At 41.2% G+C, this 72,089-nt stretch overlaps 1 protein-coding gene and 1 long non-coding RNA gene across 3 annotated transcripts; both read left to right on the forward strand.

Moving 5' to 3' along the window:
- Positions 1-204: 204 nt before the first annotated feature.
- LOC112223929 (melanin-concentrating hormone receptor 2-like) lies at positions 205-31,346 on the forward strand. Its single transcript, XM_024387234.2, has 5 exons — positions 205-644; positions 12,827-13,036; positions 24,081-24,275; positions 28,968-29,087; positions 29,645-31,346. The coding sequence occupies exons 1-5, from the start codon at positions 448-450 to the stop codon at positions 29,967-29,969; spliced, it is 1,047 nt and encodes a 348-aa protein (XP_024243002.1). The 5' UTR covers positions 205-447; the 3' UTR covers positions 29,970-31,346.
- Positions 31,347-57,958: 26,612 nt separating this feature from the next.
- LOC112245163 lies at positions 57,959-60,803 on the forward strand. 2 transcript variants are annotated; one of them, XR_002952693.2, is made up of 7 exons: positions 57,959-58,316; positions 58,986-59,064; positions 59,233-59,369; positions 59,441-59,569; positions 59,876-59,902; positions 60,028-60,360; positions 60,597-60,803. It is a non-coding gene; the product is annotated as an uncharacterized LOC112245163 (long non-coding RNA). The 2 variants fall into 2 exon arrangements; XR_006083155.1 differs by having other exon boundaries at positions 59,876-60,360.
- Positions 60,804-72,089: the final 11,286 nt, after the last annotated feature.

Below are 72,089 nucleotides of genomic sequence, written 5' to 3' on the forward strand. Positions count from 1 at the left end.
TACATTTGGAAATAGTTGTTATACATAGTCCCCCTGTGAAGACAAATACAAGGAACAGTCGGTATTGTTTTGACAACCTTACAGAAAACAAGAAATGTCTAATAATAATGTTTTAATAGTATGTTTGGACAAATAATCTCGATCTTATCTCAAGAGAAAACATCCTGTTATGCTCTGGGAACGTATACAATCTGGTTAATGTGTTCCGTTTGATAAACTGCATACCGAGCATGACCAATGCACATGAGCGTGTATACGGCGTCTGTTCAAACTGCGTGCGTAATGAGCTCTTGGAGTTTCATTGCAAGTCTTCAGGAGAACGTTAGTTCCCACCATTCAGCAGTGATGATTGGAAATTCTTCACCGCCACTTGACCATGGAACAGTATATTTAGTTCAGTTTCAGTAACTCATCACCAGCTCTTGAACGCGTTTTTGCTTTTCCACCATGGACGGACGTGTATTCTGGAATCGGACCTCTCAAATTCTTCTCAATGAATCTTGGGACAATGAGTGCAATGACCATGATCTTTTTTATTATAATTTTGTCCGTCTAACAGAGACCACTATTTTGCCTTCTCTCATTGGAATCCTCTGTTCAACGGGGCTTGTAGGAAACATTCTGGTCTTGGTGACTATCCTAAGGTATGTATCACCGCGTTCCACTGGGCACACAGTTGAATCAAAGTTGTTTCAACATAATTTGTCAACACATTGTGACGCGGCATTAGTGGATTTGAAAAAAAGTTAACCATCTAATTTCAACTAACGTAATCATTGCAATTAAGTTAAAACTTCAACTTAAATGGACAACCTGACTAACGGGTTCATACATCAATCTAATTTCAAGATGATCGTCAGAACCATGTATATGTTGAAATTGCATCAAATTCCATAGACACTGGTTTCATCTTATATTGAATGGTTGAAAATGATGTAGAATTGTATACTTGATTACATGTGACCTTTGAATGTTGATAGTAAAAATGGTATGTTTGAATCAATGTAATTGTTTTAACATAACGTCAACCTAGAATAAAGAGGCCTATTGAAATCAAATGTGAAACCATGGTCCAACGATTCCTGCCTGAACAGTGGCTCCTGTTATGAGGGGAAATAAACTTCCGTGAGAACATCGCCCTTAAATGTTAATTGGTTGCGTTCACGGTTCAATAGGTCTACAATGAATCATTGATATGATGGATTCACATCTCCATCTGAACCATCAAACAAAGTCAAAGAAACACACTAAAACAAATCAAACTTGAAATGCACCTAAAATAGTTTGCTTTAGCCCTATTCTTCAACTTTGCTTGATGACGTGAACCCACCATATTAATCATTTTGTAGACAACATTTTTTGTTTTGTTTTACATCAACCAACCATCCTTTATATAAAATACAATATCCAAAGATAAAAGTATATTATTCATATAATGAATTTGGCAGGGCTGGACTGAGTTTGGGGAAACCTGGTCTACGCAAATGAGTATGGAAGCTCATCAATATCTAAACTGTTTTGACATGATAGCTCAGCTGAAACGAACACAGCTAAGCACGGGACATAGGATCTGGATGATAGACTCGTTCTCACTGAACTGCATTACCCCTCATAACAGTAGGAGTCACTGTTCAGGCAGGAATCGTTGGATCCAACGTATTTTCCACGTTGATCCCACGTCACAATACGTTAACAAATGAAATTAATTTCAACCAGTGTGTGCCCAGTGGGATCTGGTCACAACAAAGCTAACACTTTTTCTGCAAAAGTTAAGCAGATGGATTTACAAAATGTTGTAAATGGTTTAGATGACTAATGAATTTCCTTTCTAGAAACATTAAAATGTGTAGTGTCTGTTCGAAAGTAAATATTTGATTCAATAAAAATGTCCCATTGTTAAATTACCTCATGCTAGGTGAGGAGCGCCAGGTAGCCTAGTGGTTAGAGTGTTGGGCCAGTAACCAAAAGGTTGTTAAATCGAATCCCCAGCTGAGGTTAAAAATCTGTCGTTCTGGCCCTGCACAAGGAAGTTAACCCACTGTTCCTAGGCCGTCATTGTAAATAACAATTGGTTCTTAAGACTTGCCTGGTTAAATAATAGTTTGATTAAGATGCCAAACACTTTTCATTACCAATGTACCCACAGTTACCTTTTCATTATTTAAGTCAATGCACAAACTGATATGTTAATGTGCATTGTAAGATCATATGTAATCGCTCATTGTGCAAAATAGGTCTATGCGCTGTTTAACATAACTGTTGTATGAGATGCAGTTTTAATGAACTACTATGTGACATTTAGTTTTTTTTACTGAAAGTATGCTCTCTGTAAATCCACATTAAGCGCCCTGGACTGTGGAAAGCCATTTTCCTTCAGTTGGCTGCTTTTAACAATTTGTTACTCGTAATCCATTGCTATCATTGTGGGCGAATTCATTAAATACTTACTTCTAATGAGTGTGTGTAGATTAAATATATGGATTGACTGTGCAGATTATGTGAAGGCATATTTTCTCAACCGCTGTGGCCAACCACCCTATAGATCAGGAATGGACAACTCCAGTCCCCCCCCAGTTACAGTTCATTAGCCCCTTATCTATGAATTTCACATGAGGGAATACAGAAGGAAAAAAAAGAAAAGTGGATCAGAAAACCAGTCCGTATCTGGTTGGACCACCATTTGCCTGATGCAGAGTGACATGTCCTTCACATATTAATTTTAATAGATTTTTATAGGGTGTAGATCAGCTTTAATATAGCTGATGGATTGTGGCGTCCAACAATGTAAGTGTCTGCATTTCCAATCCCATATTGTTTTTTTGTAAACGTGTACAGTTGAAGTCAGAAGTTTACATACATTTAAACTTAGTTTCACAATTTCTGACATTTAATCAGAGTTAAAATTCCCTTTATTTGGTCAGTTAGGATCACCACTTTATTTTAAGAATGTGAAATGTCAGAATAATAGTAGAGAATGGTTTATTTCAGCCATAACATTCCCAGTGGGTCAGAAGTTTACATATACTAATTGATTGTTTGGTAGCATTGCCTTTAAATTGTTTCACTTCGGTCAAACATTTTGGGTAGTATTCCACAAGCTTCCCACAATAAGTTGGGTGATTTTTGGCAGATTCCTCCTGACAGAGCTGGTGTAACTGGGTCAGGTTTGTAGGCCTCCTTGCTCGCACACGCTTTTTCAGTTCTGGCCACAAATTTTCTATAAGATTGAGGTCAGGGCTTAGTGATGTCCACTACAATACCTTGACTTTGTTGTCCTTAAGCCATTTTTTGCCACAACTTTGTAAGTGTGCTTGGGGTCATTGTCCATTTGGAAGACCCATTTGCAACCAAGCTTTAACTTCCGGACTGACGTCTTGAGATGTTGCTACAGTATAACCACATAAGTTTCCTGCCTCATGATGTCATCTATCTTGTGAAGTGCACCAGTCCGTCCTGCAGCAAAGCACCCCCACAACATGATACTGCCACCCCCGTGCTTCATGGTTGGGATGGTGTTCTTCAGCTTGCAAGCCTCCCCCTTTTTCCTCCAAACATAACGATGGTCATTATGGCCAAACAGTTCTATTTTTGTTTCATCAGACCAAAGGACATTTCTCCAAAAAGTATGATCTTTTTCCCCATGTGCAGTTGCAAACCGTAGTCTGGCTTTCTTTAATGGTGGTTTTGGAGCGGTGGCTTCTTCCTCGCTGAGCAGCCTTTCAGGTTATGTCGATATCGGACTCGTTTTACTGTGGATACAGATACTTATGTACCTGTTTCCTCCAGCATCTTCACAAGGTCCTTTGTTGTTGTTCTAGGATTGATTTGCTCTTTTCGCACCAAAGTACGTTCATCTCTAGGAGACAGAACGCGTCTCCTTCCTGAGCGGTATGATGGCTGCGTGGTCCCATGGTGTTTATATTTGCGTACTATTGTTTGTACAGATGAACGTGGTACCTTCAGGCATTTGGAAATTGCTCCCATGGATGAACCAGACGTGTGGAGTGCTATAATTTTTTTTCCTAAGGTCTTGGCTGATTTCATTTGATTTACCCATGATGTCAAGCAAAGAGGTACTGAGTTTGAAGGTAGGCCTTGAAATACAGCCACACCTTCAATTGACTTAAATTATGTCAATTAGCCTATCAGAAGCTTCTAATTTTCTGGAATTTTCCAAGCTGTTTTGAGGCACAGTCAACTTCGTGTATGTCAACTTCTCACCCACTGGAATTGTGATACAGTGAATTCATCTGTCTGTAAACAATTGTTGGAAAAATGATTTGTCATGCACAAAGTAGATGTCCTAAGCGACTTGCCAAAACTATAGTTAACAAGAAATGTGTGGAGTGGTTGAAAAACAAGTTATAATGACTCCAACCTAAGTCTATAAAATATATATTTGCCTTTATTATTTTCCCCTATCCCTACCACCCCTCCCCTAATTGGAGAAAACTAATGGACAGGACTTTGGCTTTTACTTCCAGTTGATACATACATTTTACAGACACAGTATTTTACAATTTATCCTTTGTTTTTAGTCCTGTCCTTCAGCTACCCTCAACTCCTCCCATCCCCCTCTGAAGACCCTCCAACTTTTATTTCTATTTGCCATATATTTTTCCAACTGTGCGGTTACAAAAGTTCTGAACCTTTCTATCTTATACTTTGTACATATTGTAAATTAAAGAAACATTGTTGCTTAGAGTTATTGATCAATTGACTACGACTTTTTATATCACCCAGCAGTGCTATTTTCAGAACCTGTGACCAAAAATAAGCTACATATAGAGAGTACGAAACATTATCTAATGATTGTCTCTTTGCAGCAAAATCTACAGAGCTGGGATGGTTGAGTCACCCATTCATTATCTATCTAATGTTTATTGGTTGCAACAATTTTTGTTGAAAAACTATTTTGAATATCAGTAAATAAATCATGTGCCATAGAAATCTCTTAAACTATTTTCCTATCTATATGGCACAGCTGTCCATTCTTTGGTCCTTAAATGAACCTATCAGTTCTTCGATGCAGGGCCGACAGACAAGTTAACTTTCCCTTCCATACCCCTTACATTTTTGCGGTAATTAGTTTAACTTTGAGGAGAGCATACATTTCCATACACGTTTGTTAGCTGCATGTGTGACATAACACCACCAGTCCTATTTATGATATCATTTACAAAAGGTTATACCGTTTTAACTTTTTTTTCAACAAATGTTTTTTTTTTTGATTGATTAGTATATTTGAGTTCTGGTGGATTAAACTGAAATTGTAACCCACTCTCTGGCTTGTTTTAAAAATAGCGTTATTTTGCAGATCTTTTGGCGGGTCATGTTTCGGAGGACGCATGACTCGACCTTCGCCTCTCCCAAGTCCATTGGTGTGTATTTTATATTTATTTTAGGGGGTAGATCAGCTTTAATATTGCAGATTGTAATCACTTCCAATCCCCCATATATATTTATTTTCTATCCCCTTGATATTGTTGGATCTGATTTTAATAGCCAACATTTCGATGGCCATAATAAATAGATTTGCTGATAGTGGACAACCTTGTTTAACTCAACAGTTTAATACTTTGAGAAGTAGCCATTATTTACTATTTTACACCCAGGGCTACTTTACATAACTTTAACCCATTGTTTAAGAGATTCTCCAAAATTGAAATATTCCAGACATTTAAATATAAATTGCAGTTGTACTTTAAACTTTTGGTGCCAGCGAAAATGACATAAGAAAGCAGTCAAGACGACTTGGATATTTAAGCCTCCATAAAGCCACTAGTTCCAATATATCCATGATTTTACCGCTTTTCCTTCACACTGCTGTCCAACACTTCCCAAACAATCTCAATTGGGTTGAGGTCGGATGATTGTTGTGGATCCATGCTGGTTAAGTGTGCCTTGAATTCTAAATAAATCAGACTGTCACCAGCAAGCACCCCCACACCACCTCATCCATGCTTTACGGTGGGAACCACAAATGCGGAGATCAGTAGTTCACCTATTCGGCATTGCACAAAGACAGTGGTTGGGAAACAGATTTCCGCCAGAAATGTCCATTGCTCGTGTTTCTTGGCCCAAGCAGGTCTCTTCTTATTGGTGTCCTTTGGTATGGTTTCTTTGCAGCAATTTGACCATGAAGGCCAGATTCACGCAGTCTCCTCTGAACAGCTGACGTTTTGATGGGTCTGTTACTTGAACTTTTTTGGGCTGCAATTAGAGGTGTAATCTAACCCTGCTCTCACTCAACCCTATCCAGGGCCCGCTCGATCAAGAAGCAAGCCCACAGGCTTTGACTATAGACTCAGATACAAATGTTGCGATGCACAAGGCAAACCTCATCACAATAGCCAATTCCACTCAAACGCCAATAAGTCGATCCGTTTTCACCATGAACACAAATGACACATCACGTTGTTGAACAAACACTACACTTTGAAAATCGCTACCTGGAAGCAGTTCTGGAGGACTGCTTAACCCATAAGCTAAATAAGTCTGTCTCGACAATATCGCTCATATCTCAATCGTTGTTACATGATCTCAAAAGGACTGTGAACCCAGCTAACCGTCGGTCAAAAACAGAACGATGCGAAACTAAACTTCGAGGTTTCACTCGGACCACCTCGCCTCTCACAATGTGACTCATGCTGAAACTACACCTCCAAAACATATAGCTCGTTCAACCTGTGTATGTTACCAGACTCAAAACTGAACACCTGCTACTCGGAGCAGACTTGATGGATCGTTTGGTCCCACTGATGGATTGGGGTAAAAATATGGTGGTCACAAGTAACCGTGCCATCTCTACTGACAACGCTGTCTTCTCTTAATGCTGGCTACAACAGTCATCACCAAGGATTTTCTGTCAAAAGGACCCCTTGGGAAAAAGAGGTTGCGACATCTCTTGGTGCAGAATCTGACTCCGATATTACGATATCTCGTCACATTCAATCAACAAACCTGAGAATATTATTTTCATGATTTCGAGCCAGAACTCTGAGTGAGCAACTTCCCTCCTCAGAGGCATGCAATACTGTAGCTAAGATTAACCTAACTTGTCCTTCAGACACTTCCGCAAGCACCGCGGCCAAAACAAAGCATCAACGTTCAGAGTGTACACGGCTTCCGAAGACACATTTTTTGCTTTAAGGGTGACTGAAACCCCGTACAATGAAACTACCGGTATCAGTCCCGCCACTGAGCCGGTGACTCCAACTGGTGAAACACTGTGCGACTTCACCAAAATATATCCTTGTCTCAGTTTGCAGGTACTGGAACGGTTACCACACAGACGCTATGGTGAATGGCAGGCCAAGACAGCCACTGAGCTTTTTGAAGCACAAGGTTATGGCCAAACTACTAACAAAGCTGCTGCCGACAACTTGTACAAAGGGCACAAACTTTGTTTGTGCCTCGGACACCAACCGCTGGTGGGTGGGTCCCGAGAGACAAAGGGGGGTATACAAGCCCAGACCCATGATGAGCCTTGTTGGGGCCAGTGGGTGGGGTGCAACACTGTACGAGGCCGCCCGATCAGGAAACAAATCAAGTTGTAAACGTCGCCACGATAACAGAGGGGAGCAGACAAGCCCCTCAATGGATTGTTTGGTCCCACTGATGGATTGGGGATAACCATAGAATACATCTTAGATATCACTCTGGTAGATGTCTAGGGTTTGATCATTTCTCATTCATACCTATTTTTGTACCAGCAAAACTTTTGACCATTATTTGGCAACGATTGTGCACTCTTATCGCTGTCCTCTATCTGAACTTGTGTACACATTCGAGTTTGATTTTGTTGACAGTGTCGCCTAGGTTCTGCAGCGGTTTAAGATGGAATTCTTTCACTTCACTTTCAGGATCTTCACCCTCATTTTCTATGATACCAGTAAGTACTGGATTTCTTTTCTCGCATGGATCTAGTCTTTATTTCAAGTAAGGCTTCTCTCAGAGACATGTTCTCCTTTTTAAGTTCTTTGACATCCGTTTCAATAGTATTGCCTGTACATTTTTGAGCTTTTTGTCACTCATTCCTAGCCTCGCCTTCATATCCTTTACTTACAAGTGAACATCATAAATCATCTGTCGAGGAATCTTGTAGTTTCTCTTGATGTTTGATTCTCAATTTTTTCCCTGGATCCTCTCCGACATCTTTTGGCCTTGACTGCGTTCGTAATATTTATCAATACATTTCTCTAGCCTTGTGTTTTTTGGGGTTATTATCCAGCTTGAATGTTATTACCCACAAGTAAATAGATCAGTGTAGTGCTAATATTTAGTCAGTTTTAGAGAGATTGAATATTCCGCTCTCTTCTGTCCTTTCTAGAATGACCAAACAAGAGATTGAGGTCAGCTGATACCTCAATGGGTGACATGTCTGGTGAGTGTGCAGGCCATGGAAGAACTGGGAAATTTTCAGCTTCAAGACGTTTTGTACAGATCCTTGAAACATTGGGCCATGCACTATAATGTTGAAACATTAGGTGATGGCTGCGGATGAATGAACGACAATAGGCCTCAGGATCTCATTACGGCATCTCTGTGCATTCAAATTGACGTCGATAAAATGCATTTGTGTTCGTTGTCCGTCGCTTATGCCTGCCCATACCGTAACCCCAACGCCACCATGGGGCACTCTGGTCACAACTTTGACATCAGCAAACCACTCTGCCCAGTACAATTGAAACCGGGATTCATCCGTGAAGAGCACACTTCTGCCATTGGCCATCGAAGGTGAGCAATTGTCCAATGAAGTCTGTTACGATGCCGAACTGCAGTCAGGTCAAGACTTTAGTGAGGACAACAAGCACACAGATTAGCTTCCCTAAGACTGTTTCTGACAGTCTGTGCAGAAATTCTTAATTGTGCAAACCCACAGTTTCATCAGCTGTCTGGGTGGCTGGTTTCAGACGATCCCACAGGTGAAAAAGCCAGATGTGGAGGTCCTGGGCTGGCGTGGTTACATGTAGTCTGCGGTTGTGAGGCTGTTTGGATGTACTGCCAAAGTCTCTAAAATTGAGGTTATGCAACCTGGTCTCAAACTCGGCATACGTCTCGGTACATTTAAATCCAGGATACTGAAATTAGTATGATATGTTACGTTTGGTATGGTTGCATAAGATAGAGGGTTATAACACGAACGTCTAGCAACCCAAAGCTTGTGAGTTTAAATCTCAATATGGGCAACTTCAATATGTTAGCAACCTTTCACTACTGTTTAGCTACCTTGTAAATACTTAGCATGTTAGCTAACCCTTCCCCTAACCTTAACCCTTTTAGTTAACCCTGCACCTAACCTTAACCCTTTAACCTTACTCCGAAACTTAACTGTAACCCCTAGCCTAGCTAAAATTAGCCATCTAGCTAGCATTAGCAACCTAGCCAGAATTTGTAATGTAAACATTTAGCAAATTCTTTAAATATTGTACATTTTGCAAATTCGCAACATAATCAAAATTGTAATTCATAACATATCATACTAAATGGAGTGTCTCGAATATCCGTACAGAATAATATGAAATTCTCTGAGACCAGGTTCCATTATGGTAGAGAAATTAACTTTAAATTCTCTGGCAGCAGCTCTGGTGGACTGCAGTCAACATGCCAATTGCACTCTCCCTCAAAACATCTGTGGCATTGTAACGACCGTTGGTGGAAGAAGGTGAGGACCAAGATGCAGCGCGGTAAGTGTTCATCATTATATTAATAAACTGAACACTAAATACAACCAGGAACAAAAGAAACAGCTCCGTCAGGTGCAAAACACACTAAACAGAAAATAACTACCCACAACCCATAGTGGGAAAACAGGCTGCCTAAGTATGGTTCTCAATCAATATGGGAACCATACCAGGCCTAAACATAGAAACACAACATCGAGACATACAACAGAATACCCACCCACATCACACCCTGGCAGCGCTGGAGTGACGGGCGGCCCCGGCAGCGCCTGACTGACGGGCGGCCCCGGAAGCTCCTGACTGACGGCCGGACAGGAGGGAGACTCTGGAAGCGCCGGACAGGAGGGAGACTCTGGAAGCGCCGGACAGGAGGGAGACTCTGGAAGCGCCGGACAGGAGGGAGACTCTGGAAGCGCCGGACAGGAGGGAGACTCTGGAAGCGCCGGACAGGAGGGAGACTCTGGAAGCGCCGGACAGGAGGGAGACTCTGGAGGGAGGAGATGGAGAGACAGCCTGGTGCGTGGGGCTGCCACAGGAGGCCTGGTGCATGGAGGAGGCACCGGATGGACCGGACCGTGGAGGCGCAATGGAGGTCTTGAGCACCGAGCCTGCACAACCTGTCCTGGCTGGATACTCCCCGTACCCCGGCCAGTGCGGTGGGGTGGAACAGACCGCACTGGGCTGTGCTGGCGAAAGGGGACACCGTGCGTAGGGCTGGTGCCATATAACCCGGGCTGAGGAGACGCACTGGAGACCAGATGCGCTGAGCCGGCTTCATTGCTCCTGGCTCGATGCCCACTCTAGCCCGGCCGATACGAGGAGCTGCGACGGACACCGTGCGCCTCACGGCATAACACGGTGCCTGCCCGGCCCACCTCTCGCCACGGTAAGCACGGGGAGTTGGCTCAGGTCTCCTACCTGACTTAGCCACACTCCCCGTGTGGCCCCCCCCAAGAAATCTTTGGGGCTGCCTCTCGGGCTTCCTTGCCAGCCGTGTTCCCTCAAAGCGCTGGCTCCCTTTACCTGCTGCCTCCACTCTCCTGGCTGCCTCCACCTGTTCCCATGGGAGGCGATCCCTTCCAGCCAGGATCTCCTCCCATGTGTAGAAACCCTTCCCGTCCAGAATGTCCTCCCATGTCCATGAGTCCATTCCACGCTGCTCCTGGTTACCACGCTGCTTGGTCCTTTTTTGGTGAGTAGTTCTGTAACGACTGTTGGAAGGAGAAGGTGAGGACCAAGATGCAGCATGGTAAGTGTTCATCATTATATTAATAAACTGAACACTAAATACAACCAGGAACAAAAGAAACAACCGAAACAGCTCCGTCAGGTGCAAACCACACTAAACAGAAAATAACTACCCACACCCATAGTGGGAAAACAGGCTGCCCAACGATAACCAGCTGCCTCTGATTGGGAACCATACCAGGCCTAAACATAGAAACACAACACCTAGACTTACAACATAGAATACCCACCCACATCACACCCTGACCAAACTAAAAATAGAAACATACAAAGCAATCTACAGTCAGGGCGTGACAGGCATTGTGTTGTTTGACAAAACTGCACATTTTAGAATGGCCTTTTATTGTCCTCACCTGTATAATGATCACACTGTTTAATCAGATTATTGATATGCCACACCTGTCAGGTGGATGGATTATCTTTGCAAATGAGTAGCGCTCACTAAAAGGGAATTAAACAAATTTGTACCCAGAATGAGAGAAATAAGCTTTTTGTGTGTTTGGAAAATTTCTGGGATATTTTATTTCAGCTCATGAAACATTGTACCAACACTTTACCTGTTGTGTTTGTAGTTTTGTTCAGTATAACTGCATTCTAAACTGAAGACCATGATTAGTTGATTATTGTGTGTCACCAATCAGGATTTGCACTTCCTGGCTTACAGCTACAGAAAGTCAGAGATATGGAACTCAGTGGAGAGTGACTGTAATAACATTGAGCAATCAAACATTAAAGGCATTCTCCGGGGGATTTCACTTCACCAGACTGTACGTCTACCACTACAGCACAAATTGGATGTGTTATCACTGTATTTGCTCAATGTTAAATCAAATCAAATAAAAGTTGGTGTCAGCAGGTCCTTTAGGTCAGTGTTTCCCAACGCCAGTCCTCGAGTACCCATCACAGTACATTTCTGTGGTGGCCCGGACCAGCACACCTGATTCAACTAATCACCAAGCCTTCAATGACTTGAATCAGGTGAGTTTGTCCAGGTCTTACAACAAAAATGTGTGCTGTTGGGGTACTCAAGGACTGGAGTTGGGAAACACTGCTTAAGGTGAAACAATTTACTTGAAAAGCAATCCTAAAGATCCCATTACCCGGCTGTGTGTACACTGATTGTAGATGTCCTTTCCATTTCCATACAGAGAGACTTTGAAGCAAGGCCTTTGATTTGACCAGTCAATAAAATCCAATGCAGTGCATCTTGGGATGTTCCCATGAGGGGAACCAAAGGGTAGAGTGAGTACCTCAGGCCACATGATAAAATAAGTTGAAAGGTGATGGTCAGGAGCCACTAGAGGACATATGGCACAATTATGACTCTTTTGATAACTTTATTTTAAATCTTGCTCCACTGGGGTTTGTTAATTATAAAATAAAGGTTGTGGAGGAATCATCTCAAAACACAGCCCTACAATGTGACCTTACGCATTAAGCAGATTGGAGTTCCTTACTTTAACTTCTTAAGGGCAGCTCTGCCTTGAGAACATAAACTAATACAATTAGCTATGTTTAGGAAATAAATGTGATTGGTTGAGTTTAGGCAAGTAATTCCAATTGGTTGAGGTTTGGGTTAGGCTAAGATTACATAAGACATTTGATTGGCTAAGTGTACTGTCGCGAAGGGTTGGGTTGCGAACAAGCATGCTTGTGTATGAAAATGTGAATATTAATGACATCCTCCACCAACACGCACCACCACCAACCGATCTACCATTCTTTCTGCCCCTTGAGGCAGAACAGCCCTCAAAACAAAATTGAACAAGCACAGATTGTTGCTTTGTTGTTAGATGTGATAAGTGTGCAGTAGTTATGCAGTCCACTATTGTTCGTTCTGAATGTATTAAACACAGAGTACAGACAGTGTTAAGATGTGTGTTATTTTACAGGACCACAAAGAAGACAGTTCCAGACATATACATCTGTAACCTGGCCGTGGCTGATGTGGTCCACGTGACGGTCATGCCCTTCCTGATCCACCAGTGGGCCCGGGGGGGGCACTGGGTGTTTGGCAGCACCCTCTGCACCATCATCACCTCCCTGGACAACTGCAATCAGGTGGCCTGTGCAGCCGTCATGACCGCTGTCAGCCTGGACAGGTGAGTAATATGATATGGGAGTGATATGTCAGTTTGCCTTGTGCTCTGTTGCCGGTTGGCAATACCCAGTTGGCAATAGAGCACAGCTAGGAGACCGGCACATAAAAACACCAAAATTACAATTAAGTAATCCATTTCTGTCCTAAACCCAGATCTTCACATTTTCATATTTGGAACATGTCCTTGCATGCCATGCACTGAGTATGTAATTCGACACTTCATTAGATTCTGATCATAATTGGGGAGTTGACTTTGCCAAGCTGTTGAAGGTTAAATGTCTCAGTAGTGGAAAAAGGTGTATAGTCAGTTCAAATCAAAGTTTATTGGTTGCGTACACAGATTTGCAGATGTTATCGCAGATGCAGTGAAATGCTTATGTTTCGACGGTGCAGTAATATCTCAAAAAATTTTAAAATCTAAAAAGGAAATTAAGAAATCAGAACGACCAATGTCAGAGTCCGAAATATAAATAAACTCAGCAAAAAAAGAAATTACCCTTTTTTTCAGGACCCTGTCTTTCAAAGATAATTTCTAAAAATCCAAATAACTTCACAGATCTTCATTGTAAAGGGTTTAAACACTGTTTCCCATGCTTGTTCAATGACCCATAAACAATAATGAACATGCACCTGTGGACCGGTCGTTAAGACACTAACAACTTACAGACAGTAGGCAATTAAGGTCACAGTTATGAAAACTTAGGACACTAAAGAAGCTTTTCTACGGACTCTGAAAAACACCAAAAGAAAGATGCCAGGGTCCCTGCTCATCTGCGTGAACGTGCCTTAGGCATGAGGACTGCAGATGTGGCCAGGGCAATAAATTGCAATGTCCGTACTGTGAGACACCTAAGACAGCGCTACAGGGAGACAGGACGGACAGCTGAACGTCCTCGCAGACCACGTGTAACAACACCTTCACAGGATCGGTACATCCGAACATCACACCTGCGGGACAGGTACAGGATGGAAACAACAACTGCCCAAGTTACACAAGGAATGCACAATCCCGCCATCAGTGCTCAGACTGTCCGCAATAGGCTGAGAGAGGCTGGACTGAGGGCTTGTAGGCCTGTTGTAAGCCTAGACATTACCGGCAACAACGTTGCCTATGGGCACAAACCCACCTTTGCTGAACCAAACAGGACTGGCCAAAAGTGCTCTTCACTGAAGAGTCGTGGTTTTGTCTCACCAGGGGTGATGGTTGGATTCGCGTTTATCGTCGAAGGAATGAGCATTACACCGAGGCCTGTACTCTGGAGCGGGATCGATTTGGAGGTGGAGGGTCCGTCATGGTCTGGGGTCTTTCTACTCTCTCCAGATGAAATCTTGCGATTCGTGAGGTCCAAAATGGCCAGAGTCGCTCCCCTCCTCAATAAACGAACACTTGAGCCCTCTGACGAAGAAATTACAGGCTGGTATCCCTTCTTTTTTCCCCCAAAACAGTTGAGTGTGTTTTCTCTGGCCAACCCACTCACTGTCTCTCTCAGAACAACCTTCTTTACCCTAACCAGTCAGGCTTCAAGACGGGTCATTCAACTGAGAAGGCTCTTCTGTGTCACGGAGACTGCCAATCGAACCCAAACACTGCCAATCCTGACTCTCTCTCCTCTGTTCTCATCCTCCTAGATCTATCCACTGCCTTCGACACAGTGAACCATGGTCCCGTGTGGCTCAGTTGTTAGAGCATGGCACTTGCAACGCCAGGGTTGTGGGTTTGATTCTCACGGGGGACCAGTACGAATGAAAATGTATGCACTCACTACTGTAAGTTGCTCTGGATGCGAGCGTTTGCTTAATGATTAAAATATAAACATAAATCCTCTTCTCCACCATCTCAGGCGCTGCACATTCTTGGATTGTATCCTGGCAGGCTGCTCCCACCAGGTGACGTGGAGAAGATCTGTGCCTGCATCACGTACTCTCACTACTGGGGTCCTTCAGTGCATGGTTCTAGGCCCTTTCCACTTCTCTCTATACACCAAGTCACTTGGCTCTGTCATATCCTCTGTCATTTTAATAGGCTGTCATTGTAAGTAAGAATTTGTTCTGTTCTGGCTTGCCTAGTTAAATAACGGTTAAATAAAAATCCTCGCAGGGTCTCTCCTATCATTGCTCTGCGGATGACACTCAGGTGGCGACACACATCTCTGCGTGCCAGGAAGATATCTCAGCTAGGTTGTCGGCCACCACTTCAACCTTGACAAGACAGACGTGCTCTTCCTCCCGGGGAGGTTCTGCTCACTCCAAGACCTCTCCATCATGGTTGACTCCACAGTGTACCCCTTCCGGAGAGCAAAGAACCTTGGTGTGACCCTGGATAACACTGTTATTATCTGCATACATCAAAGCAGTGACTCACTCCTTCAGGTTTATGCTCTGCAATATGTGTAGAATCCGATCCTTCCTCACATGATAAGTGGCGCAGATCCTAATACAGGCACTTTTTATCTTCCATCTGGACTACTGCATTTCGCTGTTGGCTAGGAACTCGTACCATCAAACCCCTGCAACTTATCCATAATGCCGCAGCACGTCTAGTGTTCAATCTTCCCAAGTTCTCCCATGTCACCCCACTCCTCTGCACACTCCATTGGCTTCCAGTCGAAGCTCACATCCACTACAAGACCATGGTACTTGCCGACGGAGCAGTAAGAGGAACTGCCCCTCCCTACCTTCAGGCTCTGCTCAAACCCTACATCTCAACCCGAGTACTCCGTTCTGCCACCACTGGTCTTTTGTAAACTAACACCCTACCAGCACTGACTTTGTTGATAGCTACTTCAAATGTGGATGGGGCGTGTTCTCTGCTGTCTCCTGTAGTCCACAATCAGCTCCTTTGTTGACATTGATTGAGAGGTTATTTTCCTGGCACTACACTGCCTGGGCTCTCACCTCCTACCGCTTGGCTGTCTCGTTGTTGGTAGTCAGGCTGTTGTGTTGTCTGCAAACTTGATGATTGAATTGGAGACATGCATAGCCACGCAGTCATGAGTCAACAGGGAGTACAGGAGGGGACTTAGCATGCACTCCTGTGGGGCCCACGTGTTGAGGGTCAGCGTGGGGGAGGTGCTGTTGCCTACCTTCACCTCTTGGGGTCAGCCCGTCAGGAAGTTTATGGCCCAGTTGCACAGGGAGGGGTTCAGACTCAGGGTTCTGTGCTTAGTGATGATCTTGCAAGACACTATGATGTTGACGGCTGAGCTCTAGTCAATGAACAGCATTCTTACATAGGTATCCCCCCCCAAACCCTCTTTTACACTACTGTTACTCTCTGTTTATCATATATGCAGAGTCACTTTAACCATATCTACATGTACATACTACCTCAATCAGCCCGACTAACCAGTGCCTGTATATAGCCTCGCTAGTGTTATTTTTCACTGGCTTTATTTTATTTCTTTATTTTCCTATTGTTCGCCTAATACCTTTTTTGCACTGTTATAGCCTATAGATAAGCATTTCACTGTAAGGTCTACTACACCTGTTGTATTTGGCGCACGTGACAATAAAACTTCAAGATTTGATTTGATTTATTCATCTTGTCCAGGTGGGATAGGGCAGTGGGCAGTGCAATGGTGATCGCGTCATTCGTGAATCTGTTTGGGCGTTATGCAAATTGTGGTGGGTTCAGGTGTTGGGTAAGGTGGAGGTGATATGAAGGGTGCCATCTTTCTGTGTCCTGACACTCTTTGTGGTCACCAAAGATCCCATTGCATTATCGGAAGAGTACAGGTGTTAACCCCGGTGCCCTGGCTAAATTTGCAATCTGACCCTCATACCATCATTGCCACCTAATCATCTCCAACTCCAAATTGGCTCATTTCCACTCCCCCCTATAATTTTCCCCCAGGTTGTTGCCGTAAATGAGAATGTGTTCTCAGTCAATTTTCCTGTAAAAATAATATATATATATATATATATACGCACATACATCTATATGGTTGAAGTCGGAAGTTTACATACACTTAGGTTGGAGTCATTAAAACTTGTTTTTCAACCACTCCACAAATTTATTGTCAACAAACTAGTATTGGCAAGTTGGTTAGGACATATACTTTGTGCATGACACAATACATTTTTCCAATAATTGTTTAGAGACAGAGTGAATTTTAAGTTCAATAATCTATCACAATTCCAGTGGGTCAGAAGTTTACATACACTAAGTTGACTGTGCCTTTAAACAGCTTGGAAGATTCTAGAAAATTATGTCATGGCTTTAGAAGCTTCTGATAGGCTAATTGACATAATTTGAGTCAATTGGAGGTGTACCTGTGGATGTATTTCAAGGCCTACCTTCAAAATTCAGTCCCTCTTTGATTGACATCATAGGAAAATCAAAAGAAATCAACCCCCAAAAATTGTAGACCTCCACAAGTCTGGTTCATCCTTGGGAGCAATTTCCAAACGTCTGAAGGTACCACGTTCATCTGTACAAACAATAGTACGCAAGTATAAACACCATGGGACCATGCAGCCGCCATACCGCTCAGGAAGGAGATGCATTCTGTCTCCTAGAGATGAACGTACTTTGGTGCAAAAAGTGCATATCAATCCCAGAACAACAGCAATGGACCGTGTGAAGATGCGTGAAGATTTACTGTGGATGTATCTACATCCACAGTAAAATGAGTCCTATCGACATAACCTGAAAGGCCGCTCATCAAGAAAGATGCCTGCTTTGCTGAAGGAGGGACTGGTGCACTTCACAAAATAGATGGCTTCATGAGAAGGAAAATGATGTAGATATATTGAAGCAACATCTCAAGACATCAGTCAGGAAGTTAAAGCTTGGTCGCAAATGGGTCTTCCAATTGGACAATGACCCCAAGCATACTTCAAAGTTGTGGCAAAATGGCTTAAGGACAACAAAGTCAAGGTATTGGAGTGGCCATCACAAAGCCCTGACCTCAATCCCATAGAAAATGTGTGGGCAGAACTGAAAAAGCGTGTGTGAGCAAGGATGCCTACAAACCTGACTCAGTTACACCAGCTCTGTCAGGAGGAATGGGCCAAAATTCACCCAACTTATTGTGGGAAGCTTATGGAAGGCTACCCAAAATGTTTGAACGAGTTAAACAATTTAAAGGCAATTCTACCAAATATTAATTGAGTGTATGTAAACTTCTGACCCACTGGGAATGTGATGAAAGAAATAAAAGCAGAAATAAATCATTCTGTCTACTATTATTCTGACATTTCAAATTCTTAAAATAAAGTGGTGATCCTAACTGACCTAAGACATTCATTCAGCCTACAGTGAATGAGGCCCATTACCCATTTCCACCACTGCTGGTCGGTGAGCACACGGCCACGGCCATCACCATGGGGCCTTCTGTCAATTCTGGGGGAAGAACAGAGTATACTGTCAATAGATCTGTAACATGTTTTGTGTTTTTACTTGCATTACAATATGTCATTTACTGTAAATGTAATGGTAAAGCATAGTGCATATTTTGCAGATTTACCGGTTTTCTTGGCAAAATGTTTTCATGATCGAATTTATCTTTTCAGATAGAGTTGAACTAATCTGGCACCCTCTGCCATGGTAAGGACTCTCTTTAAAAGCCTGCGCAAAGGACTCGCTGGCACAAAAATAGGCTTGAATGTTCCGTTCCTGAAGGAAACTATTCACTGTTTAAAGTGAATAGAATAAAAGGGAAACGTGTAGGTAGTCAAACTGTACATTGTAGAAACAGAATAGAAAGGTTCGAAACTTGTGGAACATCACAGCACAGTTAAAAAAATATATGGCAAATAGAAATCAAAACTGGATCGTGTTCAGAGATAGATGGGAGGGGTTGAGGGGAGCTGAAGTGTGGGATTACAAATAAAAATAAAAACAAGATAACTAATGTAAAATGCATATAGGTTCAGAACTTTTGTGAAACATCACAGCAGTGTTAAAATAATATACAAACATGGCAAATAGAAATCAAAACTGTATCTTCAGAGATAGATGTGAGGGGTTGAGTGGAGCTGAAGGATGGAACTAAAAACAAACAAGATTACTGATATAAAATATACTGTGTCTGTAAAATGTATGTATATAATATGTACTGTATAAGCTTGAAGTATAAGCCTAGGTGTTGTAGTCCGCTGGTTTACTCCAATTAGGGAGAGGTGGTAGGGTAACGGGAAAGTAACAGGAAAATATATAATATATATTTATAAAAAATATATATGGGGGATTGGAAATGATGCAGACAATTACATTGATTGAAGCCACAAAAATATAAAAGCATGTAGAGTGTTGGTCCCATGTTTCATGAGCTGAAATAAAAAAAATCCCAGTCATTTTTCATTCATGTGCAGACATTTGTTCACATCCCCGTTAGTGAGCATTTCTCCTTTGCCAAGATAATCCATCCACCTGACAGGTGTGGCATATCGAGAAGCTGATTAAACAAACAGCATGATAATCTGGGGCGGCAGGTGAGAGCGTTGGGCCAGTAATCGAAAGGTTGCTGGATCTAAACTATTGTAGCTTTAAACGGACAATTTAAAAAAAAAATGGAATATCTACATAAGCGTACAGAGGCCCATTATCAGCAACCATCACTCCCATGTTCCAATGGCACGTTGTGTTAGCTAATCCAAGTTTAGCATTTTAAATTTATTAGAAAACACTTTTGCAATTATGTTAGCACAGCTGAAAACTATTGTTCTGATTTAAAGAAGCAATAAAACTGGCCTTCTTTGGACTAGTTGAGTATCTGGAGCAACAGCATTTGTGGGTTTGATGACAGGCTCAAAATGGCCAGAAACAAAGACCTTTCTTCTGAAACTCGTCAGTCTATTCCTGTTCTGAGAAATGAAGGCTATTCCATGCGAGAAATTGCCAAGAAACGGAATATCTCGTACCATGCTGTGTACTACTCCCTTCACAGAACAGGGCAAACTGGCTCTAACCCGAATAGAAAGAGGAGTGGGAGGCCCCAGTGCACAACTGAGCAAGAGGACAAGTACATTAGTGTCTAGTTTGAGAAACAGACGCCTCACAAGTCCTCAACTGGCAGCTTCATTAAATATTACCCGCCAAACACCAGTCTCAAGTCAATAGTGAAGAGGTGACTCAGGGATGCTGGCCTTCTAGGCAGAGTTGCAAAGAAAAAGCCATATTGCAGACTGGCCAATAAAATAAAAGATTAAGATGTGCAAAAGAACCCAGACACTGGATAGAGGAACTCTGCCTAAAAGGTCAGCATCCTGGAGTCGCCTCTTCACTGTAGACGTTGAGAAATGTCTAACTTTTGAACGGTGGTGTAGGTAGGGGTAAAGTGACTATGTATAGATAAAAAACAGCGAGTAGCAGCAGTGTAAAATCTAAGGGGGAGGGTGTCAATAAAAACAGTCCGTGTGGCCATTTAATTAATTGTTCAGCAGTCTTACGGCTTGGGGGTAGTCCCTTTTGGACCTAGGCGTGGCGCTTCGGTACCGCTTGCTGTGTGGTAGCCGAGAGAACAGTCTATGACTTGGTTGACTGGAGTCTTTGACAATTACCCTCTGTAGTGCCTTCCGTTCTAATTCCGAGCAGTTGCCATACCAGGCGTTGATGCAACCGGTCTGGATGCTCTCTGATGCAGTTGTATTACTTTTTGAGAATGAAATGAATTATTGTGAGCATTGCATTGTGAAAGGTATTTCTAGATGAAACATTGATTAGGTTTGGTGAAAAAGTTAGTGATTTTTGTGTGTTGTACTTAGTCATTTGAAAATGTTTTTAAAGTAAAGAAAACAAACAGCCTTTTGATGATCTGTTTAGATTTTTATACTAACAATTGTGAAATTTTACCACATACTTGTGAAAATAGTACAAACGTGATACATTTAAAAATAATAGTAATGTCTATTCAATTATCTATATTTCTGTTGGTTTCCTATGGAAGATTGAAAGTATTATTTAAAAGAAGAGATATTCCCATTCAAGTCAACATTCTCTGAGTGGACTTTCACCATCTTTGTGGTACCATTTGAAAGTATAAATTTCAACAACAAAAACATTTGCAGTGGTGGATATTAATGGAGTCAAGGGAAGCCAAAACATGTTGCCCAAAATATTGACCAAGAAAAAAAACATATAAAATAATCACTCTGTGTTTCATAATTGTCCTTCAGTTCACAAGAGACTGAATGTATCTCACCGGAGAAAGCATCCGATCCAGCGAAACAGCACCCCTCTGTCTCTGCATGTGTTTCCCATATATCTGACGCTGTCTGGTTAAAAAGAGTATGATGTTGTTGCCCCCTGTAGCATTGAATGCAAGGGAAGCCAGCGAGCATTTGGCCTCCCTTGATAAAAAAAAGTATAAAATAATAACCAATCAGCATTGAGCTAAACTGAGTGAGCTCACCTGTGAATGGTCCTGGGGCACCAAAAAAAATGTCAAGGGAAGCCAGTTTGGATTTGGCTTCACACCAATCACATCACATCGAGAGCAAAATGTCATTGGCAGAAAAAACGTGCATCTCGTTGTGTTGTTTTCCTCCGGCCAGCTAAACTTGGCCCTTTCCTAAATTAGCCATGGATGGAGATAGATATTTGGATGTGTGGTTTTACTTAATTCTCCATACCGGCCAATGTGTCTTCTTATTATCTCGGCCTTAGGCCTATGTATCATGGTCGCAAAGGCATATGAACTAACAGGTTATAGTGAAAACAACACAATTATCACAACACAGGTAATATAGCTTTTTGGGGGGGCTTGGCTTCCCCAGTGATTAAAAAATACATTTGACATTTGTTTGACAACCCTATTTCTAAGCTTTTAAATGATATCAATCTCAACCGTTTATCTTTTCCAGAGATGAAGACATGGATATCTCATGGTGTGGGGGGTATGCAAAATAGGGTATCTTTGAGCACCTTTATCTCTTGAAAGTTTTAGCATTCAGGTCCAAAAAGTCACTTTCTGAGCACTTCAACAATGGGAAAATATGTATGGAGGTTTCATTCAAATCAAAAGGGGTGCTGTCAAAAAGTGATTGAACTCAAATGGATTTACCCATTAGCCAGGCTAACACTCCACTGTATTGCATGAAGTACAGCATTGTTCCTAACATTTCCTTTCACAGGGGTTGTGGTACGAACGTCATGCAGGTGAACATTGTGCATTCACCATACACTCTACATTCCATGATGTCTGTGATTGCATTCCTATTTATACTTCCATAGAAACCTAAAGTACGTAATCAATAATGTCCTTTAGTGTTCCAAATTGCTGTTACACTTTCTAAACTTTATTTGCCATCCAATCCAGGGACATTTCTAGACGTTTTACTCTGGTTATGTTAAATTCATTCTTATACAAATGGCATACAAAATGCCAGACGAGGTACAGTAGCATAACTTGGAGGGAAAATCCATTTCCCTCAATTTCTTAAAAGTGATATCTGGCTCAGATTAGGAACAACAAACAGATTTGTGGAAATTGAATCATTTATGGCTTTAACCCTGAATGCCCTGTTTCTAGTGATATGCAGATGGTGTCACGGCTTCAGTTGTATAATTGATAGCGTAGCGGCCTCCATGTCAGTGTCGCCTGGGTATTAAAGATATGCCAGTTGGAGGCCGAACCTACTGACAATCGTTTCTAGCTAACTGTTCTGCTCATGATCAAAGTTACCTTTCCATTCGTTCCAAGCCAGCACAAGATGAAAACTCAATCATCTCACCCGCAATCTCTACACACTCTCACTCTACAGTCTCATCTGCACTGTATTACAGATAGTAACATAGTGACCCTACCTGGCTTTGGTTAGCTGACAACGTCACAAAAACAATGTGCACGCTTCAACGGAGCAGAAGTCCGTAAGTTGTTGTGATTCTGGATGGCCAAACGGCTAGCAACAATGACAAGAAACTGCCATGTGGGGAATCATAAAAGTGTCTCGTTTCGGCTGCGGTGGTTTCATCTTGTTCTTAACACCGTCTTGTTTTGAGGTGTTTGATTGATTTCATGTCAATGCTAATATTGCTAAAGTTCGCTAGCTAGCAACAACTTTAACAATGCATTTGATAGACAACACGTTGCTCATTGTACAACTGTATTATGTTTTCAATAAACAATGGAGACTAAATATAATTTACATGTTGTCAACATTCTAAAGCCAACCTTGTCTGTTTTGCCCCACAGTTGTGCACGCGTCGGTTTTGTTGCTCAACAACCAACCCTTCTATAGATTGTTGTGTTGTCAGTCTATGTCTGCAAGGATAGAAATTAGGTTATTTAATGGTGATGTATGTTTGTGGCATATAGTGTCACTGACATTTAGGGTCAGTTTTGCGCTCTTATGATAACACAATTGGAAGAGGAAATCATACATTCAGAGGACAGCTGTTGCATCCTATAGATAATTAAATCAGCATGTTTCTATGAGTGATGTACCACTGACATACATGAAGACCATGGTATTGTCCTGCTGCTGTTCTTGTTATCTGAATATTGTGAAATACAGCTTGCTTATTAAGGCAATTAAGAGATTGATTTGGAGGTTGGAGGTTGGTCTGATTGACAAGAGCATTGATAAACTTATTGGTTTTCCTGGTTTCAAGTACTGATCCAGATTGATCAAGGGACCAGATCTAAATTCACTGAATTGTTACTCACTTAATATACATGTAAATGAATGAGGACTAATTTAAACTAAACTTGCAGGCAATTAAATCCCATTCTGTTATCCTTGAAGGTCTGAATCCTGGGTCCAGTCATTCGATCCTGTATCCTAATTATCTCTAATTATATGGTTAACATAGAGAGCCATTTGTCTGTGTGTGAGTGAGAATAATATTTAAAAGAAACAGGATATTTTTTTTTCTTCTAATACATAGTAATCTACTCCCATTCACAGATAATACATCCCTGTTGTCATGTCTCTTCCCTAACAACCCATGTCACATCCTCTAGGTGCTCTTAGCGTTTTAGCTTTTTAATTTGTTTTCATTGTTATGTTTCACATTAACAGACAACCACATTTTGTCAGATTTCCCCTTAAAACGGTTTAATTGGTCAGTTCCTCACATTGATCTATCAACTGTCTCATAGGTACCTGGCGGTGGTGCACCCGTTCCGTCTGATGACCCTCCGCACCCGCTCTAAGACAATCTGGATCAACCTGTTTGTGTGGGTGGTGTCATTTGTCATGGTCCTTCCCGCCTGGGTCCACTCCAAGGTGATTCGCTTCCCTGACGGACTGGAGAGCTGCTCCATGAACCTGGTCACTCCCAAAGAGGTGCTCTGGTAAGGTCACAACCCTGACATAACATCAAATCAACATTGAATTTGGGTGGATATTTAATTGAGTTGACTAACATGATTTCAACATGGGGTAAACCAGTCCATGAAATCATGTTGTTGGTTTGAGCTTGAAATAAATGTTTAATGTTAAAAGAAATACAAAATATGATGTTTATAGAACTTGGTGTCCAATGTATATTTGTCTGGTGGGGTCAGATGACTCATGCTGGTCTCTATATCATGATCCTCTACTCTAGTGGTTCCCAAACATTTTATAGTCCCGTACCCCTTCAAACATCCAACCTCCAGCAGTATACCCCCTCTAGCACCAGGGTCAGCGCACTCTCAAATGTTGTTTTTTGCCGTCCTTGTAAGCCTGCCACACACAGACTATACGATACATTTATTAAACATAAGAATGAGTGTGAATTTTTGTCACAACCCGGCTCGTGGGAAGTGACAAAGAGCTCTTATAGGACCAGGGCACAAATAATAATCAATAATTTTGCTCTTTATTTAACCATCTTACATATAAAACCTTATTTGTCCATCAAAAATGGTGAATAACTCACCACAGGTTACTGAGAAGGGTGTGCTTGAAACTCTGAGTGCAGCACTGTCCAGAAATCTGACAGTGGCTTCTCATAAAATTCAATTTACACAGAACCGCTTGTTGCAATTTTGATGAGGCTCTCTTGTTCAGATATCCGTAAGTGGACTGGAGGCAGGGCATGAAAGGGATAACGAATCCAGTTCTTTGTGTCGTCCGTTTCAGGAAAGTACCTGTGTAATTGCGCACCCAGCTCACTCAGCTGCTTCGCTAAATCACATTTGACATTTTCCGTAAGCTTGAGTTCATTTGCACACAAAGAATCATATAATGATAGAAAGACCTGTGTGTTGTCCTTGTTAATGCAGACAGAAAAGAGCTCCAACTTCTTAATCATAGCCTCAATTTCGTCCCGCACATTGAATATAGTAGTTGCGGAGGGTCCCTGTAATCCTAGATTCAGATCATTCAGGTGAGAAAAAACATCACCATGCAAGCGGTCAGACAAGTGAAAATGATTGTTAGTAAAGAAAACTTTAAGCTTGTCTCGCAATACAAAACAATGTGTCAATACTTTGCCCCTTCATAATCAGCGCACTTCTGTATGTTGTGAAAGCATTACATGGTCGCTGCGCATATCATTACATAATGCAGAAAATACACGAGAGTTCAGGTGCCTTGCTTTAACAAAGTTAACCATTTTCACTGTAGTGTCCAAAACGTCTTTTAAGCTGTCAGGCATTTCCTTGGCAGCAAGAGTCTCTCGGTGGATGCTGCAGTGTACCCAAGTGGTGTCGGGAGCAACTGCTTGCACGCGCCTTACCACTCCACTGTCTCCCTGTCATTGCTTTTGCGCCATCAGTACAGATACCAACACATCCTGACCACCAAAGTCCATCTGATGTCACAAAGCTGTCCAGTACTTTAAAAATATCCTCTCATGTTGTCCTTACCAGTGGTTTGCAGAAGAGGATGCTTTCCTTAATTGACCCCCCATAAACGTAACGGACATGTACCAGGAGTTGTGCCAGGCCCATATAATTCACTGCCTTTTTTTGAAGCAGTAATTGTTTCAAAACATCTCCTGCCATGTCACTGATGCGTTGTGAAATAGTGTTGTTTGATGAAGGCATAGTTTTTTGGCCTTTTCTCCCAGAATTGTCCCAGCCATATCCACGGCAGCAGGAAGAATTAAGTCCTCCACAATAGTATGGGGCTTGCCTGTCCCAGCCACTAAGTAGCTCACCATATAAGATGCTTCTAGCCCCTTCTTAATGGTATCTGTTGCTTTTATACATGTCTTCCTACTCGAAAGTCATCTTTATTCTCGCTCCAAAATCTCCCGTGGCTTATTTTTCAAATTGTCATGTTTCATTTCTAAATGTTTACTCAAGAGTGAAGGTTTCCCGCGAGAGAGTAATGGTTAATGTGATTGGATGTTAATTATTTGACGAGGCTTCCTGTATTTGACATTGTGTTGTTATTTCGCTGAACACTAGATGGTTTCATTTTTTTTGGGGGCAGTGAAACGAGGCTACTCAGGAGAGAAAAAAACCTCACCCAAATGTACAGCCCCGTTGGAAAATATAAATGTACTGTTTAGAAATGTGAAGAATTGTTTTTATTTATTTTTAAAATGCGAATCACATTTTTATTTGTCCGTACCCCGACGGCATTGCGCGTACCCAAATTTGGGAATACCTGCTCTACTCCAATGCCTTATTCAACCCACCCTCCCCCCAAATAGCTTCATAAATAGGAATGCAATCACAAACTAATGGATGACCTGATGTAGCCCACAAAGTCCAACACTTTCCATACTAATGAGAAGACACACCATACACATGTTATTGGCTGGGGAATTTACTTGACTCCTGCAGAAACTGTTCATAGATATTCAAATGTCAATTTAACTGGTATCAAATCAGATTTTATTTGTCACATGCGCTGAATACAACAATGCCAACAACAATGCCAACAACAATGCCAAACCATGCAGTTTTAATGAAAATACCAACAAAAAAAGTAAGAGATAAGAATAATAAATAATTAAAGAGTGTGAGTAAATAACAATAGCGGGGCTATATACAGGGGGTACCTGTACAGAGCCAATGTCAAGGTAATATGTACAGTTGAAGTCGGAAGTTTACATACACCTTAGCCAAATACATTTCAACTCAGTTTTTCACAATTCCTGACATTTAATCCTTGTAAGAATGCCTTGTTTTAGGTCAGTTAGGATCACCACTTTATTTTAAGAATGTGAAATGTCAGAATAATAGTAGAGTGATTTATTTCAGCTTTTATTTACTTCATTACATTCCCAGTGGGTCAGAAGTTTACATACACTCAATTAGTATTTGGTAGCATTGCCTTTAAATTGTTTAACTTGGGTCAAATGTTTTCGGGTAGTCTTCCACAAGCTTCCCACAATAAGTTGGGTGAATTTTGGCACATTCCTACTGACAGAGCTGGTGTAACTGAGTCAGGTTTGTCGGCCTCCTTGCTCACACACGCTTTTTCAGTTCTGCCCACACATTTTCTATAGGATTGAGGTCAAGGGCTTTGTGATGGCCACTCCAATACCTTGACTTTGTTGTCCTTAAGCCATTTTGCCACAACTTTGGAAGTATGCTTGGGGTCATTGTCCATTTGGAAGACCCATTTGCAACCAAGCTTTAACTTCCTGACTGATGTCTTGAGACGTTACTTCAATATATCCACATAATTTTCCTTCTCATGATGCCCTCTATTTTGTGAAGTGCACCAGTCCCTCCTGCAGCAAAGCACCCCCACAACATGATGCTGCACTCCCATGCTTCACGGTTGGGATGGTGTTCTTCAGCTTGCAAGCTTCCCCCTTTTCCTCCAAACACAACAATGGTCATTATGGCCAAACAGTTCTATTTTTGTTTCATCAGACCAGAGGACGTTTCTCCAAAAAGTACGATCTTTGTCCCCATGTGCAGTTGCAAACCGTAGTCTGGCTTTTTTATGGCAGTTTTGGAGCAGTGGCTTCTTCCTTGCTGAGTGGCCTTTCAGGTTATGTCGATATAGGACTCGTTTTACTGTGGATATAGATAATTTTGTACCTGCTTCCTCCAGCATCTTCACAAGGTCCTTTGCTTGTTGTTCTGGGATTGATTTGCACTTTTCGCACCAAAGTACGTTCATCTCTAGGAGACAGAACGTATCTCCTTCCTGAGCAGTATGACGGTTGCGTGGTCCCATGGTGTTTATATTTGCGTACTATTGTTCGTACAGATGAACGTGGTAGTGGTACCTTCAGGCGTTTGGAAATTGCTCCCAAGAATGAACCTGACTTGTGGAGGTCTTGGCTGATTTCTTTTGATTTTCCCATGATGTCAAGCACAGAAGCACTGAGTTTGATGGTCGGCCTTGAAATACATCCACAAGGTACACCTCCAAATGACTCAAATGATGTCAATTAGCCTATCAGAAGCTTCTAAAGCCATGACATAATTTTCTGGAATTTTCCAAGCCGTTTAAAGGCACAGTCAACTTAGTGTATGTAAACTTCTGACCCACTGGAATTGTGATACAGTAAGTGAAATAATCTGTCTGTAAACAATTGTTGGACAAATTACTTGTGGCATGCACAATGTAGATGTCCTAACCAACTTGCCAAAACTATAGTTTGTTAACAAGAAATTTGTGGAGTGGTTGAAAAACGAGTTTTAGTGACTCCAACCTAAGTGCATGTAAACTTCCGACTTCAACAGTACATGTAGGTAGAGTTATTAAAGTGACTGGGCATAGATAGAATGTAGTTACTATCAAATGAACAAATGTATTCATTGCAGTGGGACATCCCACTGGGCACAGACATCAGTTCTATGTCTCGTTTTGATTGACATTTGGTTGAGTTGTTTGGTTAACGTGAATTCAACGAAAGCTGTAACCATTTTGTTTAAAAGTTGGGTGAAAAAAAAGATGAAATGTCCTTACTTTCTGAAAACACAATTAGTTTTCACCGTTGATTCAACATTCATCACATTATTGTGTTGAAATGATATGGAATGGAAACAACATTGATTCAACTAGTTTTTTCCCAGTGGGATGGCACTAGCTCCTGCAAGCTGACACATGTTCTCTCTCTCTCTCTCTCTCTCTCCCCCCCCTAGGTACACCCTATATCAGACCATCACGTCTTTCTTTCTGCCCCTGCCCCTTATCATCACCTGTTACATGCTGATCCTGTGCTATACCTGGAGGATGTACCTGAAGAACAAAAGGGAACGGCGGTGAGTCATGCCCGCTGACAGCTGCCCAGTGGGCACACATGGGCGTGCATAGAGCAAGGCTGAATAACGTCATACCCTGGGCAGGGCGAGAGCCTATGGTATCTCTAGTGGCAGAGAGAGTGGCCATTATCTCTAGTGGCAGAAACGTAGTCGTGGTCATCAACCATGGCAGAGGCTGATCGTTACATAAAGACACAGAGACACACAGAGGTACTAGATACAGTAAATGTGAGGCACTAGAAATAGAGATGCCCACAAGTATGAAATTACAGGTTTTGGCGGGTGTTCTAAAAATAAATTACATTTTAAAACAGTTCTATGCTGGAGAAAACTAACTGTACCATGACCTCCACTTAGTAATCTAGTCATTAGCCGTCTCTCTCTCTCTGTGGGTAGAAATTGAGCCTGAGGACAAGGTTATCCACTCAGTAAACCAAAATGACAGACAACAAATATGGGGATGACTTATCTGATGCAGGAAGGACTTCTTGATGTATGCTTCTATGCTGGTCATTATTGTCACTAAGCCCTGGTTCCTCTCCCCTCCTCAGCTTCAGTGCTAACAACCAGTCCCGGGAGCGAGCCATCCGCCTCACCAAGATGGTTCTGGTCCTTGTGGCGGTTTTCCTGGTGAGCGTAGGGCCCTACCACATGCTCCAGCTGGTCAACTTAACGCTGCGGCGGCCCACGCTGGCCTACTACACCTGCTACTACCTGTCAGTGTGCCTCAGTTACGCCGCCAGCAGCATTAACCCTTTCATCTACATCCTGCTCAGCGGACACTTCCGTCGCCGGCTCACTTACCGCAAGCCGCCCAGCAGGCCTGTTGTTGAGAGGGAGCCTAACGGGCCCCAGGTCCGTACACCACACTCCAGCTTCTGACAGTCTTGTCCTCAAAGCAGGCACAAACACACACACACACACACACCACCACCACTACAGCCTGTCCCCAACACACTGCGTGGGGCATTACCTATGGCAGGAGCATTACCTTTTGATCAAGGATTGCTTTATTTGACATTGTGGATTGACTTACACCTCAACAGGATCAGAGAGTGTTGTTATTTATTTTCTATTATGGTTTTCAAACGGACTGTACGATAGCATTGGGATATTGCAAGGATTGATCCACTATCATTTTGGATTTCCCTGAATTCGGCTGACATTACTTTCACTGTGTATTTTATTGTATAGCTAAAACACAAATAACACATACTAAGTGTTTTCCATTAACACATAGTTTGGCATTTGTTTTCAACCTATAGTTAGTGTTGCTGTATCATTAATTGGTGCATTGATTGGATTGTGTGGGACTTTGAACACACAGAAACATCTGTCCTACTGTATGTACGGCTAACAGTGCTGAGACTGCTGAGTGAATACTTTTTTTTTTTTACCGTTAGTCTGAATGCTAAGCATTAGACTGGAATCACTGGGATCGGTCCAGGGTGATTTGGTACTGTCTGGTTTTAACTGGGCTGGACTGGGAACTGGCCCCAGGATGTAACGGTATTACTAGTCAACAGACTGACTGAACACGGGCCACAGACACACAGATAGACAGTACCACCAGGGGCATCTAATCAAACAACTCCTCCTTACACTCACCCAGCTTGTGATCAATAAAAAGCCTATAGCAAACCAGATCAGACAGATAGGAGCAGCGTCACACCCCCGGCAAGGCTAAGGGGAGACTACGCAACCCCTCCCCACTCTCTCTTTCTCTATCGTTCTCTCTCTATGGTAATCCCACTCTGTTTTTACTCTAAAATTGCCTCAGGCATAGAGTAATTTGACATATTGATCAATATGTCTCAATGTCAACACACTCCTGCTGTCTCCAGGATTTCCAATTAGTCTCTTATTGGATTGGTTGTGATCAACATACTAAATTCCATTGTGTTATTGGTCGACGATGGATTTATTTGTATGTTATCAGTACCAGTGTACCTAATTTATTAACGTTAACTCTCTGCTCACACCTCCTCCAATAACATCAGATTATTAAATCGACTAATATACCAATGTAATATAATTAGATTTTCTTCCTACTCGCTCTCTATACTCTCTTCAACTGTTACTTCAAAATATTCCCTTCCCATACTACTGCCTGTATAAATCTTCCATCTCTTTGTACACCTCAATCCTCTTATTTCCCCCCTGTGCCTCAACCCCATTACCTCTTCCCCTTTCTCCATCTCTCCGTATACACATTGCTCTCTGCACTTAAGCAGTGGTGTAAAAATACTTGAAAGTACTACTTAAGTCGTTTTTTTTGTTTGTATTGTCACACCTGCTCCCAATCGCTCGAGGGCGCCAGGCTGCCCTTCGTTACGCACACCTGTCACCATCATTACGCGCAGCTGTGCAATATTGGACTCACTCTGTCTGCTCCTCACTCTGTTCCCTGTGTCAGCATATTGTCGTAATGTTTACCTTGTCCAGATGCTGTCCTTGTTTCGTTCATGTCCATTATTCTTTAAATGTTCACTTCTTGTACTTGATTCTTGTCTCCCAGCGTCTGTCCTCACAGGTATCTGTACTTTACTATTTATATTTTCGACAACTTTTACTTCACTACATTCCTGAAGAAAATTATGTACTTTTTACTCCATACATTTTCCCTGACACCCAAAAGTACTCGTTAGTTTTTGAGTGCTTAGCAGGACAGGAAAATGGTCTGATTCACACAAGTATCATGAGAATATCCCTGGTCATCCCTACTGCCTCTGATCTGGCAGACTCACTAAACACATGCTTCATTAGTAAATTATGTCTGAGTGTTTGAGCATGCCCCTGGCTATCCGTAATTATAATAAAATAACAAGCAAATGGTTCTGTCTGATTTACTTAATATAAGGAATTTGAAAGGATTTATACTTTTACTTTTGAATCTTAAGTATATTTTTAGCAATTATGCTTACTTTTGATACTTAACTATATTTAAAACCAAATACTTTTAGACTTTTACTCAAGTAAGAGTAGTCACTGGGTGACTTTCACTTTTACTTGAGTCATTTTCTATTAAAGGTATCTTTACTTTTACTCAAGTATGACAATTGGGTACTTTTTCCACCACTGCACGTAGGCACCTCGCTGGTCAAATTGAGGGTCTGTGTTTGTACAGGGTGCTAGTCCACAAAGTGGACGACGGCATATAAAAGAGATGACATACTCTGGATAATTATTTCAGGTACTTCGTATGTTTTATTTTATTTTCTAACTTTCTTTTGGAAATGACACAAGTCACCTTCCTGGTTCCAGTCAGTCTGCCAGTCTGGGGGAGACAGACAGACGGATGGACGGACGGACGGACAGACACCTGTAACCTGACTTTGTTTGACCTTGTTTACCCCTACCTGGCATCATGTCACACCAGGACCTTGTCAGTAACACTGGCACCCCTGAGGCCCCGCAGCCTAGTGTCTGTCTGTCCCAAGACCGTCTGCCGTAGTGAACCCAGACACCCTCTCCTCTAACCCATCCCACCCTGTCCCTGTCTAGTGTCTGTCTACCCCCATCATCCAAAAGGTGGAACAGATAGTCATGCATTCATATAATGAATTATAGAATAGAGCACACATTGAGAGGCACAGGGTCAGCCACAGAGCAGCACAACTGAATATAGAGTTGGAGCTCTTTCACTCGGCGGTTTAGGAAAAAATTGTGTTGCATTTGTCTAGATAGTCAAATGTGTCCAGAATGTGTACAAATAAAAAATAATCAAGACAGTCCATAACGTTGTAGGAGTCTAACGCCATTGTTTCAAGTTGTTATTGTTGTTTTCTTAGTAAGGCTTTTGAGCGTTAGCATATTTTCTATTTACAAACTGTAATAGCACTGTCTTATTTTTTGTCTTATTCAATAACATTGTGACCTTGATGTTTGTATTTTAGTGAGAGAGGGAAACAGAAAAAGAGAAAGGCAGAATCCCAATTAAATCTATTTTATTTTAGCATTATTATAGACAGCAGAGGGCACCCTTTTCCAATGTTCCTCAAAACTGCAGTGTTTCCCAACTGTTGGGACGTCACAACTGGTTTGATTTGTTCTGTCTACTTGCCTCACACGGCATCCAAATGTCAGTAAGTTACATCAGATTTTTTCTGTGCACATTTTTTGTACAGTAAACCATACATTTAATCATTATTTTATTTTATTTATTTAATTATTCCCCACATCTTAAACAAAGACAACGGGGATTAGGCCTATTTATTTAACCTTTATTTAGCTAGGCAAGTCAGTTAAGAACACATTCTTATTTACAACGACCTGACGACCTACCAAGACGACACTGGGCCAATTGTGTGCCGCCCTATCCCAATCACGGCCGGATGTGATGCAATTAAATGAAGACACTGACTTGAATCAGTCAAATGAGAATGATACAATGACAAAATGAAATAGAGCAAATTGAGTTGAAGTGAATTATAGATACAACACAGTGGTGTCAGTTGCCACTTGTTTTGCAGTCACTGACCACCTCATTGACCACCTACAGCATGGATAGGCAACCCTGTTCCTGGAGTATTGCAGGTACTGTAGGATTTTGTTCCAACTAGGCACCACACCTGACCAACGTGTACATAGCCAAGTTATCATTACTCATTGTGTATTCATTCCTTGTGTTATTATTTCTCTATTATTTTTTATTTTTCTCTGCATTATTGGTGAAGGGCCCGTAAACATGTCACTGGTAGTCTACACCAGTTGTTTACGAAGCATGGGACAAATAAAACGTTATTTTATTTTGATTTGATCAGTCCATCGAATGCCTAAATTGAACACACCTGGTCTTCCAGGTCGGTTAAATCATAAACATGAAGTGCCTTCCCCCTGTCCTACAGCTGAGTGGGAACCGTGACCAGTGCTTCATTGTCAAGCCCTGACCACTGCCCTAGCCTATGGTCCTGAATGGTCTGATGCCTATGTCAAAACCCCCTGCCTTACATTGCTACTGTAATCTGAAAGTGCTCCCGATGAAGCCATGGAGATACAGTATAATGCATGTTCCATTCAATTATGTAGGTGAAGTCATGGCCATCAGAGTAGACCATTTGCTTTACAGGGCTGATTTGACCCACCTCCTGCTGACCTTACCACTGATCTTCAGTGCTGGGGTCTCAACTTACTATTGAGAGTAAGAATAGTAGAATACACTAGATACAATTTTGATATTTGGTTATGTTTCATTTGACAGTTTTTTTTCTTATGTCAGTCACTGACAGTCACTCAATTAGCCATGTCAGCTAAGCATTTTTAGATTGGTAGTTAGTTTAGCCAGTTATCTAAACTTGTTGTAATTATGGCCGAATACCCACCGAGCGTGCAGGGCACTTGCCCAGGGCCCTGACCTCAAGGGGGCCCCCATTGGTTGTGTTAGTTATTCTCACTCAGACATCATATTAACATGGCATAAGTCATGGCAAAATGTGTAGAATTGCAGGAAATGAGCTTTAAAGCATTTTTAAAGAGCGTCTGCCCCTAAAAAATCAACCTCTTGTTTTGAAAATGGCATATATGGCATCAATATGAGTCAGAAACATTTATTAGTCAGAAGCATTTATTGACTACAAAGTGTAAAACAGGATACTTTAGGTCATAAAGTCAATCTCATCCAAAACTGAGATCTGGAGATGCTAGAAAATATTGTGTGTCACAGAATGAAGGGTACCATAACAATTTTCTATGGGTTGGGTTAATTTTAATTCTGCCCACATGCCCACAGCTGGCTGCAACATCAATTATAATGCCCATGGTCAATTTGGTTTGACATTCGATATCACTATGGGGCTAATTAGGGACCATCAGTAATGTACACAATGGTCACTGGACAATATTTAAAAAGGTCATTTCAATGACCTTAAAAACCCCAAAGCAACTATACATTGTAGAAATTCATATACAAATATTGAGCGCATTTAATGAGACAAAAAAATGTGTGCAACATGAAAATATTGGGTCATTAGCGTTGTGTAATTTATTGACGGTCCCTAACTATCCCCAGAGATAGGCTATCCAAAGTTAAACCAATTTTTACATGGTCACATGGGTTCCATGGTTAGCTGAAGCTAAAAAAAACAATTTAAAAAAGATTGGCTAACTCTTCCCACCTGCAAACACACAGATAAAACCACATCCAGAAACCAACTCAGGTTTGTATTCAGTCATGGCCACTATAATTTCGTAATGAACCAAATCTGTCCTGTGAGCTAAACCCTTTTTTTGTATGGAGATCTATGAGAGTGTCGAATTACGTGAGGTTTATTTAATCGAATAGAAGTTTCGTAATGTTTAAGCTGTTACACGTGTACTGATAGGCATATGAGTGGATGATCTTTGAGAAAAACTATTTAGTTGTTCCTTTTGTTCAAACATGTATCTGCCCTCTCATTGGCTAGAATGGCCCCACCTGATCTCGCCTGCCCACAATCACTGAAGACATGTAATTTCCATTGCTAAAGCAAGTAAACTAGGCTATCTTGTCAATATAACAGATCATCTTTGGCCAAATCAAGAAGCGCAGTCGACTTTTATTTTTCATCACATTAGGCTAACTGGTGGACCACCTCATTTCCCAGACACAAACATGAAAAACTACAAGTCCTTAAGAGAGAAAATATCACGCATAAAACCCCTGACTGTTTTGCGATTCACTTGACTGATTCTGTGAATAATGTATCAAGACATCTCGGTTTCTCCAGACAGCTCGTGCTTCCCGCCCTACGCACAGGTTTTCGCCTGTGAGGCAATGGTGGGCACAGGTTTCCGACAGCCTGTTGGTTTCTCGGACGGGTACCACGCTCAGATAGCAAGCAAACCCGAAAGACTGGACGACTTTTACATAATTAGACGAGACTTCTCACCGCGGTGTGACTCAACTCCGAATTGAACATGACAAGTGTGATCACGACCCAAAGTCGCGTTTAATTAATTTTTTGTTTCAATTTAGATGAGACAGTCTTACCCGAATCCCCCACTGAAAACCTCTCAGTCCTTTCTGTGGCCAAAATAAATGGTTGTTGATGGTTTTGACCTTATCCGACATGGTAGGACAAGCCTGTTTTGTTTAACTCAGCAAGCACTCGACCTAGGCTACTGTAGAGAAATATAGCTTGCTACATCACACTATTGGTAGGGTGTCCACCCGACCTGCTGAGGGTCTCAAAACTCAAAATTAGCATGACAGGAACTGAATTAAATGTAAAAGGCTTTTAAAATAAGACGCTTGGTTAAGCTCAGTGCTTCGTTGACATTTAATTTCACTTGATTTTGTGAGAAATGTTCTAAAAAATAACAGGAATTATCGCATTCATTTGAAAAGCATATAGGCTACTAAAAAATAAATACTACATATCATGTCTCAATCGAGATGTCTTACTTCTATTGTTTTGTAATAATAGGCCTAAGTAAAACTTGAATAACAATTTTCATGATAAAAATCTCAAAGCCCTTCATAACAAAAAAAACGAACAAATAAGCAATATATGAAAATTGAGACGACTTCTTTGAACGCTGCGTCCTCGGCAGATAGATGACGAATTCAACAGGAAAGTGAACCTTTCGGGTATCCTTCATTCTCCTACAGCATTCTGCCTAGCTGAGGCGATGCTGTGAAATTTTCCTTATTTTTGATCTCTTTTTTAAAATCTGGCCTCCATTGATTTAATCACCCTAATTGTGGCCATCCTACAAGGGTAAAAAGTCCAATACATCTTTAACGGATTGTGATAGACATGAAGTTTGGACCATTGGTTTTCTTAGAGGATTCCCAGCTAGCAGCTAACGTTTTGCGAACCATATGTTTCTTAGAGCTTGGTTGTCCTATAGATATTTAGCATACAACCTTCCCACAATGTTCTGGGAATGGTGCAGGATACCCAGCTAGCCATAACGTTCTGAGAACCATATGTTTCTTAGATAGGAATTTCAGTACTTCAGCATAACATCTCCTACAGGTTTCCTTGTGGAATTCCTATTTAGTGAATTTAAAAAAAAAAAGATCAGAGAATGTTAAGAATCAAAGTTCTTCTGTGGGAATTTCAGTACTTCAGCATAAAGTAAACTCACCCCATTCCGTACAAATGTGCGCAACCGCAGCATTCAAATGAGGCTACAAAGAAAACTAATGGGACTGTAGCGACTGTGTTGACGTCAAAATTGGGGGTGTGAACTAAGTTTCTATTCAAGCGTTGATTGACATGGTAATAGCTCTATAGTTTTGGAGAAAAGTTGAAAAAACGGACCCTCCGTTACATCTAGGCGTGTCATGTCTTAACGTACAGCATGCATAAAGCAACTATTTCTGTCTTACAATCTCTCTCCATCAGGTGTAGCACTTCACTCATCGTTTAAAAACAAGAAATGGACAGTGACGGGGTAAGGGGGGGATACCTAGTCATTTTTTGAGTCATCATTGCATGCGATCATCATTCTCAAAGCCGCTATTTACTTCTAAGATCACTTTAACACCGCCCTAAAAACCCGATTCAAATTCGACACAAACCTTTAAATAGGTATGTAATGACACATTATATAAACTCTTTATAGTGTTTTATTTACATTTTAGACGGAATAAGGTGATAAGTTGGGCAGATCGAGTGAAAAAAAGCAATTTTCCCACACGACATCTCTCCTTCTCACTATCATGCATTAGTTTCGCTTCCCCACCCGCCATTTTTAAAAACACCCGACGGGGCTTATTGCCTGCTTGAATTATGCAGAAACGGGCAGCATTTAGGTCATGCCATTTATTTTGTTGGAAAGGGGGAAAATTGTGCCTTACAATGGTATTGATATTACAGTTGATCTGGAAGTATTACGTTTTTGGGGCGCTAAAATAAGGGCAATTGTACGGACCAAGGCAATGTACGAGTTTACGTGAGTTTACTATGATGTTTTCTTCGGGGTTCCGAAGTCATGTTCTCAAAACATTAATAAAACTTTCCATAAAAACCACAAGAAAAAGTTCTAAGAATGTTATTGAAACACATATACATTCCATTCTCAGCTTCAACAAAACTCTCTCTATCCTCTACCTTGTTAAGTGTGTTGGCTGCGCCCACTAATTCACCACGCCTGATCTTAATGACTGTTTGTTTCCTTTGAAATGGGGTCTGTATGAATAGACTAAAATGAACAGCTTTGTATCAGTAAAAGGAACCATAGTAAAATGTTCTCAGCAACTCCATGCAACCAAAAAGTTAAAGTTCCCAGAAAAGGCACTTTTTTAAAACTTCAGTTCTCAGAATGTTTAATAAAAAACATTCAGTTTTACTGGTCAGAAAACGTATGGCTTTTTTTCCCCCAGAAGCAATGTGAATTCAAAAACGTACATTCCCACATCTTCCAAGGAACTGAATGTGCTAGCTGGATTTGCTACACAATAATCATATTATTTTACCCATTGGTCAAAATATGTGTTTTTGATTGGACACCCTACTATAGGGGAAACCTATGATAAGCCTGATAGCCCTTGAGTAGCCTAGGCCAGGCCCATGTTAACATGATAGACTAATAGCTTCAGTTTTTGACATTGGCCGATTAGCGTTTATTGTATACCAATATTTCAGTAATTGTTCTGGCAACGAACACTAAGGAAAAAATGGCCTATTTTGAATAATCTTGTGTCCGTAAACTATGAATGCATGGCGAGGCTTGCTATTTTTCCCACCCTTACCATTTAGGAACATGCCCGCACGGCTTGTGCTCATTATTCACTTCTTGCTACAGTTCCAGATGGACCAACACATGCTGGAAATATGACATGTAAGATACAGATTTACATTTGACCTCAATCCTTCACTTCTGCCCCACTCTACCGACAAGGAATTTTACATATTTAGCAACCTTGGTCCTTGAATTAACTTCTTTGCTACAGCATACAGAAGCATAGGCCTACCTTCAACAATACTATGCCAACCTGACATTTCCTCAAATGTGAGCAGAAATGTTAATATCGGCCAAATGTGTTACATTGACTCTGTTCATTTTTAAATAATAAAAAGTAGCTAGATGAAGTGCTTCAGCTATCCAGGGCTAGACAAGTATACTGGAAAAAAATGTAAACGCAAAATGCAACAATTTCAAAGATTTTACTGAGTTCAGTTCATATAAGGAAATCAGTCAATGGAAATAAATGCATTAGGCCCTATATAGATTTAACATGACAAGGAATACAGATATGCATCTGTTAGGGTGTGGATCAGAAAACCAGTCAGTATCTGTGTTCGTTGTCCGTATCTTATGCCTGCCCATACCATAACCCCACCGCCACCATGGGGCACTCTGTTGGCAATGTTGACATCAGGAAACCACTCGCCACACAACACCATACACGCTCCCTGCTGTCTGCCCAGTACAATTGAAACTGGGATTAATCCGGGAAGAGCAAACTTCTCCAGTGTGCCAGTGGCCATCGAAGGTGATAATTTGCCCACTGAAGTCAGTCACGTCAAGACCCTGGTGTGGACGATGAGCATGCAGATGGTCTGCGGTTGAGGCCAGTTGGACTTACTGCCAAATTCTCTCAAATGACGTTGGAGGGGGCTTATGGTAGAGAAATGAACATTCAATTCTCTGTTAACAGCTCTGGTGGACATTCCTGCAGTCAGCATGCCAATTTCACACTCCCTCAAAATTTGAGATATCTGTAGCATTGTGTTGTAACAAAACTGCACATTTTAGAGTGGCCTTTTATTGTCCCCTTCACAAGGTGCACCTGTGTAATGATCATACTGTTTAATCAGCTTCTTGAAATGCCACACCTGTCAGGTGAATGGATTATCTTGGCAAAGGGGAAATGCTCAATAGCAGGGACGTAAACAAATGTGTGCACAAAATTTGAGAGCATGTGCGAATGTACTATTTCTGGGATTTTTTATTTCTGCTCGTGAAACATGGACCAACACTTGTTGGTTGACATGTTGCGTTTATATTTTTGTTCAGTGTAAAATGAGGCATGTGAGTAGGCCTAGAGTAGGCCTAGTCCAGGGATGGCAAACTCTTATGGGGCTGGGGGCCATATAAAAATCTGAACTCATCAATTTCCTGCAATTCTACACATTTTGCCATAAGGTGGAGAAAATATTTGCAGTTCTTAATGTGATATCTGAGTGAGAGGGACTAACAAAATCAATGGGGGCCCCCGGTTAGTAATTCGATCATGATTACTGCAAGTTTAGAGAGCTGGTTAGACTAATTTACCAATCAAAATCAGTGACGGATAAGAACAAGAAAAAAACTGCTGATGCACAACCACATTTCTAAATTACACTTTGTGTATTCTTCTATTCTAAATCTCAACAGTAAGTTGAGACCCGGACTGAGATCCCACATTTTTTTAAATCATAATAATATTTTGATCCGCGGGCCTACGAGTTGCCCATCCCTAGCCTAGTCTGTCAACCATCAGTGAGATATTTCTTGAGTTTTAAATCTTACTGCTGACACTGTCCTTTGCAGACTTGTTCAGGATTCCATCCAAGTCTGTCTGGTTCCTGTAACTGAGGGGTGTTGATGAAGATAACATGATTTAAAACTGCTCATGATTTAAAATTACCTATTAAATCATAAAGGTTATTCCGTTCAGGAGGATTAAATACGTGCTATATATCAAGGACAAGAATACAGACACTGGCCAATTAAAAGGTATTGATTCAAATCACATTTACATGCATGTATTTGAGGCATATTAACATGCATGTATTTGAAACAATAGCCCCAGCCATTGTTTTTGCTGTCTTCATTAAGTCTGCAATTGTTTGCCACTGATGATTGACTGCCAAGTTTGGTGAACATCAAAGCATTTCAAATTTTCCCCCAAACCTGAGAATTAACATGCATATTGAATCTTGAGCTCAATAATAAGTTGCCTAATTGTGAGAGGCACCGACAATAGAGTAGTTTCGTTATCATGTCGATAATACAGAAAGATATAGAACATAGTTGGTATGTTTACTCGTGTGTGTTTATGTGGATGTGTGGCTGTGCGTAATGGATGTGTTCGTGTGCACTGTTGATTCTAAATGAGCGTGGGAGAGCATGTGATGGTAACACAGCCTCCAGTGCTCTCCATCCCCCATTAATAACCTGGTCTCCTTTGATGTGGCTGCAATGGATGAGGTGTCTCTTTCTCTGCATCACTTGTGGCATGTAAATCCGGCTGGCATTTTATCTCCTTACCTGCTCAAGGGTCTACGTGATATCGTAGACCCCCCCCACACTTCCCACTCCCAACTGCTGAACAATACAGTGACTCAACAGACTTGCCCACCTAACAGACCACTTAGAACTTCTCCAAAGCTGATTGTCATCTACGGTTGTGGGTTTTTGAGTCACTGTCTGAACATGGGAACATTTATTATTAGGTGCTTCAGATTTAATTGTCCAGGCAGCAACAATGTCCATATCTGACCAACTGAATCTCAAATAGCGGAAATTAGAGAGGTTGCTGTTTGTTAGACATCAAAGTGGACAGTTGGTTGGTTGAGAAGCATCTGAGACGTAAGTATGAGTCAGGGGTCAGTACACTCTTAGAAAAGAAGGTGCTGCCTAGAACCATAAAGAGTTCTTCAATTGTCCCCACAGGAGAACCCTCTGAAATAACTATTTTTGGTTCCAATTGGAACCCTTTCAATAATACAAGGTTCTATGTGGAACCCTTTCACCACTTAAAGGTTCTAAGTAGAGCCTTTTTCACCACCAAAAGTTTCTACCTGGAACCAAAAAGCTTCTCCTATTGGGACAAACAAATAAAATAAATGTATTTATATTGTCTGTCCTGTTTTTACGTGTGTGTGTGTTTGGGTGGGGGGTAACGGGCACGTTATCTGTCTGCCGCTCTGCCCTGCAAGCCACACATGGGCAGAAAGCTCATTATCCATTGTCGGCAGGCACAAAGGCCTCAAGGGCAGCCTACATGGGTCCAACAGCCTCAGCACAATACTTGTAAATAACCAGCGACCTAATTGAAAACAGAGCAGGATCACCGGGCTGTTTCACAATTATGAAAGGGATGAATACGAAAATGGGTTTTGAAGAAAAACATTTTTTGATGAAAGGGGGGAGTGTAGTCTATCCACATTATACTACCCACCATTGCGACCTGTACGCTCTCGTTGGCTGGCCCTCGCTTCATACTTGTCGCCAAACCCACTGGCTCCATGTCATCTACAAGACCCTGCTAGGTAAAGTCCCCCCTTATCTCAGCTCGCTGGTCACCATAGCATCTCCCACCTGTAGCACACGCTCCAGCAGGTATATCTCTCTACTCACCCCCAAAACCAAGTCCTTCTTTGGCCGCCTCTCCTTCCAGTTCTCTGCTGCCAATGACTGGAACGAACTACAAAAATCTCAAACTGGAAACACTTATCTCCCTCACTAGCTTTAAGCACCAACTGTCAGAGCAGCTCACAGATTACTGCACCTGTACATAGCCCACCTATAATTTAGCCCAAACAACTACCTCTTTCCCTACTGTATTTAATTAATTTATTTATTTATTTTCCTTTGCACCCCATTATTTTTATTTCTACTTTGCACATTCTTCCATTGCAAATCTACCATTCCAGTGTTTTACTTGCTATATTGTATTTACTTTGCCATCATGGCCTTTTTTTGCCTTTACCTCCCTTATCTCACCTCATTTGCTCACATCGTATATAGACTTGTTTATACTGTATTATTGACTGTATGTTTGTTTTACTCCATGTGTAACTCTGTGTCGTTGTATGTGCCGAACTGCTTTGCTTTATCTTGGCCAGGTCGCAATTGTAAATGAGAACTTGTTCTCAACTTTCCTACCTGGTTAAATAAAGGTGAAATAAAAATAAATAAATAAAATACTTCCCAGCCGAAACAGTTTGGTAGAGTTTGCATATATTATGACAACGTTTTTGTTCTTTTGGACTTTGGCTGTTCGGGCACACTACATTTTTTCTGGAGACAAGCCGAAGTTCAGAGCCGAGGTCTACGCCCCTTCGTCTGTGATTGGTAAACAGTTGGGATTCTTCAGTAGTCTTCGATGTCATTCAACGAGAGACGACTTGTTTTCATGCACATTTCATACAAAAAATCTTAGTTAGATGTTAAATTGTGCAACTAAGATATTGTCGGCAAAAACGTCAAAAGTAATGACAGATTTCTTGAGTTCTTAGATTGATTCTGAATATTTTCAGGAAGTGTATACTGGCTATGGCATCTCAAAATGGACAAACAGTACTATTGCCACTTTTTTCTTGTTTCTCAAATGAAGATCTTTTAAGGATTATGCGAGTACACTCATTCAGTTCGGCATGAATTGAAGTATGCTTATCCATTTAGACATGTCATTTGTTCTGTGTTGTCTTCTGGGTTGGTTCTTCTGGGTATTGTTCAACAGGTGAATTTTGCAGGTTGTTGTTTTCTTTTAGTGATAAAGTGTGCTATTCAAGGTGGATTCTATTCTGTGGTAATAAACCATTTATTAACTCAAATATAAACACCATGGGACCACGCAGCCGTCATTCCGCTCAGGAAGGAGACGTGTTCTGTCTCCTAGAGATGAACGTACTTTGGTGCGAAAAGTGCAAATCATTCCCAGAACAACAGCATTGGACCTCGTGAAGATGCTGGAGGAAACAGGTACAAAAGTATCTATATCCACAGTAAAATGAGTCCTATATCGACATAACCTGAAAGGCCGCTCAGCAAGGAAGAAGTCACTGCTCCAAAACCGGCATAGAAAAACAGACTACAATTTGCAACTGCACATGGGGACAAAGTTCATACTTTTTGGAGAAATGTCCTCTGGTCTGATGAAACAAAAATGACCATTGTTATGTTTGGAGGAAAAAGGGGGAGGCTTGCAAGCCGAAGAACACCATCCCAACCATGAAGCACAGGGGTGGCAGCATCATGTTGTGTGGGTGCTTTGCTGCAAGAAGGTCTGGTGCACTTCACAAAATAGATGGCATCATGAGAAGGAAAATTATGTGGATATATTGAAGCTACTTCTCAAGACATCAGTCAGGAAGTTAAAGCTTGGTTGCAAATGGGTCTTCCAAATGGACAATGACCCCAAGCATACTTCCAAAGTTGTGACAAAATGTCTTAAGGACAACAAAGTCAAGGTATTGGAGTGGCCATCACAAAGCTCTGACCTTAATCCTATAGAAAATTTGTGAGCAGAACTGAAAAAGTGTGGGCGAGCAAGGAGGCCTACAAACCTGACTGAAGGGGCCAAAATTCACCCAACTTATTGTGGGAAGCTTATGGAAGGCTACCCGAAACATTTGAACGAGTTAAACAATTTAAAGGCAATGCTACCAAATATTAATTGAGTGCATGTAAACTTCTGACCCACTGGGAATGTGATGAAAGAAATAAAAGCTGAAATCAATCACTCTCTCCTATTATTCTGATGTTTCACATTCTTAAAATAAAGTGGTGATCCTAACTGGCCTAAGACAGGGAATTTTTACTAGGATTAAATGTCAGGAATTGTGAAAAACTGAGTTTAAATGTACTTGGCTAAGGTGAATGTAAACTTCCGACTTCAACTGTAGTTAGTGATCTTTCGGATGTGTCCATCATCCAGTCCATGATGCTCCAGTCTCAGCCAAGCCTACTCTTAGGCACAGAAACAAGTTGCTTATTCTTCTACATTCACAAACGTACTATATACAGTATTTAAGATAGAAGGTTTATCATATACAGTATATCACAAAAGTGAGTACACCCCTCACATTTTTGTCAATATTTGAGTATATTTTTTCATGTGACAACACTGAAGAAATGACACTTTGCTACAATGTAAAGCAGTGTAAATTTGCTGTCCCCTCAAAATAACTCAACACACAGCCATTAATGTCTAAACCGCTGGCAACAAAAGTGACAAAAGTGAGTACACCTTTAAGTGAAAATGTCCAAATTGGGCCCAAAGTGTCAATATTTTGTGTGGCCACCATCATTTTCCAGCACTGCCTTAACCCTCTTGGGCATGTAGTTCACCAGAGCTTCACAGGTTGTCACTGGTGTCCTCTTCCACTCCTCCATGACGACATCACGGAGCTGGTGGATGTTAGAGACCTTGCACTCCTTCCACCTTCCATTTGAGGATGCCCCACAGATATTCAATAGGGTTTAGGTCTGGAGACATGCATGGCCAGTCCATCACCTTTACCCTCAGCTTCTTTAGCAAGGCAGTGGTTGTCTTGGAGGTGTGTTTGGGGTCGTTATCATGTTGGAATACTGCACTGCGGCCCAGTCTCCGAAGGGAGGGGATCATGCTCTGCTTCAGTATGTCACAGTACATGTTGGCATTCATGGTCCCCTCAATGAACTGTAGCTCCCCAGTGCCGGCAGCACTCATGCAGCCCCAGACCATGACACTCCCCCCACCATGCTTGACTGTAGTCAAGACACACTTGTCTTTGTACTCCTCACCTGGTTGCTGTCACACACACTTGACACCATCTGAACCAAATAAGTTTATATTGGTCTCATCAGACCACAGGACATGGTTCCAGTAATCCATGTCCTTAGTCTGCTCGTCTTCAGCAAACTGTTTGCGGGCTTTCTTGTGCATCATCTTTAGAAGAAGCTTCCTTCTGGAACGACAGCCATGCAGACCAATTTGATGCAGTGTACGGCGTATGGTCTGAGCACTGACAGGCTGACCCCCCCACCCCTTCAACCTCTGCAGCAATGCTGGCAGCACTCATACGTCTATTTCCCAAAGACAACCTCTGGATATGACGCTGAGCACGTGCTCTCAACTTCTTTGGTCGACCATGGCGAGGCCTGTTCTGAGTGGAACCTGTCCAGTTAAATCGCTGTATGGTCTTGGCCACCGTGCTGCAGCTCGGTGTAGAGCAACAATTATGTAGAGCAACAATTCTTTTTTTCAGATCCTCAGAGAGTTCTTTGCCATGAGGTGCCATGTTGAACTTCCAGTGACCAGTCAGTATGAGGGTGTGACAGCGATGACACCAAATTTAACACACCTTCTACCCATTCACACCTGAGACCTTGTAACACTAATGAGTCACATGACACCGGGAAGGGAAAATGGCTAATTGGTCCCAATTTGGACATTTTCACTTAGGGGTGTACTCACTTTTGTTGCCAGCGGTTTAGACATTACAGTTTTTCTCAATTGCTAAAACACTAAAACCCATTGGCTGAACAAGGTTCTCAGTGCCTGGACTCATTTAGCTAATTATGCAGTCTGTTGTCAATACCTTAAACCATTTCACATGGTAAAACACAATTTGCAGATCTCACTTAGACTTTTCAGGAAAACTCTAAACACATTCTCATTCTCAAAACACATTCTGCACTCTAATGCACATGTCATCCATACTGGTAAACACAAGTGGCAACAATCAAATACAAATAGAGAACATATGTCATTGAACACAACCACTCAAAATTGATTTAACCTGTTTCAAATGATGCGACACAACCAATATAAGCCAGTTCAGAGAGCAAACAGGTTGTTGAAGGTGGGAAGGAGAAAGTCTGAGAATGGATACTGTAGTACAGTGCATTGTAGGCGGTATACTGTACAATGGACAAATTGTATGGCCCTGAACATTGTGCTTTCCATTTATTACAGTTTTTCTCAATTGCTAAATCACAATTTCTGAAACCTTGCTCCATTTCCTGAAAACATTAAACACAAAACCTCATCTTCAAGCACTATTTACATAACCTCTGACTCATCTTGCAAAATGAAACATTCGCCTCAAAACAGTTTTTACCTGTGTTCAAAATCAAACACTGCTCTCAACTCATAAACAAAGTGATCAAAATGATATACACTCTCAAGCAGTCAGTAAACAATACACTGAAAAATAGAAAACACATTGTTCAAAACATATAATCCTCAGGGGGAAGTACTTTTTTAATCTAAAAAAATATTAATATTTTTCCGTCATTGTCTTTTTGATGAACGAAAACATGTTCTATCATAGTAGCTCAAAATTGATCAAAAATTACTACTCTGCTTTGCTCTTTGCAATTTTGTTTTTTGTTCTTCCTCCTCCTTGTACCCCTATTTTTACAGTCCTGTACCCTGCATCTCACAAGCTTGTCCTTTGTCTCTGATACTGTAATTCTTGTTATTTGTTGATATGAACCTGCAACCAGTCAAAATCTATTGAGCAGTCAGTACTGTTACAGTTTTTTCCAACTGCTTACACATAAAATCTTTTCATGTCACATGATTTTTGAAACCTCTCACTCAAAGTGCTAAACTACACACCAAATATCCAAAACCATAAGCTATTTCTCAGCCTTTGACTCAGTTGTTAATTGCATTAAACACTTTTTCAAAACACTACACACAATTCTCTACCTAAAACACAAAAATCTAACAGGAAGTGACTTGCTTTCCTTTTCCAAACACAACCAATCAAAATGCTACACTTATTCACCAGGTCACACACACACTCCTCACATGTGCAAACACTAATAGCTTAACTGATCCCTAACCAATCACTGCTTTACTGTAGTATAGGCCTATAAATAGGTCAAAGGTCAGATTACCTGTTTTGAACAATGGATGCCAACAATGGACAGAGAGCAAGAGGAGTTGGAGGGAGAGGAAGAGGAAGAGGAAGAGGAAGAAGAGGATAAAGGCAAAGGCAAAGAAGAGAAGGAAGGAGAGCCATCTCTGATGAGATTAGGGCAACACTTGTTGATCATGTGATCAACCACATGAGAGAGGCTGGACTGAGAGTCCAGCCCAATTTGAGTCGATTTACAGTGGCGTCCATAATTCGAACCTTCAGAAATGTGAACAGGTATGCAACTATCTAATGACTATTTTAGCATTACAGTAATGTACTGTAAAATACGTATGACTGCATAGTATTGCATAAACATTTGTAACTCTAAGCCATCCATTTACTGCACTGCATTGAATGAATGAGGTTGGTTATCATGCTGTACTACATTTTTTTGTACATTGTTTACAGTTCCTATGCTGAACACATACTGTGTTTGAATTCTTTACAGAGTGGAAAGGCAAAGACATCATGGAGGACGAGGACACTTGTTTACAGATGTACAAGAGACTGCAATTATAAATATGGTTTTGGCCAACAATGGAATTAGGATTTGAGAGATAAGAGAGCATATCTTGAATAACGACACCATATTTAACAACATCAATGCTGTAAGACTGTCGACCATACAACGCATCCTCCAACGGCACCGAGTGACGATGAAACAGCTTTACAAGATGCCATTTGAGAGAAACTCTGAGTCAAGAATATGCGACATGACTTTGCAGAGGTATGTATGCAACACTACTTCCAGTACTTCAGACATACCATATTTATTCATCTGTATATCCTTTTGTCTGTTACAGAGAGTATTGGAGCAAGAAATGTAATAGGACAGAGGGCAATACCGATGTCCATGGACAGCGTGGGGGTAATATAACTATGTGTGTTGCCATCACTCAAAACGGGGTCCTCGACCACAATGCAACACTGGGTCCGTACAACACCGGCCATATGCTCACTTTTCTGGATGCAATTTACACAATGCTTGTCCCTGACCCAGATGATGAGCCTGCTATATTTGTGGTTTTATGGGACAATGTTAGTTTTCACCGGGCTGTCCTGGTCCAAAACTGGTTTGCCACCCATCCACAATTTGTAGTTTTGTACCTACCCCCATATTCACCTTTTCTAAATCCCACAGAGGAATTATTCTCAGCCTGGCGCTGGAAAGTGTATGATCGCCAACCCTATGCCCGCATGCAACTTCTCCAGGCAATGGAGGATGCATGTGGGGACATAGAGGTTGCCTCTGTCCAAGGTTGGATACGCCATGCTAGGAGATACTTCCCTCCATGTGTGGACATAGAGGTTGCCTCTGTCCAAGGTTGGATACGCCATGCTAGGAGATACCTCCCTCGATGTTTGGCAAGAGAAAACGTATCTTGTGATGTGGACGAAGTATTTTGGCCAGACCCAGGCTGTAGAAGAGATGAAGCTTAGGACTGGTGACTGCCCCCAGCCCCCCCCCACACCAATTCCTGGACTACCCCCACCCGGGACCCCACACACATGATTGTTCTTTACTGTATTCTAAAGAATATACTTTTGGTTTACATATGTTTATGGTTTTGTTGCATGCTACTGTATACAACAGTAATGTTTGGCCTAATAAAAATGTTCTGTTTCTACATTGCATTGGTGTTTACAGTGTACTTGTTACCCCTCTCAGCAGATTACTTTCACTGTAGAACATTGTATTGAAATGTAGATATAAGCCTATGAAAGACCAAAGAGCTTTAGATTTAGAACAACAGTGTTTACATAGTATATCCAAAAATGTACTGTTATGAAAGCAGTGTTGGCCATTTGATGCAAATGCTTCATTCTGACATGTGTTTATGTCATTTTGAATGCAGTGTTACATTTTGAAGGAGATGTGAGGCATTTTGCATTTTGTGTGTGCAGTTTTGGGAATTGTGTGTAGAGATTTGAAGAAAAAGGAGACAGTTTTGAAAACTTGTGTAAGCAGTTGGAAAAAACTGTAATAAATGGAAAGCACAATGTTCAGGGCCATACAATTTGTCCATTGTACAGTATACAGCCTACAATGCACTGTGCTACAGTATCCATTCTCAGACTTTCTCCTTCCCACCTTCAACAACCTGTTTGCTCTCTGAACTGGCTTATATTGGTTGTGTCGCATCATTTGAAACAGGTTAAATCAATTTTGAGTGGTTGTGTTCAATGACATATGTTCTCTATTTGTATTTGATTGTTGCCACTTGTGTTTACCAGTATGGATGACATGTGCATTAGAGTGTAGAATGTGTTTAGAGTTTTCCTGAAAAGTCTAAGTGAGATCTGCAAATTGTGTTTTACCATGTCAATACCTTAAACCATTTCACAACAGACTGCATAATTAGCTAAATGAGTCCAGGCAACTGACAACTTTGTTCAGCCAATGGGTTTTAGTGTTTTAGCAATTGAGAAAAACTGTAACGGTACTGACTGCTCAATAGATTTTGACTGGTTGCAGGTTCATATCAACAAAGAACAAGAATTATAGTATCACAGAGACAAAGGACAAGTTTGTGAGATGCAGGGTACAGTAATGTAAAAATAGGGGTATAAGGAAGAGGAAGAACAAAAAACAAAATTGCAAAGAGCAAAGCAGAGTAATAATTTGTAATCAATTTTGAGCTACTATGATAGAGCATGTTTTCGTTGATCAAAAGACAATGACGGAAAAATATTCATATTTTTTTAGATTAAAAATGTACTTCTCCTTGTGAATTGTATGTTTTGAACAATGTGTTTTCTATTTTTAGAGTGTATTGTTTACTGACTGCTTGAGAGTGTGTATCATTTTGATCACTTTGTTTATGATTCGAGAGTAGTGTTTGATTTTGAACACAGGTAAAACTGTTTTGAGGCGAATTTCATTTTGCAAGAGGAGTCAGAGGTTATGTAAATAGTGCTTGAAGATGAGGTTTTGTGTTTAATGTTTTCAGGAAATGGAGCAAGGTTTCAGAAATTGTGTTTTAGCAATTGAGAAAAACTGTAATGTCTGTGTGTTGAGTTATTTTGAGGGGACTGCAAATTTACACTGTTATACAAGCTGTACACTCACCACTTTACATTGTAGCAAAGTGTCATTTCTTCAGTGTTGTCACATGAAAATATATACTCAAATATTTACACTTTTGTGATACACTGTACATCAGTTTGGATATGTTCTCCAATTAGGTCAGTGAATCTACAATCTCCTCTCCCACCCACCAAGCTCTCTGAGAGGGAGAGTGTGTGAGAGGGAGAGTGTGTGAGGGAGAGTGTGTGAGAGTGTGAGAGAGAGAGAGAGAGAGAGAGAGAGAGAGAGAGAGAGATTGGAGTTATTAATGCTTGACTGTGTATGGTCTAAGTAACAGTAATCTAATCAGATAAAAGACTAGTTTAGACAGATTTTTCAGCCGCTGAGCGTGCAAGCGTGCACCACAAATTCACTAGTATCCTGTCAACTTGTTGGCTTCCATTACACTGACCTGTAATGTTGTGTGCCTAATTCACTTGACTGCTGTTCCATAAGTGGGCTTAGCGATTAGGCTAACAGACACACCTCTGGTTCCCCTCGCGGAGGATAAAGACACAGGCTACAAGCCCCGGCTCTCTGTTTGGGATGGGAGAGAGTGTATGATCCTCCATCAGGAGCTTTTGTGATCCTGCAATACTTTTCAGTTGGCCAAACTGTATGTAAACTTCCGACTTCAACTGTACTTAGTAATCTTCCGGATGTGTCCATCATCCAGTCCATGTGGCGAAAGTCTATTAAACCTTGTAGGTTCTGTGTTAAGGCCCATGATTTTCACCAAGTGTTTTCTTGTTATCTCTGTGCCTCCCAGTGACCTTAGTGCTTGTTGAATCAGTTGGCAGTGAATATGGTGGTTGGCTTGTTGGGCCTCAAACATTCGTTTTCTAAACAAATGGCTTTCACACCGGCAAATCTCTCTCATAGTGGCCTCTCTCTCTCCGCTGAGCTGAGCAGCTCCACTATCAGAGAGTCCACCCCTCTCTGTCCAGGGCGATGCCCGGCAGCTGTTCTGTATGGGCGAGCTCCATCGGGCGTGATGATGTCATCATCATCAGACTTTCCGGCCACTCAGGCCCTTTCTGGGTCGGCCTCCCTAACTGATGATGGTGACCCGGGGCGATGAGGCTGGCCAGTGATGCCACGGACACATGACCTGGGGCCATAGAAAACTCAGGCAGGTCTCTGGCTCAGCGGTGCCGCCTCACATTTGCGTCCAGTCCGTCTGGAGGGCCCTGAGTGGTACTAATGCGATGGGCTGGTTGAGGCGGGTTGGGACTCTGGTGCCCCATTAAGTTTGGGCTAGAGGATCATAAGGTTACAAGTTCAGCCACTCAAATCTGGACTGGGCTGAGGTAATGTGATCTGAAGGTCCGCACCGAGTTTTGCTATCACTACCACCAGAGATGCTATTAAAGACAAGAGGCGATTAGTAGAGAGAGAGGAGGGTACGAAGAGGCGGAGGGAGAAATAGAGAGAGATACACGAAGAGTAGACACTCTTCAGTCTGCATCTCCCAAGAGAGAATACAGCACAGGTCATTGGCGTGTCCTGTGACAGGTCTTTGGTGTGGTAGGTCATGAGAGACGCTAACCACAGGCCCTAACCACCTAATCGAGAGTTGACACCAATCCTTCATCTCATCTCTGGAATCACTTCATGATCTTCGATCTTGACTTGAGTCTATCTTCCCCACCCCAACAGTACCCACCCGCCAAGGCCTCTCCTCATTCTCTCCTGTCACTCAGTGATGCTCTCTGTGTACTTGAAGAGCTGGGGTGATACAGTTCCTCTTGTCACATCTCGATGCCCACAAGTTTGACATTTTTCAATTACAGTCTTTGAGAAGCAGTGTTTTCCCTCATTGTCTGAGAGAATTACTTATGGAATAAACCTTGACGTTCTTTAGACACTCTATGGCTCTAGAAGCAAGGCTTCTCTTTGCCCGTATGTCAATTTCACTTTGATCTGTAACTAAGACTGATACACAACTGTACCACAGACATACACTGCCATTCAAATGGCCAGAAACAAAGACCTTTCTTCTGAAACGCATCAGTCTATTCTTGTTCTGAGAAATTAATGCTATTCCATAAAAGAAATTGCCAAGAAACTGAAGATCTCGTACAATGCTGTGTACTACTCCCTTCACAGAACAGCACAAACGGGGGGCGGCAGGGTAGCCTAGTGGTTAGAGCGTTGGACTAGTAACCGGAAGGTTACAAATCTTTCGTTCTGCCCCTGAACAGGCAGTTAACCCACTGTTCCTAGGCCGTCATTGAAAATCTGAATTTGTTCTTAACTGACTTGCCTGGTTAAATAAAGGTTAAAAAAATTCAAATTTAACTGCTCTAACCAGAATAGAAAGAGGAGTGGGAGGCCTTGGTGCACAACTGAGCAAGAAGACAAGTACATTAGAGTGTCTAATTTGAGAAACAACTGACAGCTTCATTAAATATTACCCGCCAAACACCAGTCTCAACTTCAACAGTGAAGAGGCGACTCCGGGATACTCCAGATACTAGTCTAAAGAAGGCCAGTTTTATTGCTTCTTTAATCAGCACAACTGTTTTCAGCTGTGCTAGCATAAATGCAAAAGGGTTTTCTAATGCTCAATTAGCCTTTTAAAATTATAAACTTGGATTAGCTAACACAATGTTCCATTGGAACATCGGAGTGATGGTTGCTGATAATGGGCCTCTGTACGCATATGCAGATATTCCATAAAAAATCAACCGTTTCCAGCTACAAAAGTAATTTACAACATTAATCATGTCTACACTGTATTTCTGATCAATTTGATGTTATTTTAATGGACAATAATGGAAAAATGTGCTTTTCTTTCAAAAACAAGGACATTTCTAAGTGACCCTAAACTTTTGAACAGTATGTATCAGACAAAAAACACATACATTTGTAATCACACAATGGTAAGAATGAAATAAACCATTACATTATATATACATTCTGACATTGTATTGATTTTCTTACCAGAAGAAATAAAATAGAATACAATTTCAAAATGTGTATAGATGACATACTTAAAACATCAGAATGTTGTGGCGAGCACATAAAAAAGTAAACCTTATCGTTAATCCTCTTTACAAGAACAACAGCGAAGTAATTAGATGATAATTATTACTCTCATTAATCTTTCTTCTCATTGGACAAATAGTGAAATCTGAGCTCCCGTAGTTTACATGACCTTTAAGACAAACTTATTTCAGAGCCCAGCCCGTAGGCAGTATAGATTCAAATTAAAGCTGGTGTCGCGTTCAATTATGTCCCCAGGATATGTCGCCGTTAGGTTGCCTTTTTTGAGGGTTCAGCTCACAATGCTAATTGGGTCCCATCCTGAGCTGCGTTATTGAACATGACACTCGGGACAGGGCTGGCCCTCTTCTCAACTCTTTGGATTGAAGAGAGGGAAGGAGGAGGGGGAGTAGAAAACAAATTAAAAGTAGATTACTGACCAGTAAATTTGGCAATTACGGTCAATTAGCCAGCGCGTGGGGAAGTGTGAAGTGATCCCAGCCCAAGCCACGTGTCCTAAATGAGTCTCCTGACACTGTGACCTAGTTAAGCTTTCAAGGGGTCTCTGTGATTTTGTACGTATGCCCCTTGGGCTATGCAATGCTCCCTGTTTTTTTGTTTGAAGAGAAAGTTCAGTTTTTTTTTAACTCTATATAGCTAATGAAGTTTTCAGAGGGACTTGATATTAAAGACCTGCAGAGAGTGTGGATAGTGGCCACATAGTGCCATGCTCTGTTTCTGACATAACGGCTTGTTATCGAAGAGATGAATGAATATTGTATGCTTCAGTTCCTCAGAGTAATAAGCACTGTGAGATACTCAACAGACAAGCTGATCATTCACATGATATTCTGTGTCAGAATTGGCGGCAAATGATTTCACTGCTGGTGATTTCATTTTCAGTCCCCACATGAGCAGATTTGTTCTGCAACTTTGTCTGAACTAAACGGAACAACTGTGTAGACCTAGAAGGTGCTGTGTATTTTATCTTTCGTTTCAAGTTCATTTTTGTAATGCTTCACTTTTTTCACGTCTGTACATCCGACCTTGTGATAAGACTTGAAAGGAATTAACTCAAGCGAAACTCCTCTTCTTGTCAGGACAGATCCAGAGATGCACACCGCTGAGATCTGAAGGTCCAGGGACACTCAGTGTGACACCATCTTCTTCACAGAATAAGACCAATCCATTATCCCCCCTACACTGCTGTATTTCTTTTGTTCCATTTTTTACACCAGTTCCTTCCCAAAACTCAAAGGGGGGGTCGTGGTGGGGGTTACAGAGAGGATGTTGGGGACGCACAGTATATCAATTAAAGAGCTTGTTTTGTCCCCTAGGGGGAGGTAGGACTGGTCCAAATATTTACATTAGGGCCTATCAGGGTGACGGCTGGCTGGCGGAGCGGAGAGGTGGGCCATTTGCCGTGGCAGAGTGGCCATTAGCCAAGCTAAATGGCCAGAAAGAATCTGGACCAGACAGGTCTACTCACAGGGCCAGTAGACCATAGCACATAGAGACAGGCTGGCCAAACACATACACATGCACACACAGTCATGCAAGCATGCACATGTATGCACACTCCAACGCATGTACACACACACATACATGCATGTGCATGAATGCATGCATGCATGAGAGCACATACACATACACACACACATCACATACCCACAGTTGTGTAAAGTAAGGAAATATAAATACTTTGTTACTGTACTTAAGTCGTTTTTTAGAGTGTCTTTACTTTTATATTTATATTTCTGTCGACTTTTACTTAACTACATTTTTTTTAAAGTATAATTTTACTCCGATATATTTCCCCTGACACGCTTCAAAATCAAATCAATCTGAAGCTGGAAGAAAAAAAATGGATCATGTTGAAAAAATGAAGCAAGCAATGGCGCACCCATGGGTGAACTTGTTTTTCAAGGCAGCACTCGACGACATGCAACACCGGGAGCCTGTCACTTCCAAAACAGTCATCCACTCAGCAGTACTTTGCCCAAGCAAGTCCGAAATAGCACAAGCAGGTCTGACATGTTCTACCACCACCACCTCCTGATGAGGACGAACACCCTTGGCCGTATCTAAAATAAATGTTTTATTTTCTCAGAATGAACAATTCATCCTACAGGATGAAATGTCTGTTATGTTTACTTAAAGTCCAGGAAATACTAGCGTTCGAGAACTCGCCGTTGAATCTAAAATCGAATTTAAAAAAAAAAACATTGAGGTAAGCCTACTGTTAGCTTGCCAGCTAGCTAGAATAACGTTAGCATGCTAGCTAACATTAGCTAACCTAGCTAGCTAGCCCACTTTTACTAATGCAACAAGCAGTGTTAGTTGATGCTAGTTAATCCTATTCCTAAATAGTTCACTAGCTAGTAGCTACCTACTTTAACTGGCTAAAATGTGCCCAGATTTGGAAGCTTTGTTAGCTAATGCAATCTAAATAAACTAATGTTCGCTAACTAGCCAACGTAGTAGTTTCCGTATCTGGGCACATTTTAGTCAGCTAACGTTAGTCTAGCCAAATACCTTTTCTCTAAACACCCCTGGTCAAGCTAGCTAGCTAACATTAACATTTTATTCATTGTGTTAATTGATCAATTTGTTCTTCTTACCTAGCTAATTAATTGTTAACAGTTTCAGGGCCATGGGCCTTTCTCGTGATGGAAAAATACAGAATAACATAAAAACGGACACATACAGAACATAGTGTAGGGAACAAACAACTACAACAACTGACCGCTGAAGAACCTAGGGGCCTGGGACCAGCACGTGCGCCAACAATCAACGATAGGCTGAGTGAGTTTAAACCACGTCCAGTCTCTAATCTGACAGGCCGGCTCGGAAGCAGGAACTACTTCTGTCAGAGTATATTATAATAACTTTGTCAGGAACAAGTCCGTTCTCTGTTCTACCCTGTGTGGTGTTACAGCAGACCCGTATATATTTATCCTGATACCAGATTCGATTGACGCAATCCTTAACAGATCCTATACCTTAAGTATTGTGGGGAAGCTGTGGTGAAGTATGTGGTCCAAGGGCTCCAAACATTCACTGTTGTAGAACAAGAAACGTTCAGAGAGTCTGTCCAGGATCTGCAGCTTAACTCAAAGATCATATCAAGACCCAAAGCGCTCCAGTATTGATGAAACCTCCAAGAAAATAAAGTGACTGAGGCCATGACAAGTTGATCACATCACCACCACCATCGACTGCTGATCTGCAAGAAGATGGAAATGCATTGGTGTTACAGCCCATTGGATAGACCCTGAAAGTTTCAACAGATGCTCTGCTGCCCTGGCCTGTAAACGGTTGAGAGGCCCGCACACCTTTGTTGGCAGGCGCCATAAATTACATAAATTCTCAGTTATTAATCCGGGGTAAGATTGTGAGAACAACAGACAACGGCTTTAACTTCTTGAAAGCTTTCCAAGTTTTTGGAGAAGATGAAAATAACGAGGCAGTCGATGCAGTGGGTGGTGGTGGTGAAGCAGCTCAGCCAGGACAGGAAGATGATGAAGCGGAGGAACAAGAGGAGAGTGAAGAAGTGGAGTTGGTTTATGTGGCAACGATCCTGAATGAAGATGATAGTTTTAAGCACCAGCGTTGTGTTAGACACCTACTCAACTTAGTATCTACAGTCGATGCCCTGAAAGCATACAAAAAAAGTGTCCCGTTCAACATTTGGCAAGTGCCAAGCACTTTGGAACAAATGAGGAAGATCCACACTTGCAGCCGAAACGTTTGAAGATGCTTGGGACCTCCAGCTGCTGCGCCCGAATGCTACAAGGTGAAACTCCTGGTTCATGGCTGTAGAAAGGCTCTTGTGGATCATCAAAGACAAAGAGAGTCTGCCGTCAGAGTTCTCCGCACAGACATTGAGGTTTGAATGTAAGTAAGGATTATGTATTCTTTTATCATAATTTAAGGTCTTGAATGTTGTCTAAATCTGTTGTTGTATTTCCTGATCCTTTGCTTTGGGACTAATAGCTGTTTCACATATTGTAGCCATACACTACACAGTAAATCACCCGTGTTAAATTCACTGTGTCAAAAGTGATCAACTCCCATAGAGTTGTTTTAGCAACTGGCAGTGCCAAATGACCCCTAGCATCAGTGCTGATAACTGGTGTTAATTGCTAAGGTATACAATTTTACTCTATTAGTGTAGACTTTTACTCAGTAAGTGTAAACATCATCACAACCCCGCCCAGTTTCTGCATTCAAGTTTCCTATTTTCTTGACACCATTGTTGGATCAACAAAATCCTAATTTGTTCCACGCAAAGGTGAATTTTAAACAATTATTTCACTAATATTATTAAGCTATTTCAATTTAAATATTTGATACTTGGTTGTCAGAGTGCAGTGTTACATAAAAAGTAACAGTTTTAATTGTGTGTGCAGTTACTTGCGTTTCACTTTTTGCACGTCTTTGCTAGATAGCTAGTATGCTAGCTAACTAGCTCGCCCCTGTCCTGTGCAGTTAGTCTGCTCTACGTGGTGGTTCCATGGGCGCGTGTCTCATTTCAGCACCAAGCTTTTTTAGCCTCATGCTAGTTTGTTCTCTTTATTTCAGCTGCTTATTATATATTTAGGACTAATCTGATTCAAGGTGAGTTGTTTATTTAGCCAAATTGTTACTGCATTTTTGACTTGTGGGTGATGCTTATAGATAAATATTGTGACCATTGCATCGACAGCTAGCTAGTCTTAACTAACTGTGTTTCCCACTTGCTTTATGACCAATTCATTTTGGCCGTCTTGTAAGACTGCTCCTAGAACATGACAACGTAATATAGTGACTAGCTGGAATTATGAGTGCATTTTACTGGACTAATTAGGCCATCCATATTTCGGGACAGTGAATGTGAGTTGAGTAGTCTGTTTGCTGTAGTTTTGGACCTGCTTTAAGTAATATCAGACAAGTTGTGGTCATGATCCAATATTTTCATAATACACTTTGAAATTAGCATTGCTAAGTAAAGGAGTATGTAGTCATCCTGATATAATGTTTCATGATTTAAATACAAATACAATGCCTTTTCATCCATTTTGGCCTTATCTCGTACCATTAACTGCTTTCAGACCTAGTTTTCATGCTGATCAGGGTGATGTCAAGATCATTGACCTGACACTTGAAAATCTTTTGATTTGAGGTCAACTTTAAGTTTGTGATTGGAAATAAATGTATTGTGTTCATAGATTTACAAGTCAGTCTGATTACTCTTACCATTGCGATTACAATTGTAATTGTAGGTTGTTGTTTTAATGTTTGTCACAGCTTTCCTGAAATTTGAGACCCCACTTACTAGTTTATCAGAGGCAAAGCTGTACAATGGGTCTGGAACTGAAGATGATGGGTATGTGTTTGAGGAGGTGGTGAAATGGCCAGATCTTGGTGTTTTCAATCTCACACTAAACAATGATGCTAAAGGCATGTGCTGGTTTTCAAGTATTGGTTACTTGTGGCATCAATTTCAATATAACCATGCATTTGACATGTATTGTATTGTCATCCTGTATTTAAGAATCTTCCCTGATGAGTCATGCCTCTGCCAGTTCTGTGATGGGTGGTTCAGACCATGAGTCGGATGATACAATCATTTTGAGCGAGGATGGAAGCCCCTCACGAAAGCATCAAAGATCTGATGACGAGGCAAAAAATGTACGTTTGTAATTCATTCTTCAATTCACTTGCCATCAAATGGATTTTTCACTGTTGTTTTCTTTTTACAGCTAATAGAGAGCAAACTGAAGAAAAGGTCTGGTGGAGAGGTTGTCATCAAGGAAAACGCCAAAACTAAACTGACTGCACCAAACGAAAGATGATCAACATTCTTGTTTTGGAGATGACAGACTCTTACGGTAAGTTTAAATATCTGCTGAATGTTAAAAATGATTTCTGTATCAGTATCTCAGTCACGTAATTGGTCAGGCTACTGCTAATAGCTACATTGCTATTGGTAGAAGATTTCTCTTGTAGCAAAACTCGATGGGCATGATACTGATTTAAAAAATCACTCCTGATATTTAGCTGACTGGGGACCAAAGCTGCTTGTGGAGATTCTGATTGCCACCTAGATATAACATTATAGGATTGTCAGGACATCACCATTGCGCAGTGTGAGAGAAACAATTGCATAAGACATAGTCTCCTTGTTCCCATACCAGAAAGATCCCTACACCGCAAATGGATATGTAAGTATACATTACAACTGATAAAGGGCATCTGTGTTTAATTAGTCTGGTATGGTATCTGAGCAAATGGGACTTGGTTATTTGTTTTTTCTTTCAAGATTAGTAACCATATTCATTTTCTTAAGGAACATTATTACGACCCTAATAGTGGAGAAGTGTACCTCTCGTATAGAATCCAAACCATTCAGAGGAATTTGGCTTCATCTGAGAAACGGCCCACTCAACTATACTATGGAGGGCCAACTGCTGAAAGGGAGTCCAGTTCATCCAGTTTGGCTCCCCTGAGTGAAGACCGGTGCAGAGAGGCCATTTCTCTTATGAAAAATTATTCTAATGAAGAAACAGTCAAACGGAAAATGAAATTGACCTTTGAGTACAGGAAGAAGATGACCCACGACCTGAGTAAATGCTCCACCATCCTAACCAAATTTCCACGCTTTCTGGATGTGAAGGGCTTGGTAAAAAACAATGTTTTTATGTTTTAAGTTGTATAAATGTTGTTTAATTTCCAGATGCCAATTGAGGTTTGCCAGTAAATTTAAACAATAACAACACTTCCGTAATAGTAGTTCAATTAGTGTGTAGGCTGGTGATTTACTCAAACTTGGTTTTGTAGGTTAAAATGGAATGTTTTATGAGAAAGAAATGGACTTGCACAAAACTAATGTTTTGTTCTTTGTCTTATTTGTTTCAGATTGAACAGGATTTTGTGCTGCTGTTTTTTGAGGGAACATCAGCCAAGTTTTTGGAGAGGTGGCCAACTACAATCAAGCATGAATGCGGATGGTTAGATGATCATCATTTGTCATTTACACTACCGTTCAAAAGTTTGGAGTCACTTGGAAATGTCCTTGTTTTTGAAAGAAAAGCACATTTTTTGTCCATTAAAATAACATCAAATTGATCAGAAAGACAGTGTAGACATTGTTAATGTTGTAAATTACTATTGTAGCTGGAAACGGTGGATGTTTAATGGAATATATATATATATAACCCCTTGAGGACTCAAACCTCCTATAGAACACCATTTGTCTCTGTACGGCCTGGTTACCCATAAAACTTGCGGTCACTTCAAAAGCTTGTTGAAGGCTTACATTACCCACACGTGTAAAAATTGAGATTTAACAAACACGCAACAGAACAAAGGACTGGAACCTTATACTTCACAGATACGTATCACTCATTGCATGCACTAATTTTTACCTGATTTGGTTCTTTCAAAGAATATTGGATATTACACAGAAATTAAGGAATTGAACAATATAGGGTCCGCTTCCTTTTTAGTCACCATGGATGTGGAGTCTCTATACACCACCATTGAGCATGAACAAGGTTTGGCAGCTATGCACCATTTCTTGAGTACCTGGCCTGTAACTGAGATGCCTCCTACAGAATTCATTGTCTCACTGACTCTTAATCATAACATCATTTATCTTTTATTATTATTATCTTTTTTTTTTAAATCTTTCGGGACCGTATTTCTAAACAGGTCAAAGGGTGTGCCATGGGAGCTTTCAGCCCTTCCTATGCTGGTTTGTACTTGGGTAAATGGGAAAATTACTTCATTTTGGATCCTTCTAATAACCATTTATTTGACCGGATTATGTGGTGGGGACGCTATATTGATGATGTTTGCCTGTTTTGGTCCGACTCAGAAGATGCACTTATTTCCTTCCACCAATACCTTAACAACATTAACCCTAACATCAAACTAACTATGGAGTACAGCAAGGATAACATTCATTTTTCGGACCTCGACATTAGTAAAAATGACAAAGGTTGTTTGCACATATCAATCTTTAGGAAGCCTAAATACCATTCTGAGGGCAGACAGCTTTCACCCCAAAAGGCTAAAAGAGAATATTCCATATGTCCAATTCCAAAGAGTCCGCAGAATTTGTGATCAGGAAACAGGCTACAGTGTCAAATCTGCTGAATTGGAGAATCGCTTCTTGAATCAGGGCTACAGCGTTCAGGTCCTGAAAGATGCCAGTATAAGGGCTGGATTACATGACAGAGAGAACTTGTTGCGAAGGGGAGTGCCTCGTGATACATCGGAGAGAGTGTATTTTGTTACAAAATACAGCACTGAAGCAGAGAACATTAAAAGAATCATTAACAATAATTGGGGAATCATCCAAAGTGATACGCTACTACGCCAAGTCTTTCCTGAGCCACCAGTCATAAGCTTTAAGAGATGTCCTACCCTATAAATGACAAATTAGTCCACAGTTATCTTCCGGGTGACTCTCCAAAAACTTGGCTTGACCACAAACCCAAGGGCTCCTTTAAATGTAACCATTGCAACCATTGCAGTAAGAAGAAGTATTTTGTTGACACAGCTTCCAAAATGGAGTATTACGTCAAGCATTTCATTAACTGCAAAACCACTCATGTCATCTATAGATTGGAATGTCCACAGTGCAAGGTGTTCTACATTGGACGGACAAAGAGACATCTTCAAGATCGCTTAGCGGAACACAAGTATGCCATACGGGTAGGCAATGAAGACTACCCCATGGCAAGGCACTACAAGTCCCTACACCGTGGCAACCCTGCCTCCCTACAAGCTATGGGTATTGATCATATTCCGGCCTCTATTAGAAAAGGGGACCGTCTTAAACAGTTAAACCAAAGGGAACGTTTTTGGATTTACAAACTACAGGCCACTAAATACCCTGGTTTAAATGAAGATATGGATTTCTCACACTTCCTGTAGCGTCGTGATGGGTCCATTTGCTGTCATCTAGTGGACATTTTGCTCGATTGCCCTCAGCTATGGTTAGACTGTTGTTGTTCATGTTTTGCTGTGTTCTAGTGTACTATCTATTGCTTTCTTATTCTTGACACTTCTCCCAGTCATATTTAAGGTTTAGAACTACCTTTTAGTGTTCTGATACTTTTAGCTTGGAGTTGTATTTTTATGATAACATAGCTACAGTATTTTACCTTTTAATGTGTATAGTATTGCTTACTAGGTGTGTCCAATCAACTGTGTAACCACTCCCTGTTCCAATTAGGTATAATTGAAAAGCTGTTCAAAAGAGGACATTGTATTCCTTTTTTTCTTTTCTTTTTGTACTCCCTGACGAAGGCCATGCAGCCGAAACGAAAAACTTTTTTCTATTGAACATGCCATACTAATTAATAAAGGCATTTTAATCAATTATATCAAGAGTGCCTTGGTCCTCCTCTCTTTTTGATGACCAATTTACCCCTTTTACCAAAGAGCACCTTCTATCTACCAAAATGTACTATTGTGTACCTTAGTAGCGCTTTCCCTTCCTCCTCTTTCTACCAGATATATGTTAGCAGTCAATCAGGAGATTAAGAGTTGAATCCTGTGGGTTGCGCTCAGCCCTCTCTCTTTTCCCTGGATCAACACACAGTTGAGATTGTCAAGACCAATTCCTCCGGATCACGGCGCAAAGTGTTAGCAGTTGGTGTTACTCTTCAATAACACAGACCCCAAAGCAAATCAGGGGGAGGAAAATAGGTTTATTCAAAGAGGAGATGTTATCCTGAGAGGTAGATGTTCATTCTCCCCTGTCTTCAGTGATTCTCTCCTGTGATTCTGTCCACAGAACAAAGGGACAGGATTCAGTTTTATAACCCAGCCCTTGCCTGTGGTTAAGCAATTAGAATTCCTTGCAATAAAACTGGGCCAATGGCCAAATAGCCAGTATCCTATTTCAGGCTCAATATATAGACAAATTCCTCCCATGTCTCTGACCCATTGATCATTAATCCTCTATTACAGAAAAAACACTGTTCCCATTGATCGTTAGTACTCCATTGACTTTTAGTCCTCTTGGCCTTTAGTACTCTATTAACCTCTCAACTTCTTCGTTGTGTATTTATTTTTGAAATATTCTTACACATATAATATAGAAAATGATGAAAGTATTTTTGTTAAGATATGTATATGATTTTAGGAGCCATAAGAGATCATAGTTTTACATAACTTTGTGCGTAGTAAGTAGCCACACCCCGAATGAGGTCAGAGAGCAAGTCAGACTGACGGTACCGTCCCTTTTGGCCAGGGTGCATAAAAGGATTGCCAACAGAGATTAACATTAAAGTTGCAGCCCATGTCTAAAGTGGTTTAAACTCTGAATCTCATAGACCAGGAAAGATGGGGAGTTGCAGCCCACATCTAAAGTGATTTAAACGTTGAATCTCATAGACCAGGATAGATGGGGAGTTGCAGCCCACGTCTAAAGTGGTTTAAACGCTTAATCTCACAAACCAGGAAATGTGAAGCGGGAGCTACACATTTGAAATGGTTGGAACTTTGAGCCTCAACACGAGTGGAGAAATAAACATACCTTGTTTTTGTCCAGAGAGACGGTGAGCTGCAGCTCATGTCCATCGTGGTCCAAATCCTGAATACCAACACAATGGGGCCAGCAGCAACACAATGAAGCCAGCAGCATAACACCCTGCATACTGCTGGCTTGCTTCTGAAGCTAATCAGGGTTGGTCCTGGTCAGTCCCTGGATGGGAGACCAGATGCTGCTGGAAGTGGTGTTGGAGGGCCAGTAGAAGGCACTCTTTCCTCTGGTCTATAAAATATCCCAATTCCCCAGGCCAGTGATTGGGGACACTGCCCTGGGTAGGGTGCCATGTTTCGGATGGGACGTTAAACGGGTGTCCTGTCTCTATGCGGTCATTAAAGATCCCATGGCACTTATCATAAGATTAGGGGTGTTAACTCCGGTGTCCTGGCTAAATTCCCAATCTGGCCATCAAACCATTAAGGTCACCTAATAATCCCCGGTTTACAATTGGCTCATTCATCCCCCTCCTCTCCCTTGTAACTATTCCCCAGGTCGTTGCAGCAAATTAAAATGTGTTCTCAGTTAACTTACCAGATAGAATAACGGATAAAATAACATAAATGGGGAAAACAAACTCCCCTCTCAGACAATCACTGAGACAGGTGATTAGTGTGCAAACTATATGATTATGTAAGAATAGTTCTGAAATGTATTAACGATAAGTGTCTTTTCACTCCCTCCCTCTCCTTGTCGTTGTGTAGAAAGCCACCATATTGTAACTTTGTCTCATGTATTAAGTGTGTATTTTATCCTGTTATTATTTATTTAGCCAGTGAATAAATAATTAAACCAATTTGTGTAGTACAGAATCATGAGTAGTGCTGGAGTTTTTGCAGATGCGTAAGGTTATGACTTTTCAGAATGATGATATGATAAGAGGTAATGATTAATAAGATGACTGTTTATCGATGTATGACTGTTTATTGATATATATCTTATAGAGTTTAATTTGGGAGATGGTAACTCTTTAAACAACCTCTTCCGTGGTGCCCCAAATTCCTAATGAGTTAGTTGTTACATGATTAATTAAATTGGGTAACATTTAAACATAGTTAGTGGATTAAATAAATAACAGTCATCAAATTAAAACCTCTTTGGGCTAGACGTGCCTCTAGCGGCACACCTCGACAACATCCGGTGAAATTGCAGAGCGCGAAATTCAAAATACAATAATAGTAATATTAAACATTCATGAAAATACAAGTGTCTTAAATCTTCTTGTTAATCCAGCCGCTTTGTCAGATTTAAAAAAGGCTTTACGGCAAAAGCATACCATGCGATTATCTGAGGACAGCACCCCGTGTACAAAGCATTAAAAACATTTTCCAAACCAGCAGAGGCATCATGAAAGTCAGAAATAGCGATAAAATGAATAACTTACTTACTGTTTCTTGTGCCTGTTTCCTAGTTCTTCCCGGTTTTGACCCTTATGCCTGCCCTGAGCCTGCCTGCTGTTCTATACCTTGCCCCACCTCACTGGATTATTGACCCTTCTGCCTGCCCTGACCCTGAGACTGCCTGCCGTTCTGGACCCTTTGCACCCTCTCTGGATTACTGACCCCTGCCTGCCTTTGCCTGCCTCTGTACTAGAAATAAACTTTTGTTTCTTCGACACTGTCTGCATCTGGGTCATACCTGACACGTGATAGGGCTCAACTTTTCAAGGTCCACCCTTAGACTTGGCAGTGATTAAGTGTCCCCATGAGTGACAGAACACTGAGCCAATCACGACGCTATGCTCCATATTTTCTTCTGGCTTACTCAAGAAAACAAAAAAGAGACCACGTTTGTATGTGGCTTTATTAACTCAATGATACATATTTTCTTTACATTCTTTGCAAACTGATATGTGACACGTATTAATGCCAAAATAACATGCAAAACAGGCAAGCTCCCATTTTTGCTAAAAATCTGGGTCTCAAAACAGGTGGGGCACTGCTTGAGATGTCGTTTGACATTTCTTAATGTCAGCTTCCAGAACCAAATGTTTTGTGTGCGATTGCCATCGATAGCTATATGTTTTGTACGATTATGAACTTTGCCTGGCCAGGTTTCCCCATATGTTAGGTGTGAATGAGATGTGTAGGATACTGTGTGCACTCCTATCCCTCATTAGTGACCTCATCCCTGCCCTAGTTTTACTGTTCAGTCGTGTGGTCAGGTGCCATAAAAAGGGACTTAGGAAAATTGCAATTGGCTCAGAACAGAGCAGCACGGCTGGCCCTTGGATGTACACAGAGAGCTAATAATAATAATATGCATGTCAATCTCTCCTGGCTCAAAGTGGAGGAGAGATTGACTTCATAACTACTTGTATTTATGTTGAATGCACCGAGCTGTCTGTTTGAACTACTGGCACACAGCTCAGACACCCATGCATACCCCACAAGACAAGCCACAAGAGGTCTCTTCACAGTCCCCATGTCCACAACAGACTATGGGAGGCGCACAGTACTACATAGAGCCTTGACTACATGGAACTCCATTCCATATCAAGTAACTGATGCAAGCAGTAAAATTTTATTTTAAAAAACAGATTAAAAAACACTTTATGGAACAGCGGAGACTGTGAAGCAACACAACCATAGGCACAGACACATGCATACACACACACACGATAACATACGCACTATACACACACGTACACATGGATTTTGTATTGTAGATATGTGGTAGTGGTGGAGTAGGGGCCTGAGGGCACATGGTGTGTTGTGAAGTCTGTGAATGTATTGTAATGTTTTTAAAATTGTATAACTACCTTAATTGCCTTTTGGCAGCAGCTAATGGGGATCCATAACAAATACAAATGCCCTGCTCTGCAGTCTGCATGGAGAAACTTATTAATCCCTAACAGCCCAACCCCAGGACATTGCTTAAGCAAGTGTATAGGATACTGTATGGGGTTAGATTATCCAAATAGGATGAGGAGGATTTTGTTAATAAAAATTATAATCAGTAGTATTGCTATATAATACTTGCATTGTTATCTATTATATACAGATGTCAGTCATAGACTACTAATATAAGACAATAAATAGGATTATAATGTAATCGTGTTCATCTCAATATAGTATTTACTATGGAAGTTAACTATTTATATATGTTTTATTGAAAATGTCAGAATATAATCAAGGCAAATGTTAAAGTCATGTAATTGCTTTTTATTTTATTCAGAATATAATTATGGATATTTAAAATCAATGGAATAATGAAGAATATCCATCTTGGGTCTAATGCCATTATTCTTCCAATTTGGTTTACCATCACTGTTATGGACAGACTCTGCCATGATGTTTAATTTGGTCATCACTTACATGCTGTCAACTCCACTTAACAACCAATTATAGTGATGAGACACAGGTTGTAAAGCTGGTTAAAATTTGTATGAATTGAAGAGCTTGCTCATATTTTAAGATTACTCAGGAAAACAAGACTGGGCAACAAATTATAATAAGGATAGTACTGTCGGAGGACTTGGAAAATAATGAAAGAAGTGCTTTCTATCCCCTTATTCTGCTTGATTGGGTAGGTTTGTTGAGGCCAAGATATTCAAAAACTGCACTTGTAGCCTCGAGCTGCATTATTAATTCATCATAAAAAAGAGACGCAGTAAAAAATGATTTTTCTTGAACATGGACTAGATTGCGGTTCGTTGCGCTTTATCCAGTGGAGTATGCATGTCTGAACTCACAAGCCAATCTCCCTCCAGGTATGAGAAGTGCGTGGCCTTTCACAGACCCCAGGGCGAAGCATTTTTATAAAAGGGAATTGCACATTAGAGACATATGGTGCCGAAACAAATTTTGGAAATAAGCTGTCATCAAATAATCAAATCAGTCATGTTTCAGAGAGCAATAACGGAGGTACGCAAGCAGATATGGCCGGGACCCTTCCTTGTGTGGTTCCTTTGTGCTAGGTATGCGTGTGGACAAACACAAGGCTACTTACAGATTTCATTTATCAATTGTGGTCAACAAATGTGATTCACATAGGAGAATTTTAAACGATAACAAAAAAAATATTTTTGATCAGAAATTCAACAATTCATCTGAAACAGTTTGGTGGGTTTATTTCCTATTTTAATTTGAAACAAGGCATATCATTCCTTGCAGGTCAGTGGTGAGTGAGATGTATTCATCAATTCCAGAAGGACTGAACATTCCAGATTTAAACAGGCTATCAAAAACACAGTAAAATGGCCATGTTGTTCATATAGTCAGATTTTTGGTCAGTATTTGTCTTCACCTAGTCAACATCAGTCTATTTCCAGATTTACTTTCATCTGTTTGTTTCCTGTCAAACTATTTCTGTATTTGTCAAAATACAAATATTGTCTGTAGTAAAAACACCACATTACAAACAGAAGACAAGGAAAATGTAGGGTTAAACAACACACATGTGACTTTAAATATGAGATTACTACGTTGCCTTTCTCCAGTCAGAAGTGTGAACAGTATTGTCACAGATAAGGTGACTGGTTGCTGATCAATTCCCAGTGGTCCAGATCTGCACTTAGACTAATTCATTGGAGCCTTAGCTAAAACACTGGCTATGTGATGCACACAATGCAAGCACTAGGAAAGACAAGCCAGGCTCCCTGTACCCTGTCTGCGCTCATCCCATCAACGTCAACAGATCACGTTGTCCTCGCAGTCAAGAAGAGCCCAGCAGATAGAGGGAAGGAAAAAAACATGCACCACTCCGCCCACCAAACCCCAGGCTCTGCTTTTTTTAACCCGCGTCTCCGCCTCCACCTCAGCCCGCGCCGCCCCCACCCTCCCCCAACCCTCCAATCCCAACCCAAGGCCATGCATCCAGGCTGTGCATGACAGCTCGCAACATCCCCTGCCACAACTGTTTTCCCATTGCATCCACTTCCGTGACCCTATCAGCAGCTCAAAAACCTCCCCGCCTGCATCCCCCTGACAGAGTGCGCCTCTCACTTTTTTGAACGTGTCAACAATTTCTGTGTGTGTGTGTGTGTGTACACGTTTGTGTGTGTACGTTTGTGTGTGTATCTGTGTGTTTGCCTCTTCCTCTGCGTAAAAGAGGGGGAAAAGGGCCCTGTCATTCTTCCACAACTTAATCAGGAGCTACACACAGGAGCGGGCTGCTGCAGCATGGACCTCCCTGATCCCGATAATGAGGTCCCCTGGCTATGCAGTCAATGAAGTATAATTGACTTGTTCGTCTCTTATTTTCCTAATAGACACTCTGACCCAGAACACGTTTATTTCACTATGAGAAATGTCAAGAAGGATTGGAAGTTTCCTCAACGTGCCCATTAAAACTGAAGGCATGCCACCCTGTCTCCGGCCAGCCAGGGCTGCCATTGGCTCCCCAGTTCATTATGCAGATGCAAAATGTAAATAAATGATTTCCAGATTTCCTAGGATTTGGAAGGAAGATGTAAGAAGAAAAACTACACAACAAAAGTGGTCTGACAGTTCGGGGCATACAACGAGTTGTTTCTCAGAGAAATAAATCATATTTAGGTAATAATTATAATAAGACATGTCCCTGACTTGAAAACCTGGCGAAGCGCATTGATGTTGTTATAGCTACGTATGTCTCCTTCCTTTCAGGGCGTATCAGAATCAAACAACTCCGTGGATAACATTAGGGACCAAAAGCAAGCAGCAGAGCAGTAAGGCGGTCAAGAGTAAAACCCAGAGACCATGGTCACATGCTTGTGGATATGAAGGGGAACAGCTGTGCAAATCAGTAGTCTACCATGCTTGTTCATCCACCATGTCTTTTTGGACCAGTCCCCAAAAATATTTTGTACCATACACCGTATTCAATTTTTTATTATTTTACGGTATATACCGTATATATATTTTTTCCTGAAGAATTATGTCTTCTGTTTTTGTTTTCTTTACGTACTGTACAATTACTCTGATTTGTCTGCGTTCATTTCGTATCATTTGTCCAATTTCTTGGGCCAATATGCAGATTTCAAGAATTTTCTGGCTAGATCCTTGTTACAATATATTCATGTGTATGCTTTGCGTGTACTGTATGATATTCACATGCAATGAATTGCAAGAGATTCAGACTTCCAATAATGTTGATATGACAGTGTAGAAGTTGCTTGTGGTTATAGAAAGGATTTCTGCAAGGCCAAAGTTTTGTGTCTTCCATTACTGTGAAGGTCAACACCCTTGGTTTTTCCAGTGTAAAATCAGAGGGGTCGTCATCTGTATAATATGTGCTTCAAGTGTTGTTTCATGTCCTATTAGAGAATCAGGCAGCAGTCTGGGCTCTGTTCTCTTTCTCCCTGCTATATTAGCATGTATTAATGAGATGATTGTGCCTGCCCCGTGTGTCCCCTGAAATTGTATTTTCTGATCAGCCTTTGACTGATCGTGGCACTGAGTCGGTGACGGCGCGGGGACATCATTAAAGTAATTACCACAAGCTCTAGTAGTTGCAGGCAAATAATTCCGCCGGGTTAATTTTTCTGCTGCACAGAGGGGGGAAAATCTAATTTTTCACCAAACATGTCTGCTGTCTGTATTGTGACAGCAGTCAAAGCCAATCAGATTTCCTTCCCACTAGTAGTGATGTGCAATCTGAATAATGGCACGCAAAAAAGCAGAGAAGGGGAAAAATGGTCTGTTTACTACACACACACACATACACATACATATATACACATACTCCTGCTCATACACATATGAGCATGAGAAGAATATGATGGTAATTACAGGATTATAATTCCAGTACTTGATTGTTCAGAGCTATCTGAACGGGTTCCTAACTCTGTAAGAGGAAAGCTGCTAATTCCCGAAGGAGCACTTCATCTTGTTTGTATTGTGTGTCCGTGGTCAATGGAATGATCACATTTTATGACAAAAAAGAGGGCTTGGTGACTATGATAAAACTCCCCGCATGAATATTGATCGAAGTGTTCTGGGAATGGCAGGATGGAATGTAAGGACATTTCGGATAAGGTTTCATTTGACCAATCCCTTTTCAAAAAGGCTGCAGACATTATGAAAGGTGCCAAAACCTCTCTCTTGCTGCAGCTTTTCTTCCCTAACATTGGTTATATAATTTTATTCCACTAATGTTGCTCAGTGTTGGCAAACGTAATGACAATGATGATCATATTCCATATTTTTCAAACTGAGTTTTGATTAAACTCTCCTGACGCCACTCAACAGCAGCTCGAATAACAGTACTTGAGCGAGCCGGGCACCTATTGGTGATATCACTGAAGTGCCCTTGTGATGGCTTTCCTCATTCGACGGTGTTCTTGGTAAAACCTCTATTAAAAATAATAAACAATCCATCTAGATTCAATTCATGCAAAATAGACTGACGGGGGAGAACTGGTGAAAGGAAGAGAGATGGAGAAACAAAGAAAAACAATAGTCGTGTGACTGTGAAACATGGATCATCAAATGGACGTGAGTGTCAGCGGCCACTTCAGACCAGAGACTGGGAGAACAGAGTGTATCCAGTCCCAGAGGATCAACCCTGAATGCACACAGGCTAATAGTCTAGCCATTCACATGCCCTACATGAGAGCACACTCTCTGTGTATGAGGCCAGCTTGTAGTTTGGGGAGGACACCTAGCGATTTTCCCCTCACAGCTAATAATCAGGTATTCACACAGACGTTATCCTTTAATTCAACCCTGTCGCTATCAAAGGGTTTATTAACCCTGTAATTGAACAGTTTATTTACCAAACACTTTATCTGCCCATTTTTCACGTGTACTTTTTCATCAGAAATTCATGCTTATTAGGTACCTTTATGGGTGTGTAAAATGTTACTGTCCTCAGATTTTATATACATAGATTTGAAATGTGCATTACAATTGGTTTTGTTGCCAAAT

This window comes from Oncorhynchus tshawytscha, linkage group LG03 (assembly GCF_018296145.1).
Source record: "Oncorhynchus tshawytscha isolate Ot180627B linkage group LG03, Otsh_v2.0, whole genome shotgun sequence".
Classification (NCBI taxonomy): domain Eukaryota; kingdom Metazoa; phylum Chordata; class Actinopteri; order Salmoniformes; family Salmonidae; genus Oncorhynchus; species Oncorhynchus tshawytscha.

What these genes read in the sequence shown, in the direction of transcription:
- LOC112223929 (XM_024387234.2), top strand. Translation starts at nt 448, where the DNA reads ATGGACGGACGTGTATTCTGGAATCGGACCTCTCAAATTCTTCTCAAT. An exon ending in GTCTTGGTGACTATCCTAAG is followed by an intron (nt 645 to 12,826) that starts GTATGTATCACC and finishes GTTATTTTACAG; the next exon opens with GACCACAAAGAAGACAGTTC. An exon ending in ACCGCTGTCAGCCTGGACAG is followed by an intron (nt 13,037 to 24,080) that starts GTGAGTAATATG and finishes ACTGTCTCATAG; the next exon opens with GTACCTGGCGGTGGTGCACC.